Here is a 72,089-nt window from a genome sequence, read left to right on the forward strand (position 1 = left end):
GCTCGTCCTCTTGCTTCCACTCTGCAGACTGTTGTCCTGCATCATTTCATCCTCCCTCTCCTTCTTCTTGAAGGGTCTACCTGGCATCATGGTTGCTCAACACACACACACACACACACACACACACACACACACTCACAATATTTGCATTTAAAGATTTTTTTGTGATGTAGATTTGAAATTTTGGCTTTTGATTGTTTTTTTGTACATTTCTTAATATTAATTTAACCATTTCCATTTGCCAGTACTCCAGAAAATCTCCCTCTGTTTCTTAGCCTAACGTTGGCAGGTATGCAGATCATGGGGATGACCCGGCTCAGGACAGACTGGATCCCTGATCTGCCTGCAAGGTCCCACTGAAAGGTCCCCGACACCAAATACATGATCTTTATTAATACCTGTACAGTCGATGAATGTGGAGGGCATGATTTCTCCAAGAGTGGCGCTCCAACATGGGGCCCATTCAGCACAGTAATCCCAGAGAACAGCTCCTACTGTAAAAATCAAAAGCCACACATTAGCCAGTCACTCTTATCGCCCATGGATTACATTTTTTACATTCGGAAATGTGTGAAAAGTGGTGTTCACACGCACAGTTCATACATTTGGCCTCAGATCGTCTGGTGGTTTGCAAACGTTCACTGGTCCAACACTCCAAACTATATTTTACTTTGAAAGATGGCGTCATGGTTTACAAAAATTAAAAAAGCTGAAATCCACAGAACAAAATGCTGGCAATAAAAAATGCAGGTGACAAAAGGGCAACAAAAAGCAAGAATCCAAGAGCAAAACTAAAGTGAGTACAAACCGGACGACATGAGGTACAGATAATAAAACCTTCAAAATGGACCATGACAGGTGGCCGTGAACAGTTTGCTCTTTGGCAGTGCACAGAGGTTGTGCTATCACTTTTGTTAATTATGCTTTAATACTCGAACAGCAGCATATGGAGTTTGAAAGAAACCAGAACAAGCAAATACATTTCTTTGTTTTATTTTAAATACATTTCAGACGCAGCAGCTCTGCTTTGTATCACAACAAAAGAAGTCGTGTTTGACTCGTTTAAACAAAGAAACTGACCCGAGCCTGGCACACTGATACAGGTGCAGGCTCGGCAATAACATGTTTCTACTATGATATTTCAATATCATAATAACATTTGTCAATTTAAAGGAAAATTCTGTTTTTCTACAACTCTGTAAACAGTTTCCTGGTTTTAGGTTCAGTATAGTTGACAATTAGTAGACAATTTTGATTGGCTCAAAGGTGAGCTGAATCAACAAGGTTGAAACTGTTAGACTGTTAGTATTTTGCTAATGAGTGTTCGTACCCTTTGAATATATTTAATTAATTGACATGACAACATACAGTAAGTTAGGAAAAGTAGAGTAACACACATTGCCAGTTCAAGCAATGGGCTGGTTTTGGCCACCACCCCCCAAAATATGACTCTGGCTACAGGACTTTAACTGTATACGTTGTACCACATAACTTTAGTTTTAGCAATCATTACCTTGAACTATGACATTATTTAGAATAAACATTTAGTCACCAGAAATCCCAGGATACAATATGTCCAGGCAATGCAATATGAGCAATCATAAAAGTCTGACACACAACCAGTAAAAGGTTGTTAATGTACGACAGCCAAAGATCTGAAAAGGATGCATTCAGGTTGTAAAAAAAACAGAATTTTCCTCTTAATGTTTTACCCTGTTTGGAAACGTACAATGTGGCATAGTTGGTAAAATCAAGACCCTGCTAACAAAAGGTAACCTAGCACCACACGCTTAGCCTAAAACACAAAAATGCTCTCTGTAGCTAAACTAAATCTAAGGGAGAGCAGTGCATATCAAACCAGATATTATACATTATGATGCATATCAATCAACAGATAAAAAGTTTGATGCTCATCAGGCATCTATAGCAGTTTTTCCTGTGGCCTGTACAGACTTATCAATAAAGTTACTTACAGAACGAGGGCCGAACCAAAAAAGGTGGCATGGAGGGAGAAAAGAGTGTCATCAGCGTATGTGATCACGTGACGGGTCGAGACAAAATAGGAAAGTGATGACACAGCTCAAAATGAAAATCTGCACTGACATGCCACATTTCCAAAGTATACACAATAAACAGAGATAAAAAATACACTTATACATTATTGCTTGACATTCAGTTATGGCTGAAGTTTTCTTCATTATTTGCCAGAAATACAACTTTTTATTGAGCTTTTGACCTCAAGACTGTAGCAGGTGATAAAACATGATGGTGATGATGTAACTAATTATATTAATACAAATTGATTGACTATTAAAATATTAAGCTGATGTTTAAAGGTGAGACAGATGCTCATTCTGAGTAGAGGAACAGTAAACGACAGGATGTAATGAGTCACTGAGACGATGGAAAATTCTCCCAGCAGTCTGAAGTCCGAACTTTGAAAACGATTCGTATTTTATCACAGATCACACACACACGCACGCACACACACACACACACTGAAAGGTAGGCAGTAAATACGCTCACTGTAGTGCAACACATTAATATTCTCACCACTTCACCAAACTTGAGTCTGCATAGTTTCTCTTTCATGACGTAGTCTATATTGCTCTTAATACTGTTATTATTGAAGTATTGCTTTCATTAAGCTGGTTGAATCCTAAATGTAAATATACAAACATTTGTGTGGATGTGAGGTTTGAGCTGTTCTTTCTTTGTTTTGTTTCATTTCAAGAACTTTTAATCCGACGTTGAAAATAGTCCTGTTAATAAAATCACTGAGCAACTGTTTGAGGACATTTCTTTTTGAGCATTAAAGTATATATTTGTGAGGGTTTTTAAAGATATCTGTCGTCACAATGCTTGGAGCTGAGAGCTACAGACTGGAAGTCGGACATGAAGGTTTTATGGCGATAATAAAAATACAGACCAAAACAAGAATCATGTCACCGACTCTCAAAACTGATTCTGTTTTCTCTGCCGACAAATGTCACTTAAAAAATATGCCCAGAATTCAAAGGTAGCTCCAAAAACACAGGGGGCAGCAGATCACCAGAGTATCAGATAATTAGCTCATGGCTCAAAGTTAGCCTTGGAGCTAGTGGCCCTGGAGCTTGTCTGGGCCGACTTCTTATCAAATCAATGTGGATTTAAAAGGATTCAGACTGGATGAGTGGAGTAGATACTCTGACAGGAGAAAACAGCCTGCACTGTCCTGTCAAAGCCACCAGATGGTGCTACAGGTTCACTGCTTAACTAGAATGAGTTAGTCTATCTGTCTGATGCTGCTGTCTGCAGATGTTACCAGACGTAGCACAGAAGCATCAGACAGGCTGCTGGGAGGAGGAACGGCAGGAGGAGGAGGAATGAAATCATGGAGGATGAAATTATTTCTGTTAAACACAATAAAACCAACCAGAACTCATGAACGAAGACTCATATCTGCTACACTGTTATTACTGTTTGAGAAGCGACCAACCTGTTCAGTTTTAAAGAGTAGTAACATCAGCAGGAGGTCATTTTCACTGTTAATTGACATTTAAACTTTTAAGGAGAACTCTAAATACTACAGTTCCCATGAGCCTCAGCAGTCGGTGCTCTGGAGACGACCCCAACAGAGCCAATAAATCAAATCATATTGAAAAGGTTCTGAATGTTTTCATGAACAGTAAATATCACTATTTTGGATCAGCTGTGTGTTGAGTCACTTCTGCATTTTTACTTTATTCCTTCTTGTTTTGGGATCAGTTGTTCGTCTCAAACCACAGAGAGAAAAACTCATTTTCATATTCGAAATATCAACAAAATAACTAGAAAAGAGAAATAATGTGATCAACAAATCATCAGCAGCCACAAAGAGGGAAATCCATTTTCAAATCAGATGAGATCACGACTGCAGCCGTTACATTTCTGCTAATTAACTCAATCTGCCTGAGAAGAGACGTGAATATGATGTTTGGTGTCCAGTTTAATTATTGTAGACATTAAAGATCTGTGTTGACCTGAGTGATACACGAACAGACACCAAGAGAAGAACAACATTCTGCTCAGACGGACCAGCTGAACTCATTTAAACCTGAACCAGAAAAAACTTTACTGGTCGACTCAGCAGACGACAGAAACATCCTGATCAGCCAATGTTCCCATCTCCCCTGTTCCTGTAAATGTTCAGTGGTAAATTTAGGGTGCAATGAAACATGAAGTGATGATATTGGACTTCTTATCTTTACAAATCATTTAGAGATACAAATGTCAGCAGAACAAAACACCACCCAGATGTGCAGGTTTGTGCTCATTTCTGATTTCCCCCCTTTTCAGAATATTCTCATTACACCAGCTGCTGATAAACAAGAGCCAATCAAAGGCTGGACTGTGGATGTCCTGCGATGACTCAATAATCTCAACCTGTCTTAAACTTTAATGTACCTTCCAGTGGCTCAATCAAACCTCACAGACATTAATATTTGTTTACAAAGATACCAACATTTTCAGATTGAATTTTGGGAAATGTGTCTGTAAAATGATCTGGAGACATGGTGCAGCCATGAAAACATAAAGAAGATGATACAGAATCAAAAGGTGGAACATTTATATGGAAACCTACAGGTGAGGCGTTCACTGTCAGGGCTGCCTTATCAGAGCTGACGTTTGAGGGTGAAGAGGAGCAGCTACAGCTTGTTGCCCCGTCCAGTTTTATAAAACCCTGCTATGCTCGAAGTATAAACTGCTCCACAAAAGTCGTGTGAACTCTCAGCTTGGTGAGCTGTTCTGGGTGTTGAGAAACCTGCCACAGAAGCTCACCTGCTGACTGCTGGTGGTCACTACGTCACCAAGCCTCCAGATGAACCAGTTTGTCAAGGACATAAAAATGAATTGTGCTGCACCACACTCAGATATGAAACTTTCAGTGTGTGAATGCTGAAGGTTTCTTTTAAAGTCAGAGGTGAATCTGATCCTCGATCCTGAATACTAGACCGGAGACCATCGGACTCCTCACTGCATCCAGACCCAGAGAGGAGGTGAAGAAGGAGTTCAAATCTCTCCGTTTGTGTGGACTGTCCAGGAGAAGTGCAGAGACAGCATGAGTCATCGTCCGGTCCTCCGTGGCCACAGAAACCGGGCTCAGTACATCCGGATCCGGCAGCGTGGTCGACCTTTTAGTCGTCGTCGGTCTGCAGAGTCAGTTCGAGGTCGGCACCAAACAGCTCCTTATAAAGAGGAGGGAAGTGAGTCCCCACGATGTCGGGGTAAACGGCTCTGAACGCTGACAGCTTCTCTGTGTGCCGACCGCACAGTGAACGCAACGCTGACACCTTACATCTGAGCTGAGGAGACAAGGAGACGAGAGGAGAGGAGAGGAGGAGACAAGGAGACGAGGGGAGAGGAGAGGAGGAGACAAGGAGACGAGGGGAGAGGAGAGGAGGAGACAAGGAGACGAGGGGAGAGGAGAGGAGGAGACAAGGAGACGAGAGGAGAGGAGAGGAGAGGAGGAGACAAGGAGACGAGAGGAGAGGAGAGGAGAGGAGGAGACAAGGAGACGAGAGGAGAGGAGAGGAGGAGACAAGGAGACGAGGGGAGAGGAGAGGAGGAGACAAGGAGACGAGAGGAGAGGAGAGGAGGAGACAAGGAGACGAGAGGAGAGGAGAGGAGAGGAGGAGACAAGGAGACGAGAGGAGAGGAGAGGAGAGGAGGAGACAAGGAGACGAGAGGAGAGGAGAGGAGGAGACAAGGAGACGAGAGGAGAGGAGAGGAGAAGAGAGGAGAGGAGAGGAGAGGAGAGGAGAGGAGAGGAGAGGAGAGGAGAGGAGAGGAGAGGAGAGGAGAGGAGAGGAGGAGACAAGGAGACGAGAGGAGAGGAGGAGGGAGAATCAGTGGGAGGTGGGAGACGTGGACAGGACAGGGAGGAGTCAGGACAGAGAAGGAAGAGGAATAAGAGTTATTACACCAGTAAGAGGAAGTGATTTTACTGTCAGATGATACGTTAGAGTCGACTCTCCGGTCTCTTTAGGGTCAGGACACCAATGTAGGATCATAGTAACGTTTAAATTAGACTTAGTCTTAAAGGTTAATCCTGAACATTTCAGTATTTTGTTATCAAGCTGTTGGTTTCTATATGCTCATTGTGAACATTGTAGTGCAACAGTTTGCCACCAGAGGGCAGTGTGAGGCCATTTTCTAACTGCTTGTCTTCACCTTTGAGTTTAATATGTGAGCTCCACTGAACAGTGCAACAACAGAACAATGTGATCAGGTGTTAATGTTTCATTTTCATGTTTATGCACAGTTTATATTTGATTTATATCATTAGATTGACAAACATATAGTGGCTCTCTGTCCACACATGCCTGCAGCCAGACACTTCCTCCACAACTTACTGTTACTGTAGTGTGTGTGTGTGTGTGTGTGTGTGTGTGTGTGTGTGTGTGTGTGTGTGTGTGTGTACCTTGTGTAGCAGTCCGTCCTCTCTCTGGTTCTTCTGCAGGACGTGTTGCAGAGCCAGCTGAGTCTTCTGCTGCAGCTTCTCCACCTGCAGCTTCTCCTGAAGCCACGACCGGTCTGTACCACACACACACACACACACACACACACACACACACACACACACACACAATGAGCAAAGATGTCACTGGGGGATGAATAAATAAAGTTGGACACACCTGAGTGAAGAGACGTACCTGCAGAAAGCAGAACGAACGCTGAGAAGAGTGCCAGCTCGTCCTCGGACAGATGCAGAGAACACATGCTTTTAGCGAAGTCGAACACTGATGTGATCAAGTCATCACAACCTGGTCACACACACACACACACACAGACACACACACACACACACACACACAGAGAGGGGGAAATAATTTACTTTGGAGGATCTACAGACCAAATTGGAATATAATATTGATAATTATGTTTCCATTTGTGTTTAATCACCTAAAACTAACAGTCGTTGTGTTTTTGTAACCTTAGAGTCTTTTTATATCTACAGAGGGAGAGAGCAGAGTCCAGCATGTTTCTACAGTAGCCCAGAATGGACAAACCAAACACTGACTTGAGAGAGAGGGACTCGTGTTTTTAGCGGCCAGACTATAAACTATAATCTCCCACTACAAGAAGGAACAGCAGCTTCCTCCCTGTGAGACAGGCTGTGACAGTCATGAGGAACAAGCATCATGTGTTGTGAAGTTCCTCCTCTCACCTAACGCTCTGAAGACGTCCGGACCTGCAAACTTCCCGTCGAAGAAGACGGTGTTGTTCTGAGAGTCAAACATCCGACACATTCGGACGAAGACGACCTCCAGAGAGCCTGGCAGAGAAAAACAGAGACGCTGATGATTAATGTCTAATCCGATGATGTCACATCTAATGATCATTTAATGACTCACTGCTTAATATCTGATTCATTGATTAATCAGTCATTACTAACTGAGGAACTTTTTCAGACTAGATGATTTTCATATAGGAGCATAGGAGTGTCTGACTGAATACTTAAGACACATTTGGTATTATAGAGATTTAAAACATGTAAAACTGATTTTATTGTAATGAAGAACACAGAGAACATGATGTAAAATGTCGGAGGAGGACAGAAAACAACATACGAGACATGGAAGAGGAGTGTTTTAATGACTTTTTTAAACCGGTAACCAAATTTCCAGTTTGAATATTTAGAGAACGTCTCTGTGCTCCTGATTCATCTGACAGGGACTTTATAAGAACAGATAAGACGGTGGTTCTCAAAGTGGGGCCCAGGGACCCTCATGGGTCCTTGAGGGGGTTACAAAAGTTTGAGAACAGCTGGTTTAAGTTGTTGGCCACAACTTTTTATTGTCAATAAATCCTGTAAAGACACAGCTATTTTAATCCAAACCTTGATGTTTTCTAACTCTGACCAGGTGTTTTTTGTACCTGAACATAAGCAGAGCATCAGCACAGCGTTGTGACGAGAGAGAAATAGAAAATTCAGACTAAACAAAGGTGAAGTTGCAACATTAAGAAACGTTCAGTTTGAACTCCTCTGTGGTTTCGCAGCAGCGTACGGAGCTAACATGCTGTGATACACACAGGATGGTTTTTGATTTGATTTGTTGACAATCAGAAAAACACTGAATATCACCAGACTTTGACTGAAGCCCGTCAGACCCGTGTTGGTTCCTCTCACCAGCTTTCAGCAGCACGATCTGATCGTTTTGACACAGATCCATGAAGCCGTCGATGCGTTTGGCGAACTCCACCACGTACTGGATGGCCTCGGTGATCTTCACGGCACAGAGCTGCCACATCACCTCGCGAGGCTGCACAGAACAGAGCGGGAAGAAAACAAAATACGTGTAAGATAAAGGAAATGAAAACAGTGTGATAAATGTGAGGGCTCAAAGAGTCTAATAATGCCACAAAATCCTGGAAACGGTAGAGGCGGTGAACACACCTTGCTCTGGTAGCTCTCCACCTCGTCCTGCAGGAAGTTCTGCCAGCTCATCTGCTGCAGCTCCTCCCTCAGGTACTGACACGTCTCCAGGTGAGACTTTGAGATGATCTGGACCTGGTGATCTGCAACACAACACAAGACAGTGAGCTGGTGATCACTTCTGGATTCATCCACAGGTCAGGGGCATCACAATGTTTCTGTATTTCAGTCACAGATGTCTGCAGGATCAGTGATAATTATCTTCTCGCTCATTGCTTCTCTAAATCCGCTGAGTGCAGAAATATAGGAGGCCATCTTTCCATTCGAACCTTAAACACAGTCACAGATTCACTCAGTTCAGTGTGACAAAGGTTAGCTGGCTCCCAGCGCTGCCTCGACACTTCCTGTACACGCCGGCCTGCAGCCTGCTCACTGAAGAAGACCACAGGGAGCGCTCGAAGGCTCAACACACTTCATGTTCATGTTGCAGAGTCACACAGCAGGCTCAGAGCGTGTTAGCCTGTTAGCCTGTTAGCCTCTGGCAGAGTTTACAGACTCACTGCTGCAGTTTGGTTCATAGTCAGACGACTTCTTCTGCCTGTTAACGTTCACAACTGTTGAGTTTTGATTTAATTGACTCGAGGTAATTTCATTTCTACTACTGTCACAGTACGAGATGCACATGTTCATAGATTGTTACTTTAAAAATAATCAGCATCAACACTTTGACATTAACACTTCATGAGTTCAGAAGTTATTCGCCTGCAACACAAGATGTTGGAATATGAAGACTGAGCTGCGTTCAGACTGATTATCACAGCGAGGCTGCAGAAGCAACAGGATCTGTCAGGATGCTGGTGGACGACCTAAGCAGCACACATTTCTGCTAGATCATTTAATGTTAAATGTTTACCTCACGATCACTGTAATGGAGGATAAAATGTGTGATAACTTGTGTAAAATCCTTATGAGCCGCTTACACATCCTGACATAAGGATGTCTCAAAGTCAAAAACTCAAAACTGTGTGAAACAACAAAGTGTTTGTGAACGCAGCTCAGTGAGGAACGTACAGTAACTGTTGTAATGTTCAGCATCTGTTCCAGCATGAATGAATGTGAAATAACATCAGAGAGCTCCTGGATCAGAGGGAGGAGGTGCAGGTGGAGGTGGAGGTGGAGGAGTATTATGATATATGCTTTTGTGAAAGATAAAAAAATAAGTGAATAAAAAATCTCCAGGGAGAACACAGAGATGATTTCCCCCATCGAGTGCCCTGCCACGTCCCGCCCGGCCCTAATTAACAGCCGGCTAATTACCACACAGAGATTTTAATGAGCTCTGAAGATGAGTTTCACCCTCCTGCTATTTTAAAACACCTTTCTGCCTGTTTGCTCCACACTTCCCTCTCGTCTCTCCTTTCTTTTGTCTCTCCGACTCCTCTTTGTGGATTCTTATTCCTCCTCCTCCTCCTCCTCCTCTTCCTCCTCCTCCTCCTCCTCCTCCTCCTCCTCCTCCTCCTCCTCCTCCTCCTCCTCCTCCTCCTCCTCCTCCTCGTCTCTGCTTCACTTCTTTCAAGATGTTTCCTCATCTTCTCTGTTTGTTTTCCCTCCAGCTCTCTGCAGCCCGCTAACATATGGTATAAGTTTTATTCTTTTCTATTTCAGCAGACATGGATACAGACTTTGTATCCATTATGGAGGAACCACACCTGTGACCAGGCCTCCACCTGCCTCCACCTGCCTCCACCTGCAGATAGAAATGCTCCTCTGCAGAGGCAGCAGTGAGACGTCCTGCTGGAAAGAGACCGCGTCACCCTCACTTCCTGTTAACTCTTTGCTGTCTGCTTATCAATACAAGTATAAATCCACTTTTCCTCCATCTCACCGAGTTCAGCCATGGACACGGTGGGCGATGTGTCTCCGTTGCTGAAGGAGCAATATGGGAAGAAGTCGTTACTGGATCCGTAGTCGCACAGCGGCTCAGGTTTGATGCCGTTAATATCGAGGCCTGACTGGTCCGGTGATGGCTGGAAGTCCAGGTAGAACCCACCTCCTCCTCCTTCTCCTCCTCCTCCTCCTCCTCCTCCAGAGTCGGCCTGTTTGTGGAAGAGAACATTTGGTGATTTAATCAGTTTTAGGGTCTAGTTTCTGCTCCAACACCTTCGAAAAGTAAAAGACCACAGACCTTGGATGAAACCGATCCTCCCTCAGGTGAGTTCTGCTCCATGTAGCCTCCCAGCTCGTCCGGCAGCTCCGTCAGGCCTGTGGAGGAGAGGCAGTAGTGAGGGGACACCGGCTCAGACTCGGCCGGGCTCGGGCTGCTGAGGCTGGGGTGGGACGGGAGGACGGGACCCTGCTGCTGCTGCTGCTGCTGCTGGAGACGATGTTTCTGCACCTCCGCGTACAAACTGTCACGCTGCTTCTTGGACATGCGACCAAACTTTACAGCTATGTTCGAGTGAGAGGAGGAGAGAGGATTGTTAATTCAGCCAGACGGTGTGAATCATCATGTGAATGAGGGGAGATCATGACTGAACTGTCATTTATAGGTGAACTGTTCCTTTAACTTCTTTTTTGTCCACAATTATAACCAACACATAATCAAACATCATGTGTCTGCTGTGTCTCGCTCAAATTATTGATTTATAGCTTTCCTCAGTTGCTGTAATTTAATTTGGAATAAAATGAACTAAATAGATTTCACAGTCAGAAACAACCTGAAACATCGAACATAAAGACGTGAAGCTGAAGCTGATTGAGACGACAGAACAGTTGGTAAATCATTTTTCTTTCGATCTACTAATCAGTTAATCAATGAAATGTATCAATTAATTGATGATTTGTACCCGCATGAGTATGTTAAGTGTGTGTGTGTGTGTGTGTGTGTGTGTGTGTGTGTGTCTCACCGTCTCGGGACATGCCCACAGTCAGACATTTCTGCAGGCGGCAGTGTTGGCAGCGGTTGCGGCTCGTTCGGTCGATCAGACAGTTTTTCTGGCGAGGACACGAGTAGGCGGCGTTACTCTGCTGACTGCGCCTGAAGAAACCCTGAGAGACGAAGACACAGTCACACCTGAACACACCTGAGCTCATCACCAGGTCGGTCAGTCAGTCAGTCGGTCAGTCAGTCAGTCGGTCAGGATGTTTCCCTGATTCACTTTCCTGACTCAACATCTCCTGTGTCCATGATCCATCCTGCCACAGCTCCCATCAGCCCCTCTGTCTGTCCCTCTGTCTGTCCCTCTGTCTGTCTGTCCCTCTGTCTGTCTGTCCCTCTGTCTGTCTGTCTGTCCGTCCCTCTGTCTGTCTGTCTGTCTGTCTGTCTCTCTCTCTCTCTCTCTGTCTGTCTGTCTGTCTGTCTCTCCGTCTGTCTGTCTTTCTGTCTGTCTGTCTGTCCCTCTGTCTGTCTGTCTCTCTGTCTGTCTGTCTGTCTGTCTCTCTGTCTGTCCCTCTGTCTGTCTCTCTGTCTCTCTGTCTGTCCGTCTGTCTCTCTGTCTGTCCCTCTGTCTGTCTGTCTGTCTGTCTGTCTGTCTCTCTGTCTGTCTGTCTGTCTGTCTGTCTGTCTCTCTCTCTGTCTGTCTGTCTCTCTGTCTGTCTGTCCCTCTGTCTGTCCGTCTCTCATGTTTGTACATGTTAAATCTCCCTCTGCTGCTCGTTGAGCCTGCAGCAGCTGCAGCAGCTGTTCACACCAGTCTGTTTGGGGACCGGTTCTAACCAGGAGAAGGTTCTGTGCCAAACGCTTTTCACTGATGGTCCAAACTAAACATCAGATGTTCCCTTTTGTTCTGTTAATGAGACTCAGACAGTGGACGGATCACACGGATCAGCTTCAGAGGATAACGGGAAAAATCATGTTGTGATTTTTGTGTAAACGTGTGAGTTACTTCTCGCTTTTGTAAAGACACCTGAGCTCGGCCGTGGTTCAGGATCAATACTCATGGATAATGAACTATGTTGATGTCAATTCAGGTGATTTTATGGAGCACAGTTAAAATCAACAGGTGTTAACCAACGTTAAATAAGTGTAAAAGGTAGATTTAAAACTTTTTATTAACAATTTAGGAGATTTAAACACGCTTGTGAAAAGGTGTGTCATTAACTGGAGATTAAAGGTGGAGATAGATGCAGAAGATTGGACAGTGACACATTAACTGACATTAAAGAACTAGCAGCGATGAAGGCTGAGTGCTGCGTCGCCTCATGACGCCTGTGTCTCGGCCAAAAAGCTGCACTTGAACGCACCGCAAAGACCAAAGACCACAGCCAACTGTGTGAGAAGAAACACCTCGAGGAACCATCGGAGAATAGATCTGATAAAAAGTTGGAAAAGTAACTGGTGAAGAAAAGTAAGGAGAAACTGCACTGAATGGGGGAAATTTCGTGCACGGATTGGCTGAGCTGAACAGCCAATCAGAGTGATTTCTCTTACAGACGGGCTCAGCTGCTCAATCGCCCGAAAAGCTGCCGACAAGTCCTGACGGTGCGAGACACACCGCGAAGACCAGAGCCACAGAGACGACTGAAGACTAATAAGCTTTCTACAAGAAAAGATGCTAACTGTCTGTAGATCGCTGTGTGGATTTACTTCACATTAAAAGTATTTAACTGGTCTCACATTTCAGTTTTATTTTGAAGTAGGCTAGTCACAGGAAACACAATGTGGGCGGTCATGACAGAAAGTGAAGCTGCACAATGTCAAACAACAGCAGCGTGGCTCCTGGTGCGTTCATGGACCTGATTCAGAGGACAGTTCAGCTGTCCCGGTGGTGCCGTTGGTCCGTTCACCACCAGAAACAAAAGCAGACTAACGTGGACCTGACAGCACACTGAGAGGCTCTGAAGTGACGGAGCAACAGAGGAAACAGGAATAACTGAGAGCAGGAAGTGAGAGGATGACGAGGAGGGGGGCGGGGCTTACCTTACAGCCCTCACAGGTGATCACCCCGTAGTGGATCCCTGATGATTTATCTCCACAGATCTTACAGGGGATGATTTCAATCTGAGCTGCAGACAGACGGAGAGAACAAAGTGTCAGAATCACAAACATCTGTCAGCAGCAGGAGCAGGAGCAGGACCAGGAGCAGGACCAGGACCAGGACCAGGACCAGGACCAGGACCAAGACCAGGACCAGGACCAAGACCAGGACCAAGACCAGGACCAGGACCAAGACCAGGACCAGGACCAGGACCAGGCGATGAGGTTTAACACGACAGGAGCTTTATTCTCTATCAGCTGGTTCTGTTTAGTTAAAGACACATTTATTTCAACAAACTGAACTCCAGTCAAAAAACACCTTCCTCATTACATACACAGTCATCGATCTGTGATAAACTAAGCTCAGCTGATCGTATTGATCGATTTGTACTTTATCGATACAGCACCGCTCAAAACACAGTGACAAAGTGCTTTAGAGAAGTGAATAATGTATAAAAACTGAACACAGAGAACACAACGAGTACAACAGAATATAAAAACATGGGTTTTCAGAAGTGATTTAAAGGACTGAAGGGATCAGAGCTGCACCGGTTCTGTCAGCCTTTGTGTGTTAGACTGGACCTCTGAACGACAAGGCCCGAGGCCTCCTAGGATCTGAGGGAGCAGCACGGGACATGAGACAATAACAGAACCTGGAGAGTTGTTGTGTCTCCTAGTCCGAGTCAAAGTCCTGTCAGCAGGTGGGAGACGGATTAATCTTTATATTCATGAAGACCAGAAGAGTTTGGTGACTGGAACTGAACTGACTGACTGACTGACTGACTGACTGACTGACTGACTGACTGACTGTATTTATACACTCAGCAGTTTATAACAGTGTGACAGCACAGCTCTGAGCTGCTATATTTAGCAGCGGGAAGTTATGTAAGTGTGCAGCCACACATACACACACACATACACACACACACACACACACACACACACACACAACAAACAAGGTATAAAGGAGTGTTCAGCCGCTGAGTGAAGGAGGATCGTCTCCAGCTGTTTGTCTTTTGTGTTGGTGACAAACTGAACACTTGATGATGTTAAATTTAAACCAGCGTCACTTCAAGGCCACGTCCATTTTTAAATAATAGTCTCCAGCAGCTGTGTGTTCGTGTGCTGTGAACACTCTGCGTGTTCGACTTCTTCACAGCAGCTCGGTGTAAAAACATGTTTATTCAAGTTCACGGTTTGATTTCTCAAGTTTATTTTATTAGATCAGTAAATCAACTGAGCCCAGAGGCGAGGATCCGATTACACGACAACCAATCAGCTGTCAGATTCTCACTGCTAACACACAAATCAAGAAAATAGAATTAGTGCACATAAACCTGTTCACCTCTCTGTCCCTGTGTGCCTCCACGTCTCCCTCCCTCCCCAGAGGAGGATTGACCACCTGACCCAGTGAATCAAGATCTGCATGATCCTCTGTTGAACTCAGTCAACCACAGCAGGAGATTAACTCCAGCACTGTGTGTGTGTGTGTGTGTGTGTGTCCTCTCTCAACAAAGTACAAATACTTCATTACTGTCCTTCAGCAGATGTTTCAGGTATCTGTCCTGTACCTGAGTCTCTCTGAGACTTTCCCTCTCTACATCTGAACACAAACATCTGAACTTTCTCCTCCTCACAGCTTCAAACAGCCTCGTTACTTTAGTTTGATGCATTTGAGGTGAATTATGGATTATTGTATTTGGCGTCATCGCACGCCGCCTTCCCAACATCACCAGACTGATGTCGACCTATCAGAGCACATCACGCACGGCAGACGCAGCGAGACGAAACAAAGACGTAAAAGACGTGAACAGACAGAGAGGGAGGCTGAATGGGGAGAAGAAGTGTTAGTGTCTCGTATCTGCAGAGAGTTTCTTATTTTCTCTCTTTGTTGCTGCTCGGGACGCTTTACCAACCCAACATGTGGCTGTTTGACGTCCTGGGAATGAGACTCAACTATCAACTATCTTTGTGGTGTGTTCAGGAACAGCTGGGACAAATCCTACTGATTGATTGACTGATGTCCTTCAGAGGGAGACTTTTTACTCTGAGACTCTGAGTACATGTCAGAGCCTGTACTCTATTACTTTTACTGGAGTAAACAAGCTGAATCAGTACTTCTACTTTTACCAGAGTCTGGTTGTACACAAGTATCTGGACTTCTCCTGGAGGACAGACTGTGTGGACCGTTGACTCCTCTGATGGACAGAAGGTTGAATCAGCATTGTGATTTATCATCATGGAGAATTCAGAATGGTTATGTGACTTTACTTTTATAAATGTGTTTGGATCATGTGATGTCAGGTGACCTTCATCACGTCACCTTTGTCTTCATGGTAAAAAAGCAGGTCACAGGTAACGTGGTTAGATTCAGGCACCAGAACTCCTGGGTTAGGTTTATAAAATAGTTGTTCTGGTTTAAATAAGTGTGAAGGTTCAGATGTAAGTTAAAAATAAGTCCGAGTTGACTTCTGGTTTCACACGGGACACAAACAGTGGTCTCCCTGAGGACATCACCTGACGTTGTTGTCTCTGTGACATCCACCCATGAAGTGACGCACCATCTCTGCACAACAGAAGCCAGCAGGGACACATGGAAAGTGGAAGACGCATGGTGATAACACGTGAATGGACTTAAGACATTAGTGTCACGCTCTGCCACAACAGAGCAGTCAAATGGTTTAAAACAGCCTGAAGTCACAGAGAGGTTTCTCCTCTCACTCAGATACTGAAGTCATTCAGGGCAAATATAAAACTAGTAATTCACAAGTTATATGCAAACACCACACACGCAGGAACAACAGTGCAGATAAAAACAAACGAGAGGTTATCTCCTCGTGTTGCACGCTGCTGTCAGCTCCTCGCTGTGGTCTGCAGGGACCAGCTGACTGTTTCTGGCCGTTAGCATGTCGACGCTCAGCACACAGGATGCCCGCGGACCAGAACAGTGTTGACTGTGGTATTCTCACTTTCAAGAAGCGGCGGTTAGCGTGAGTACAACAGCAGTGTAGTGGGAACAAGAAGTTCTTCTGTGACCACAAAACACTTCCAGTTGTTTAGAAACTCACAACTGTTGTGAACTGAGAAGGAAATGATTCAGTGAGTCGGCTTTCAAAGGGACAGCGTAAAGTTAACTGTGTCCTGTCCTGTCCTGTCCTGTCCTGTCCTGCTCTGTCCTGTCCTGTCCTGCTCTGTTCTGTCCTGTTCTGTTGTGTTCTGTTCTGTTGTGTCCTGTCCTGTCCTGCCCTGCCCTGTCCTGTTCTGTTCTGTCCTGTTCTGTTGTGTCGTGTTCTGTCCTGTCCTGTCCTGTTCTGTTCTGTTCTGTCCTGTTCTGTCCTGTCCTGTCCTGTCCTGTTCTGTTGTGTTCTGTCCTGTTGTGTTCTGTCCTGTTGTGTTCTGTCCTGTCCTGTCCTGCTCTGTTCTGTTCTGTCCTGTTCTGTCCTGTCCTGTCCTGTCCTGTTCTGTTGTGTTCTGTCCTGTTGTGTTCTGTCCTGTTGTGTTCTGTCCTGTTGTGTTCTGTCCTGTCCTGTCCTGTCCTGTCCTGTTCTGCTCTGCCCTGCCCTGTTCTGTTCTGTCCTGTCCTGTCCTGTCCTGTCCTGTCCTGTCCTGCTCTGTTCTGTCCTGTCCTGCCCTGCCCTGCCCTGTCCTGTCCTGTCCTGCTCTGTACTGTTCTGTCCTGTCCTGTCCTGTCCTGTCCTGCCCTGCCCTGCCCTGTCCTGTCCTGTCCTGTCCTGTCCTGCTCTGTACTGTTCTGTTCTGTCCTGTCCTGTCCTGTCCTGTCCTGTCCTGTCCTGTCCTGTCCTGCTCTGTACTGTTCTGTTCTGTTCTGCTCTGCCCTGTTCTGTCCTGCTCTGTTCTGTCCTGTCCTGTCCTGTCCTGTCCTGTCCTGTCCTGTCCTGCTCTGTTCTGTCCTGTCCTGTCCTGTTCTGTCCTGTCCTGTCCTGCTCTGTACTGTTCTGTTCTGTCCTGTCCTGTCCTGTCCTGTCCTGTTCTGTCCTGTCCTGTCCTGTCCTGTTCTGTTCTGTTCTGTCCTGTCCTGCTCTGTACTGTTCTGTTCTGTTCTGTCCTGTCCTGTTCTGTCCTGCTCTGTCCTGTTCTGTCCTGTCCTGTTCTGTTGTGTCCTGTCCTGCTCTGTCCTGTCCTGTCCTGTTCTGTTCTGTTCTGTCCTGTCCTGTCCTGTTCTGTTCTGTCCTGTCCTGTCCTGTCCTGCTCTGTCCTGCTCTGTCCTGTCCTGTCCTGTCCTGTCCTGTCCTGGCTTCATCAGTCATATCTCTGTAGTAAAACGACGTGTCTGAACGTGAGTTATTATTCAGCTTTTGATTGTTGCACAAAAACAAACACCAGAAATGTAAATTAACGTTTTTGGAATTGGTCCCTTCGTCACTTTTGCATCATTATCTTTGAGTAACTGTCAAAAGACTCGGAGCTGATTGTCCTGGAGGCGAAACTAACACTTTCATGTTGTCGGCACCAAACATACAGAAAACAAATGAACCAACAACAGCGAGCAGGAAGAAGAGACCACATGTCTCCTGTCCAGAGGAGCTGTGTTTTTGTTTGACGGACAGTGAGAGACGAACTTCACAGGACAATATTCACAACTCGGATTTATTTGAAGAAAAACCCTTTTTGATTTTTTCAGTCAGTGGACACTTACAGACTGAAGGAACAGAAATGACTGAGGAAAGGACACAAATTAGGACTTTATGAGCGCTTCAAACATCATGAAGTCCATTCTGTATGCTGCTGAATCTCAGTGATTTATTCTTTGGTTCTTCTGGTTTCTGTTAAATGAACTGAACGACTGAACTGTGGAGAATCTGACAGAACATCAAGTTTCCATCAAGTGTAAAAGTAAATCCACAAATCAAATCAGAAACACATTATATTACTCTGTTGCTGCTTAAAGAAATATATTTTTGTACACTGCCGGTTAGCCTAGCTTAGCATAAAGACTGGAGTCAGTTATGTTATAACTTATTTTATACAAAAACTGAAATGTTAATCACTGTTTTGAGGGGACCCTGAAGTCAGCTGCTAACTTTATTGTTTACATGGATTTATTGTGTTTTTTGTGCTTTTATTCCAAATAAAACGAAATAAAATGTCAATAATTCGACTGAACTGATGATAAACATTAAAAAATAAGAAACACATGAACAATATCGAAGACTAGCTCAGCTTTGGCATTAGTAAAATAAAATAATAAACAAACTAAAATACCTCTCACATGCACCAAATGATGCAAACACACTACTGCAACCACACACACACACACACACACACACACACACACACACACACACACAGCTTCCTCTCTGCAGTAATTAGCTCTCGGAGTGTTAATCCCCTCTGAATTCTGCATTTCAACATCAAAGACGTCGTTCAGCGAAGCCACCGCCTGAAATTAGAGGCGATGTGAGAGCAGCAGATATTTATACTCACATCCAGCTGCAAACACAAACATCTGCTTTGTCTCCTTCAGCCGGCCTCGGGCTCTCTGCAGGAGCTCTGAGGCTTCTGAGGCTTCTTCTGTTCTTCAGAAACGGGTGAAATGACGGAGAAGAGGACGGAAAGTCTGTCTGATAACAGAACGACGAGGGAGGTCGACCTGGTGCTGAGTTGGTTTCAGGTCACATCCGGTAAAACAGTCAATGCATTTCTTTCTCATTATGAAGCCCTCGAGGTTTAAAGTGGAGTGAATGAACAGTGGAAATCAGGATCCGTATGATATTAATGTTCAATGAACAAACGAGCTCGCTCCTCCAGATCTAAATTTAATTATTTTATATCAACCACTAGTTTTATCTTTGTGAGCTGATCGTGAAGGAAACGCCCACAGTTTCAGATCCTAGTTTGACAACTTGACATTTCAAAACTTCTTCTCTTTCTCGCTGAGAGTCAAAGATATGATATAATGATACAATGATATAAGACATCACGTTTAACATTTCTGCATTTAAATGTCTAAGAACGACCTTCGATAAATATTTTGTTCAGTTGTTGTTCAAACACACAGAAATGTGTTTCCTAATCATGTTTTCATGACTGAATAATCACCTGAAACTGAGATGAAACTATATCTGTCCGCCGTGAATCTACAGGAGCCCAGAACAGACAAACCAAACGGGACGGGCTCTAGAGAGGGACGGCCACAGTGGTGGAGGGCGGGGTGAGGTGCTAACTCACTGCTTGATGCCACTTAATCCAACACACTGGACCTTTAATGAGGAAGACGATGCCCCAGGCCTTCCTCGTCCTTCCTCCTGCTTGAAATCGTCTTCTAAACGGGTGAACCTGAGAGGAAACAGTTGTAGTGACTCATCAGCTATCAGCCCATCAAACACACACAAAGCTTTCATGTTCGTCAGCTCAGCCGTCCCTCGTCTGCACAAACACTCGTCAGACAGCAGAGTGCGTCGAAGCCTTCGTGTTGGTGAATCAGAGGAGTGTTGGACCTGAGCATGACGCTCCCTCTGAGACTCTCTTCCTCTTCCTCATCTCCTCTCAGACAAACTCTTCAGTCTTCATTCTCTTTCTCTCCTTTTCGTCTTCGTCACTGAGTTTCAGTCAAACTGAGACGCATCCTACATGAACTGCTGCGGCTCGTTTGTCTTGAACGACTTGAAGCTTGTTTACAGACTATAAATGCTCAGCACACTGATGATGAGATGCCTTGCTCATGGGCCTGTGTGGTAGAAGACAAACATCTGCCTCGGCAGCGGCCTCCGTTCTTTAATCTGCTCGTCCAGCTTCCAGATAATCTCAGAGAGGATGTAATAACGGCAGACATATGGCGGCACGTTGAGAAACAGCAGCACGCTCACTGAGCCTGTCGGCAGACGAAGCAGCTGCTGGTTCAACAGACACAGTTGGTGGTTTGCTTAGTCACCTCACAGCAGCTCTGAGCAGTAATCTACAGATATATACGAGCATAACGAGACGAGGGCCAAAAACATTCAGCTGCAAACTCAACTTCTTCTGAACAAGAATAGTTTTTCAGATGAATGAACATATTCGTGCACTTTTCAGCTAAAGAACGACACGTCTGTTTATTTTTAAAACATATCATCTCAAATATAAAATCAGTGCATGAGAAGAGGAAAAGAAAGGCGGCTGTCACTGTAGCCTCCATGATTTCTCCCATTTAGATCAGTTCCTCCTTGTTTTTCTCCTCCGTCTCTTCACCAGAGACATTAACGACTTTTTATCAGAGAGATTCTCGATTAGAAGTGAGAATATAATATAAAAAACGCTGCTTTATCACAGCAACAGTCTTTTGGTTTCCCTTTTTGAATGTAGACTACTGCCACCTGGTGGTATTGAGAGGTATTTCCTCTCACGCAGGAGCAGAACGTGCGAGCTAGTCGGGCAGCGGCTGCAGTCTTTGCGGTGTGTTCAGGGGCAGGCTGAGACACAGGAGACGTGAGGCGACGCAGCAGTCTTGCGGTGTGTTCAGGGACTCATCAACACTAGCTGTTTGATGTCAGTTTTGTGTTCTGGTCCGACTGATTCTGAATCAGCTGATGAACTAAACAGAAGTTTCTGATGAGCCGGTTGCTGTTTCTCTGTCAGATTATAAAAACAGGTGATTCAGCTCACAGATCTCCACATCTTGTACCAGCTGCTCCGTCCTCTGCAGCACGTCTCACACTTTGTTCTCATCTCCACCATCTTTGTTCTGAAGTCTGAAGCAGGTTTAAAATCCTCTGGTCTGGCGATTTAAAACCATATTCTGCATCTAATGTAATTAAACTCAGAGCTGCATATGAACCTTACAGAGTTTCCCCCGTGGACGCCGGAGATGCTCGCTGTATAGATGCCGCTGTATAATGTGTAATTAGCAGTATAACGGCGCTACGTGAAGGCTAATGAGCTGGAAGAATTTCATGAGAGCCACCGCCGGTTACTGTGTTTACTCCAGAATGCTAAAGCTCGGGCAAAACAAGTCCCTGATGGATAAATTATGTGAAAAATAATAAAGTTTCTCTGGATCAAAGAGGGAGGAGAGACGAGGGCCGTTTAGCCACCGAGTCTCTGAAATATGTCAAGGTTTGGTTTGGAGATGAAAACCAGTCTCCATCCCTCCATCCTCCTCTCTTCTCCATCCTCCTCTCTTCTCTTCTCTTCTCTTCTCTTCTCTTCTCTTCTCTCCTCTCCTCTTCTCTTCTCTTCTCTTCTCTTCTCTTCTCTTCTCTTCAGTTGCAGATTAAGTTCTTGTAGGATTTTAGTTTCTCTCCTGACTTCTGTTCCTGTCTCACATTTCTGTTCATCTCAGATGAATCATTTCTTTGTCCTTTGGCTCACCAGCTTTATTTTTTTTAAGAGGAGATTTGATCCGAAGCTAAAATCTGAATATGAAGAGCAGAAGTTTAACGATGGTTCAGATCACATCTGGATGTAGTTTCTCTTTCAGTTTACAGACGACGCCTGCTGAGAAATCACTAACGTCACTGCTCGTCCACAGGGAAAATAAATCATCAGAGGTTCCTGTTGGTCCCGAGTCCTCACCGTGTGTAATATCAATATTTCACTGATATTTTAAAGGTGCAACACGTAAGAATTGCCCAGCTGTCAAATTCATACTAAAAACAGACAGAGGGAAGCATATCAACAGAGGAATCACTAACTGCTGCTCACTGTCACTGCCGTTAGCTAGTTAGCTTGATTAGCCGTGCATCTAGCGATCTGAACTAGAAGCGCAGAGCACCAGGGGAGTGTTGGTGTTCGGGTTAGTCCCAGTCTAAAGCACATGAGCTTCAGACTGGGACAAGCACGCTCCTGAAGTTAGCATGCTAACTTAACATCAGCATAAGACATCTGTTCAACACAATACATACACTTCTAAACTGTTATCTCTTTACATTATTATTGTTGATTGTATTATTGTTATTTTTTTATGTTTTCAACTAAAACTCTTACATATTGCACCTTTAATCGTCTGATATAATGAGCTTTAGTAGCTGCTGAGGTGATGCAGCTGGTGAGTGACGGGTGATGGACAGCACGCCGCCTGCAGTCCGACCTTTAGCTCCTCCTCCCTGGCTGACCACTCGCCTGTCTCCTCCTGCTCAGGTCGGGAGGTCTGCGTCACCTCTGAAACCCCCAATTTGTCCCTCATCTTCACCTCCGTCTGTCTCCACTGTCTCCCTACTTTATGATCAGTAATGGGAACCAATCAGAACTCAGCTCGTGCGGTCACGTGATGAGCAGAGAGGAGACGGATGCAGCAGCTCCTCGAGAGAATAAAATAAAAAGTTGGACTGATGCTCGTCATTTTCAACCGTTTCTTCATGTGTCTCAGGCTGAGGTAAAAGTGATGTCACCAGTGATGTCACCAGTGATGTCACCGGCCCGACGGCCCCCCCCTCACAGAGAACAGTTAAATAATCTCCTGGCTGTTGTAATCCTGTGACATAACAGGCTGGCTGAACGCCTCCTGTAGCGTTTTCTCACAGACTGGATCTGGACCAGACAGATTTAACACACACACACACACACACACACACACACACACTGGTCTAAGCCTGGAAAACACAGGTTTGATGAGAACAGTCTGAATGAACGAGAAGTTTCTTCCTGAAGGAGAAACACTGACTCTTCGTCTAAAAGAATGAGTAGCGTTAAAGTGAAGTGCATTATGGGTAACTATTAAACTCACACAGACTGAGGTTGGTGTGAACTAACACTCACAGCGAGCCTCCTTAGTGACAGATCATCTGGGGTATTAATTATCGGTGATGTTGTTATTTTTACAAACCAACAACATCTCAGACAATAATTTTCTACATCCCATCCTCTAAATGTGTCCGTGTTGGTGAGTGTGTTTACCTGGATTAACAGCTAATCCAGGTAAACACCTGAATATGCTATCTGGAGAACAGAAACTGGGATTTTGTGGAGTGTAAACATCTGATCCAGTCGTCTGATTACCTTCTGGCGTGTGGGCAACTTTTATTTACTCAAATTGCTTAATTACATTTACCACGAGCAAATCTGAAAACCACATCCTCATCATACCTGTTTCACATCCTCCTCCTACACACACACACACACACACACACACACCTCATCTCCTGCTCCATATTCTCTCATATCACATTCCTGTACAGTGAAATAATTTGACCGACAATTCCCAAAAGTATTGACCCGATCAGTGGAGGTGACGTGTCTCCAGGCTCCACAGTGAGCAGACGAACAACCAAACACTCACAAGTTCTCACGTAGTAACAGCACAGGGTGGAAACACTCTGGTACAAGCAAAAGTCCTGCTTTCAAAATGTAACTGAGTAAAAGTACAAAAGTATTAGCTTCAAAATGTACTCAAAGTACTCATCATGCAGAATGATCCCTTTCAGAATAAAATACATATGATGTTACTGGGTTATAATTAATGATGCATTAATGTGTCAATCACTTTAATTATGCAGCTGGTACATTGAACTTTTTTATAAATATATTGCTGTGTCACTGTATCTATATTAACACATTTTAACTCATGCTGTCAAATAAATGTGGAATAAAAAGTCAAATATTGTTTTTCTAAACGAAGAAGACTTTAAGTGTAAAGCAGCATGTTACAAATACACAAGTGAAGTGCAGTACTTGAGTAAATGTACTTAGTTACTTTCCAACGCTGCTAAAACGAGTTCTTCAACAAACCAGTCAGCTGCAGTCAGCAGTGGACAGTTTAATGAGAACACACCGACTGTGTGTTACTTCAGTGCACATCAGCTGTTCAGAGACGACAGACCACAAACCAACGACAGAGTGGAGCATCTTCTCAGACAGAACCATCTTTGACAGAACTCAGCACAGAAACAAAACTTCAGTCACAAAGTGAGACGGGTCAGATGACAGCTGCACACACACACACACACACAACAACGAGTGTCTGTGCTCTTACCTTTCATGGCAGAAATCACAAAATACATATTTATAATCCAAACTCATGGAGGAAACAGAACCAGCAACAGAACCAGCAACAGAACCAGCAGGACCCTCTGAGTGTGTGTGTGTGTGTGTGTGTGTGTGTGATCAGCAGCAGCTCTCTCTCAGCTCTGTCATCCTCTGCTGCTCTCTGCACCACATGAGGGTCCATGTGACTGTGATGTCATCAGGCTGCCCCGCCCTCCACAGGCCTGCCTCTCTGACTGACACGGAGGTCAGCCAATGAGAGGAGAGGAGAGGGAAGCCTGAGCTCTGATGGGCTGTGTGTGTGTGTGTGTGTGTGTGTGTGTGTGTGTGTGTGTGTGTGTGTGTGTGTGTGTAGTTTAAAATATATTCATATTTTGAGATGATAAAACTGACACCACTATTTTTATCCCATTTTTGTGTTTGTGCCATTTTTAATCGTCTGAGCTCAACATCACTCTGTAACTTTGTTTGTTAAAATCATTGTTGTGTTTAATATGTTATTAATTACTCTCACGTCTCCACAACATGTGAAGCTGTCGCCACCAGCTGACTCACATCAACAATCAGGAGAGAATCCCGACAGGAAGTCGCTGGTCGCAATCAAGAAACAGTCCGGCACACGAGCCGTGAAACAGTGATGCTGCTGGTTTTACTCTTCAGTCTTAGTCCAGACGAAACCTTCAGGATGAAACATGTTAATCAGTGAGCTTCAGAGCCAGGCTAGCTGTTCCAGCTGTTTCTGGTCTTTATGCTAAGCTAACATACCGACAGGTGATGCTGATGTGCAGCCAGCATCAGTTACTGATGCAGATAGAGATTTACATTTTTAGGTGAATCTTTTTTTCCTCATTTGCATCTTTTATATCTTCCTAGAAATGAATCAACCAGTGAGCAGGTCACCCACAGTGACGTCCTCCTTCAGCTGTACGTAGGCACAGCGCTGCTTTGAGCTAAATGTCAGGATACTTATACGAGTTTACAATATTTTGTAAATGTCTGTAAATGTTTTTTTTCTACTTAAGAATATTTCTCAATCTCATGTTGCTGGAAAACATGTAAAACCTAACGAACAGAGGCGTGCTGCTGTCGGTGTCACTGCTTTGTTGTTGTTGTTTGTATGGTCACATCATAATACAAACTCACAGCGTGTTTGTGCGACATCCTTTCGTCACTGCGGTTAACACAACAAACAGTTCGGAGAAAGAAGAGGAAGACATGAAAAGGAAGGAAGAAGGTGTGATGCAGAGAACAGAGCGATGGTTATTCACTCTCAGAGGAAAAGAGGAAACCAGAGAGGAAGATAACAGAAAAACGCAGCTTCAGAAGAAACCTGCCCACCATCACATCCATCTATTCATCCTCCCACAGCACAAATGTCAAGATATCCATCAATGACTAACTCAAGGACTGATCATCAGCTTCACCAGAGCAAACTACACAATGATTAAAGATCCTCTACATATTAGACCCTGAAGTACAACCTGTGGATGCTCACGTCCTCAGCCGACAGGAGGAAGTCGACCCAACACAGGAAAAAAGAAAAGTTGTGTACTTTCTGACCAAACATTGTTGGTTTTAGTGCCAAACCCGACACAAGTGTCTGTCAGGACATGTGCAGATTTGTCTGTTGTCTGCTGTTTCACTCGAGCTGCCCGACACAGCATCCACACCTCGACGTGGCTTTTAGTTCATTTTGGTTAAGATCCAGTAAAATCAGAATTAACAAGGGAGTCTTCTTGCGTCGGCCTCTGGCTCGTACGAGACTTCCTGAAGCCAATCAAACGTCAGACGCAGCCCGAAGATGTGATTTGGTGAAATGAAGCCCGACCGTCTGCATTACAGCAGATCTGGTCACATTTTAATGGATTCATATCAAATAAAAAACAGCCAATCACATTCAGACTCCTTCTTTACTGACAGCCAGCCTCCAAATGTGAAAACACTGGGCACAGCTGTGATTGTGACAGCTCCGACAGTAACGATCAACACAATACACAAATACACAAAACTGTTAATCATCATGAGCAACAAGCAGCCGTCAACAGAGCGACACGTCTTCTCTCTAACTGATCCATAGTTAAAGTTTATAAAGGAAGCTGTTTTCTACCAGAACATTTGTATCATGAAGATTGTGGAGAATAATTTAATTTAATTGAATTGAATCAGCTATAAGCTAACATCCTTTGGAGAGGCTGATCCCAGCTGACACTGTAAGACAGGAGGACAGACGACCTATTTTAATGTGTTAAATAAACATTGAATCAATATTTTGAGGTCCACGGTTGAATTTTGAATCTCATTCCCAACTCATCAAATACTGACGACTTGTGATTGTAGGTCGGGTCGGTCATCATCCCAGACAACAGATCTGATGAGATGGGAATGAGATTCAAAAATATTGAGGGTCAAACAGAGCCGACCAGCTCTGGAGGAGAGAGTCGGTGCAGATCCAGACCTCCCGGAGGAATAAACACCTGGAGTCACATCAGATTCTGTTCTGATCCGACGGGAGGAGAGCTCAGAGATGACTTTGTAACTTCTGGGATTAAAAAGTGGATTTATCTTCACTCCTGTTCATCAACCTGACGGGTTGACTGTCGTTCACAGACGAGGTGTTTTAAAGTTTTCTTCACGTTACGTTTCGTCCCGTTCTCAGACGTCCTTCCTCTCTGACTCTCTCCTGAAGTACAGCGACAGACGACCAGATGAAACGCAGCGTTGGCTTGATCGTTGGAAACATCTGTGATGATGTCAGAACACAACTCAACAACGTGTCGAACAATGGATGAGCTGATTTAGACATTTTTATGCAGAAATCTTAAATGTCTTTCAGGATTAAAACTTCAGACTTCTGAATAACTTCAGTTGACCTGCTGTATCACCCCTCCTTTTTAACAACGTGGTATTTAAGTGCCCTTGAGCAATGCTTCTGCTCCCTTGTTGTTTCAGTGTAGAAAAACAGAAAACTTCCTCAAAAACAAATATAGTTACGTAACAGAAATACTGAAGTGCAGCTCGAGCTCACAGGGCACTTCTACCAACATCCCACTCTGCTTCATAAAACAAATCCCGCCTGAGCCGCGGAGCATCATTGAAAATGATTAAGCTGCCTGAAAACAGCCGGCAGAGTAAATCTCAGTGTGTTGAAGACGTGAGGGCTGCAGGCGAGAGCGACTCCTGCCAGCAGAGAGAGGAAACTAAGGAGCAGCAGGAGCTTCATTCTTCCTCTAAATTGGCAGAACAGGGGGACGATTTACGCTTCGAAAGGCTCGTCGGCTGGCGGCGGAGCTCTCCGCCTCCCCTCATCACACCCAGTCAATAGACTCACAGCAGCACGTTACGAGTTGTTTGGAAAATGCCTCCACAGCGCCTGAAGCGTCAGTGTTTCTCCCTCCGATCATCCCACGCACAGTCGACTGCAGGAGGATCTCACATCCATTATCCATCCTTATCAGCTCTAATGAGAGAGACCGAGCTCTGGCAGCAGTTCCCCCGCCACACATTCATCCTCATCAATCCACAAAACTCAGAAGTTCTCCTTGTTTTACAGTCAAACCGCTTCTAATGTGGAAAAAATACACTTACAGTGCAGCACAGAGAGCAAACACTGTGTATAAGACTCATATACTGAACGTGTTACAGTTCAGCTGAGACCACCTTCACCTATAAAGGGTTAGTCCACCCAAATTATAATCATCTAGTCCCCAATACAACTGCATCTTTACAGAGTTCATTACTCTCATAATCCAACTGCGTCCTGCCAGATTAGTGATTCAGATCAAAACTGGTGACAGAAGCTGAAGTTCAGATCATCATGTCTGATGTTTATCATGTTTATTATGAAGTTTATTCAGCAGAGTGAAGAAGAAGAACACAAGAGGAAGGAGAGGAAGACGTTTTGTTGAATAAAGCACTTTCCTGAAACACATTTGAAAGCTGCACTGAATAGTTGATAAATGTATTAGTTAGTCATAAGATAATTATTGTGAAATATTTTAATACAATTTTAATCATTTCAATCATTTTTTGAAGGAAAAAAGTCAAATAATTGCTGGTCTCTGCTTTTCTTTGACAGTAAAGGAAGAGTCTTTGGGTTTTGCACTGTGTGTCGGACAGAAGACGACATTTAAAGACATCAGTTTGGGCATTTTTCACATTTTTAAAAAACATTTTATAAACGGTTAATTGTGACAGTGTGACAGTACACACAGTAAAAACACACAAAACAGAGTTTGGTCCGTGCTGTCGCAGCGCAGCATGCAGCATGCACCATCCCAGCAGCTCAGAAACACGTCGTGAACATAATGGTGAGTTGCCGCCCTGATTTACTGTATATAATTCTTGGAGCACAGTTGGGATTATGAGTCAGATGTCCCAAAAGGACAAAATCCATCTATGACGACCATCTGCACCTGTTCGTCAACATGTTCATATTCTAAACAATCTACAGCTAGATGACTGTGAAGCGAGCGGGCCTGAGTCCAGCAGCTTCAATACAGAATGAACACAAGACAACAAAGCTGGTGGTTATTCACAGCTCTCATCCAAACAGATGAACAAACAGTGAACTTACATGTGTGCGTCTTCTTCACAGCCGCTGACGAACCTGCAACACAGACAGAAAGAGAAACAGTCAACGTCTCAGCTGCTGATCGAGTGGAAAGTGTTTCTGTCGTCACTCGCAGCTTGTTCAGGTCACTGTAGGAACGTGGCGCGGTGACGATCCGGTGTCAACAGCAGCACCACTTGGAAACAAACCATCTCTCACTGAACCATCCAGAGTTGTGATGATGTGATGTTTGCTGACATGAACACATGAAGAATATCTCATCTGTAACATACGGCCGATGACGTTATTGCAGCATTTGCTCGGCTCCATCTAGAGTCAACTCTTGTTTCTCACGACTCCCTTTGTTCATTTCAGCTCCGTCTCGGTGAGTCGGTCACGTTTCGAGCAGACATGAACACATACAGAACAATAACTGTGATGTACACACCTCAGTGTGTTACCGCTCCTCACGTGAGGCCGATATTTGGGGGTAAATGTTGACACACAGCATCAGAGAGTCTCGCGGCTCTCATTTCTGGCTTCTCTCCAGAGACCGCGGGGGGTCGGAGACGGTCCCGGGGCCAAAATCTGTTGGGGCCGCGGTGACTCGCTCCTCTGGTGACGTTCTGCTCGCTCAGCCCATCTGGACGAGTGTGTGTGTGTGTGTGTGTGTGTGTGTGTGTGTGTGTGTGTGTGTGTGTGTGTGTGTGTGTGTGTGATTACAATCATTTCAAGTCTGTTTGTCCACCTGTATGTGAGTCTTTCTGCACATCAATACTGACAGCAAGAAAGATGCTGCTACGGTAACAGGTCCAAAGTAATTATTCAGGTGCAGATCATACAGGACAGGTGTGTGTGTGTGTGTGTGTGTGTGTGTGTGTGTGTGTGTGTGTGTGTGTGTGTGTGCGTGTGTGTGTGTGTGTGGCCAACCGGTGACCCACCTCCCCCTCAAACAAGAGTGTGTTGCAAATCGATACTCAACTCATGTCTGTGCAGGAAATCTGAGAGAAAGACGTTTCTAAACGTCTAAAAGTGGTGAAATACAGCAGTAACTAAACATGTAACGTGACGCTGCTTCATAATAAAAGCTTTTAAAGGACTGAATAATGAGAAGCTTTTATTGTGAAGGAGTTACAGGATATGAAACCTGTTTGTAACTGACTTAGCGGAGCCACTTTGTTAGCGGTGATTCTTCGTTAGCACTGTGGGGATCGAGATGCAGACGCACCTTCAAGCAGGTAGACAGGCTGTGGTGGAAATTCAAATCCTTGCCGCGACGAGTGAAACCGAGCAGCACCAGGCCGGCTGACGTGGTGTATAAAAATGTCATTACTGTTGCCATGAACAAGATGGTTTCAGGCGGCGTCATAATCGGATGTGCTGTCGCATAATGTTTCACATTAGAAGCATCACATAACACCGTGCAGAGACAATGAAGACATCCAGCAAAACATGTCTCCTCTTGTTTTCAGAATCACTGCAGACTGGAGGGAAAAGCAGAAGACAATTTTGGTTTTTCAGGAGTAGCTTGAGTAGTTTTATATGAACGCTACATAACAGCTCGTTATGTAAATGTGACGACAATGAATGAGCAGCCAGTTCTCACTCCCAACGCGTCGAACACAGCAGCTCTGCACCTCCAAGTATGACAATGTCATTCCCCCTCTTGTCATTTCTGGAGGCGCCCCTCGAGTGCAGGAGTATAAAGAGCGAGAACAGCGCAGGTTGAGAGGTGGTCGGGGTGGTCGGTGAGGTTATACACTCGACGCTCGACCCAGTAGGCCGGGCTCAACCCCATCACATCAGATACTGGAGTTAACTGTGTGCACTGTCTGCTCTTTCACTCAGCTCTCCCCCTCTGGTACAGTTCACCTCTTCTGTCAAGTCTCCTCCCATCAGCCATCTGGTCGTCTGCCATCACACACACACACACACACACACACACACACACACACACACACACACACGTTTCATCACAGCCTGTGGAGACAGACATGCAGCGTTGTGTCTCCTTGTTCAGTCACCTGAGGCAGACCAAACTCTCAAGTCTCTCATGATTTTCTTCATTTCTTACAATATAAACTTTCCTTTTTGAAACCTTAAACTACACATCTTTATTTCTGTAGGTACCCGATGCTCTGACCGTACTCACGTCCTACGTTTGTACTTTTTACACAGAAAACACATTTTATATTCTGATATTTAGACGTTTCTTTGCTCAACGTATGACAAACTTACTTCGACCAGATGAATCGACCCTTCCTCGTCCACCACACAATCCTCTGCACAGCCGAAGATACGTCACATACGTCACCATGTGTCACACAAGTGTAAACAAAGCTGAGAGCACAAACATTTGACAGCACAATGACAGACGTCAGCACATTCAGGTGTAAGTACACTAAAGCTGCGGCAGATTTAGGACCAAGAGGGTCAAAGTTCAAGATGTACTGTCAACAGTGTGTACTTTGTAAGTTCAGCTGCAGTACGTACTAAAAATAGAAAGTATGGCGTGCCGCGTAGCGCTGCGTCACCCGCCGCCAGTTATAACACCCCATAAGAAACATTTACATCGAGCTGATCACATAACCAACACTTGTGTCGCAGTTCAGATGCTTTTTGCTCCCACTTCTTATTTGTTCTTGGGTATTTGTGTTTAGTTGTCTGAGTTATATTATATATATATATAGCTGTATCAAGTATTTTATGACACTTAATGAACATTATAGTTTATAGATGGTTTCTTGTGGACACGTTGAAACCAACAAACTTCTCTACAAGAAACAAGAAAGGAAAGAAAAACTGATCTGCAGACACAGTACGTGTCCATCACATCTTCACTCTGTCTGATTAAAGCACAGATGTGTTTTGTTAATGAGCTTCTCTCTTTACTGAAGTGAAGGAAACTGAAGCGTGAGGTTCAGAAGTAAAGAGAAACTGAAAGACGTGTTGAATCTGCGGTGAACTAAACTGTCTCGCTGTGTTTTAAGAGCAGAGAATGATTTCTTTATTTCCTCTGCCGGCTCATTTCTGGTTCCATGTAATGTTTTATTTTCTGGGACAGCAGGAAGGAAAGCTGCTGCTGCTCCTCCAGCTCTGATGAATCGCTTTTAAATTATCACTTCACCGGCGGCTGACTCCTGAAGGACAAAAAGGACAGCGTGGTGTTAAAGTGTCTTTGTGATTTAGACTGGCAGAAGTTTGTCCCCAAACTGTCCGTGAATCGGTGGAACAATATAATAAAAAACTAAAAGAGAAGAAATGACCTTGATAGATCAGAGTAACCTTTCTGTATGTCACCTATTTTACATCTTACTGCCTATAATCACGCGGGACCATGACGACTGTCCCCTGAGGGCCACGGAAGGTGATTCATGCCTGTTGGCATGTTGTGTTTCCAGGTCAGACTGGGAGGATAAAATGGGACAGAAACCAAACCAGTCCCTCGTTACAGAGAAACACGAGAGGGTTTACTGCAGGGATAACGCAGCATCTCATGAACTGACTCCATTTGTTAATGAAATTATAGGCTGGAAGAAAACGAGCGTCTGTAGTCGTGTTAGCAGCTCTGTGAGGATGTAACAATGAAGCAGAAATCTAATCTTTCTTTCTTGACTATCTTTTTTATAGTAAGCAGCCAAAACAGCCAATCTTTTTTATTTTTTATTTTTTTTCACCTCCTGATGTGAAGTCAGCTAATGTGAACGTGGGATGTAGAAACATTCACTGCTGACATTATATCCTGGAGACTGAGCTGAGTACAAGGACAACAGTGTTTCTTTATTTCTGTATCTTCTACACAGACGACATGATGCTTTTTTGATGTAATCTAATAAACTATAATCAGTATCATGTTTTTAACCATGAAGTGCAAATTTAAGATGATTTTAAAAGTTCTTCTTTCAAAATTATTGAATTGGAAACATTACGAAGTTAATTCAAACTGGTGGCGACACAAATGAACAGAGATCAGGAAGTGTTTTGTTTTTCTTTTTTACTTCTGTTTAAAATCAAGAATCAATTCTTTCAAAAAATGACTTTAATTTAACAGTTCATCTGCTGCCGTTATTTAAAACTGCATGTGTTGACAGAAAGGAGCACAATGCTAACACTGACAGGAATAACAGGAAATATCTAAATCCAAGTTGTAATGAACCATTGGTATATTTTGAGAAGTGAAAACCCGGTTCTGTTGTTCGGAGCTGAACTTCACGTCACTTACAGACAAAAAGTGGAGCTCGACTGCTCCGCAAACATCTCGGAGGAGCTGAAGTATCTCTGTTTACATCATTAACGTCTGCGCTGCACGTCTGCCGTCACTGAACCTGAATCAGTCACCGATCGGTGTCAGATAACACTCACACCTTTTCACCCGATCTGGCTCCTGTCAGATGAGTCAGAGCAAACGCCGACTGCACTGTGGGATTACAGAGGAAACCTGAGCGAGGTGCACGCAGCCCCTCGAGCTCCAGAGGAAGGTAAAAATTAACGATCCAGTTGATTTCATTGATCATCAACGTGACCTGGAAAACAGCTTGATTACACGCGAATGCGAAAAAACCCTCATCAGCAGAAAAACCCTCGCTCTCTTTCCAGGTTCAGCGAGCGATGTCGTTTATCTGCAGCGACCTTTGACTGCCTCCAAAAATTAATCCTGCCTGCACACACACACACACACACACACGCACACTCTCCACACACTTCATATTTCAAAGACATGATAATAGGCGTCGTCAGGCACCTACGAGGCGTTATCATGGAATCTAGGCCAGATTAGAATATTCATTAGCTCTGCCCTTTTCAACTCCAGGCTGCAGGAGGAGGAGAAGCTGCTTCAGACTGTCAGGATGTGGCAGGAAGGAGATGTGAGTCAACACAACAATCTGAGAGTCATCTCTGCTGTCTGACACTGAGCTCAGTATCTGTAATCCTCTGTCGAACGAAAGTAATGAAACTGAGATCTTTAGATACATATTTGAATATCAGACGTTTTGTGTTTCTTCTTGGATGTTTTTAAATCTCTTCTGATCATTTTGTGTCTCTTTGTTTCTCTCTTGGTGTCTCTTTGTGGTCCTGTTGCCTCACACGGTGGTGTAGTAGTGGTGGTTTGGCACTTTTGGCCATGCCGGGTCGAACCACGGCGCTCTGATGTGCTTCAACATTACCAGTTTTACCGTGCTGAGTTCTGCCGAGCCTGGATCATCTCTAGTGGGGCCACAGCCTGACCCTTCTCCAAGCGGGCTGCGTTAACGTCTCATGAGCCAACCCGCTGTGAAAGATTTTAAATAAATAAATAACAGGAGACTTTTATTACGAAGAATTTAGAGGATATGAAACATATAGTGCAGCTTTGTTAGCGACTATTCTTCAACAGCACTGCGGGGAGGAAGCCACTCTGGTGACCTCTATTAAAGACAAGTGCATCATCAGTTACAGACTCATCTTCAACCACACAGCCCTGTTGTAGTGGATATGTAAACCCCTGCCGCGCTGGGCTGATGTGAGTCAGACCGAGTCAAACCAAACAGCACATGTGGGGAAAAGCCCAGTTGATTGGGACTTCAGTGGTTCCTAAGCATCTCTTCAGTCTTTTATCGTCTCTTTGTAGGCACTTTGTGCAGCTTTGTAGCAGTTCTGTGTCTCCTTGTGGTCTCTTGGTAGTTGTAGTGGCCCCATGCAGGTCTCTGAAGCTGAGCCCACTAGGCCCGTTCACATGTGTGCACTTGAAGGTGACTGATGAAATTCAAGTCAAAGAGTACGAGACAGGAATGCGTTATTACGGATCCCTCTTTATTTTTGCTAAGACCCTTTTTTGCCTTACTCTGCCTCTGATTGGCTTACCCTGATAATCTCACACAAACACATCTCACAACCCAACAAACGAAGGCAACCGAACAGAGGCGCTGTGGGGCGGGATCCATAATAACGCAACAAGTTTGTGTTTGTGTTTCCTCATCAGCGTCACTGTGATTCTCCAGATGTAACAATATCTGTCTAATGTCATCATTCAAGCTGCTCTGTGATCAGCAGTTGGTGGTCCTCCTCCTCTTCCTCCTCCTCCTCCTCCTCCTCCCTGCTCCTCTCAGTGTCTCTGCAGTCTGTCACACAGATCACACACTGACACACTGACCCAGAACCTGCAGCTCACTGCTGAAATATTCAAAGCTTCACTGAGGAGAGAGACGACTCCGACTGCCGCTCTGTCAGAGGATTCATCGTTCGGGACATTAACAGTCTGGAAACAAAGAACTGAAATGGGACGGGCCGGGCTCGAAACACGAGCTCACAGAGGGGAGAGTGCATGAGGTTCAGGAAAATAATCTATTTTGTTTTATTCAATATATTATTATTACTTATATTATTAGAAGTCATATTACGTTAAAAGGAGAACAAAACTTGAAACAGAAAAAAGTAAAGTACAGAAACCTTCCAGACGCAAACACCGAGGAGACGGCAGGACGTCATTCACTGTGAACTGAAGCTGGAGACACGTGAGCTGCCGCTGCCCAACAAAACTCAAACACTCAAAGGTTTTAACTTTATATCATCTGACACACACGAGCGAAAAAACCAGAGACAACCAATCACAGACTTGTTTTGAGTGCTACTCAGCCATGTGAAAAGGACTTTGATCAACACGCTCGATGACTTCCTGTTCTCTTTGATTGATTAACAAGCTCTCAGGACTTGAATAAGAAAATGATGCAGGAATGAACTACGCTGTGAGGAAGAACTGTCCAATCACAGATGAGTATGTGTCTGTAAATTCATAGTTACCGACCTTTTACTGCATGTTGGTACAATATGAAACAAATCTGCAGCAGTTCAGCACTTTATACTGACCCATGTGGCGCTTTGAGCCGTGCTCTGCCGCGTGGCTCTGGTTGGTTTGGTCGGTGTACATTTGTTCAGTCTGTAATGTCTCAATAATTGTTGGACGGATTGTTGTGAAGTTTCAGACATTCATGGTTTCCAGAGGACGAATCTGATCGACTTTAATGATCGTCTGACTTTTCCTGCGGTGCCACCAGCTGGCAGGAAGTTTATGACCAAAACTACTCACATCCCCATCAGCCTCAGCTGTGTTTTGTGTGCTAGTTATTACATGCGAGTTTAGCCTTTAGCTCAAAGGACTGCTGTGTCTAAATACAGCTCCTCAGGGCTGTCAGCGTGGCTGCAGAGTCTGTGGCCCCTTTTACCTGTCCAGGAGGAGACGAACACAGAGCGAGGGGAGCATTGTTGTTCCACCTTTGAGCCGGCAGCAGAGCCAAATCAACGTCTGTTTGAAAGAGTTGTTCGACGCCAACGTTGTTGTGTTACACATCACAACTCTTGTGCTGGCATGCAATCTATAATCACACACTGCAGCAGCAGCTAGTGATGTTTGGTTCTGTGTTAAAAAAATCAAAGCCGACGTAAAGACGGGTCTTTAGCTACGCTGGGCTTCAGTCATCTGTTGTATCTCCTCAAAGGATTTCCGTGCTCTGTGCCTCAGTCTCATTTTACTGTTACACTCTAAATCTAATCAAACATTGAGTATGCACTCAATACTGGGGTGTTTCTGTCATCCGGCTCTCCTCCATAATTCATCAGTGGAGCTGAGCAGAAGGCAGCAACATAAGGAAACACATGAGGGACATAGAAGCTGCTTCCCTGTAGGGTTGGACCCGGGCTGGACGTCGTGGCGGAGAGAGGAGGCATTAACAAGGAGGAGCAGGCGACGTGGTGAGCAGACCCCTCCGGGCTCTGATGGATGGAGGGGAGAAACATTTGCTCACAGCGAGCCGAGCCTCGAGGACGCTGAAGGAGGAGCTCTTCTGGGACAGAGGAACAGCTCGGACAGACATCCAACTTAATCCTGCCATCAGCAGGAACGGCTTTACTACAAACACCATGTTTTATCTGCATTATGTCCTCTCCCACCGAGCTGCTCTCCACACACACAAACACTCTCTGCTCATGTATATTTTAGTCGGCTGTCTACTTTCGTTATGTATTTCAGTTACTTGCAAGAAGTGCAGCTGCTAGAAGTGTTTTCAGTCTGAACATGATGAAGTCCTGTTTGAAATAAACATTCTAGCTGCAGCTGTTTTCTGTAAAAACTCGACTGTACTGAGGTCAAGATGAAAACTGTTCATTTCATTTAAAGCTGCTCACTCAGCTGAACCACCAGAACTAGTATGTGCTGTGTTGTGTAGTGGACCATCACTTCCTGGGACTGTGTTTCAGCAGAAAACAGCATAACCTCCCTGAAGTCATGTTCTCGTCACCTTGACAAGAAGTTTATGAAGGAAATTATTCAATAATGAAAAGTTTTTTTTGTTTTATCCTAATGTCACATTGTCATTTCATTCAACTCCCTCTGCACATTTTTCTATTTTGATTTCAAAAACCTTTTGATTTATTTTTGTTCTGTTTGTTTGAATATCTTCAGAGATTTCTCTCCTGAACCAGAGTGATGAACGCTCACGGCTCTCAGCTGACACTCCTCAACGATCTGCACTCAAACCTCAGAGATCAACTGAACCAACGTTCACACGTTAGGTCGAGAGGACGACCTGAAGAGAGCAGAGTGACGAGGACACTGAGTCTCTGTCTGTCTGGATGTTGTTCACGTATCTCCAGAACATCAGATCTACTTCAGACTTGGCGAATTTGGTGCTATTTGGACATGCAACAGTAAACACCGCCCTGTGCAGCAGCAGGTTGTGGCTTCAGCGCTCTGACTTCCTGGCTTTGCAGACTGAAGCGGCGCTCTCACGTGATCCCTCTCAGGTGATCTCATGGGGAAGCAGACATAAACAAAATGGAGATTAGCGCAGTGCAACAAGTTTCTGCAGTAACATGTTGCAGTGAGAAACAAGCAAAAGCAGAAGGTTAAGCGAGTCTGGATGATCGGAGAGACGCCGTCAACACAAGTTTTTGTTTTTCAGAGAGAACTGAAGGTGACATTTTTCTTTGGACAGGAACGAATGTTTACTGTTGCACCGTCAGCTGCTCCAGGATGTCTCTCTCATTGGTTGTTGAGATCTGGATGGGAAAGTATCATCCAGATTTTAAATATCCAACATGTCTGATATTATCAGGGGGCCCTGATGAGTCTGTGAGCAGCTCAGGAAGCTTCAGACTGGATCTGTAAACCTCTCAAATCACCGGATCAGAGTGTGTTTTGCAGAACTCCAACATGACAAACGGCAAAACACTTTTCAGGTTAGTTTTTGTATTTACATACCGAACGTTTTCAGAGCTTCAAGTCTTAATGGACACTGATTGATTTGGATGGACGGTGTCTGTCTCCCAACTTAAACTGTTAGAAGTCTGGACTCTGGACTCTAACTGGGCCGCACGAGACCGAGGCCAGTTATGGAGTTTGGAAGACAGCATGCTCTAAAAACACTTAACCTGATCTGTGCTGATCTGCTGACGGTTCCTCAAACTTCACAGCTTAGTTTCTAGTCTGAAAACCACTTTGAACTGTTGAAGCTTACACACACACACACACACACACACAAACACACACACACACACACACACACACACACACACACACACAATTAATTAATCATGCCTCATCAGTTGCAGGTGGACTCCAATCAAGCTCTACAGATCTCTCAACAATAGTCACAGCAAACAGTCTGAACACTACAAATGCTAAAAAAAATCAAAATGTGTTTCCACTTCCTGATTACAGGTTGGTGGCTGTAGAAAACCCACAGCAGAAATGTTCATTTAATCCATTTAAATAAAATGTGTAACACAATAGACAGTGAAGAACTTTTCCTGAAGGACACGAAACAAAAACCTGCCGACTTTTCAGTGTAAAAGAGACGAGAGAAGAAACGCAGCAGTACAGCAGAAGTCAAGAGAAAGGACTGCTAGCTTACAGACATACACAATGAACCAGATTTAAAAATGCATCTTTGAAAATGTTTTCTGAAGAAGGAAATGCATTCAACATAATCGGATGAACACAGTTACAATGACTTTTTGTGATAAATGTCCTCAGTGTGAACATCCAGAGGGCTCATCTTAAGACTGATCTTTGTCAAATGAAACTGAAGTCCAGACTTTTAGAGGACTGAAGCCGAGGCTGTCAGCTGTCAGTCCGCCGGCTGACAACAGAAAGACGGAAGTTGAGTCATCCAGGCTGCAGCAGGTACGAGGTGCTGTCACAAACTACAGTCTGCTGCTTCAACTGTGTCTGAAAACAGTTTTAAAGCTCGGAAAGACATAAAAACACAGCAGGCTGACACCAAAGATGCAGAGAAACCGTCTCCCACAGTCTCAGCAGAGATTACAGCTCCTGCATCGTATAATTGTTCAGAGCGAGTGGCCCCTCGTACCAATTATAGCGCATTAGCAGTCACCGCCAAAGTCATTTCATCGCCGCTCATCAGGGAGCTCAAAACAAAAAGGAAAAAAAAGCCACCCTTCCTCTCGCTGCCTTCAGTCGCCCGCAGCATCAAATGAACTGAGGATTTAAGATGGTGGAGATAAAATGAGATTTAAGGATTAGACAGAGAGATGTGAGTGAACTTTGGGTGACTTGTTATAAAATGACAAGAGGAAGTGAGTAACGCTGCTGCTGCCGCTGCCGCTGCTGCTGCTGAGGACGAGGATGAAGATGAAGATGAGGGTGAGGGTGAGGATGAAGATGAGGATGAAGATGAGGGTGAGGGTGAAGATGAGGATGACAGAATCACCAGAAAGATGGTTTAAATAACCACAACAGAAAGAAAACAATATCGTACAGCACATTAAGCTGCAAATATTCATCTAATATATTTTTAACATACATGTTAGATGTTTTACCTCTTCTCTACCTGCTGACACTGAGCAGTGTGACAGCAGATAAAACACACAATTAACTTAAAAAATAAAGTTTATCTTTTTAAGATTCTGTTTTCACCGTTAAGTTTCTCCACTGTTGAACACAGCAGGCCTGTATGTTCACTTATCCAACATCCACATGTCTTTTCTTTTAAGGGCGCTACAGCAGATGTTGATGGTCCAGGTCCTGAGGGTCCAGATCTTGATGGTCCAGGTCCTGATGGCATCAGACAAGGTGAAAAAATCAGCCAATCTTTTCAACACAATTGTGTTGTAGAGGAAGCCACCAAGAGAAGTCTGAGAAGTTGTACCACATTATGACTGGCTTGATGTCGCTGAGCAACTCCTCAACAGATGCATAATGACCAGAGAGGATTCATTCAATCACCTGGTTACATGGAAAGACTTCTGGTTCCACTGGGGATCGAACCCAGGACCTTCTGCGTGTAAAGCAGACGTGATGACCACTACACTATGGAACCTGTGCAAGAGGTGCTTCTAATCTAACTGAGAAATAAATGTGGTTCTGAACATATTTACGTCAGTTAAAAGTTAAAGTTATGGTAAATAACAAAATTAGTCTGAGTGTTATGAAGCCAAAGTTTGAATAACCATCCTGAAGGATCGTGAACATTTTGGTTTGAGTAGGATCAGGTTACAGTTTCACTTTGATGTCTGTTAATCAATACTGAACTCACGTCTGTGCAGGAAACCTGAGAGAAAGAGGATTTAAAGTCAGTGTGTTCAGCTCTCAGCACGTCTGCAGCTTCTGACTGAATCTCTTTAGTTTCTCTCGTCCTGTTTGTTTCAAACATCTGCTGAGTTTCACTGTTTCATGTGTTCGCTGTCAGCTGGTTCATGTTTAGTTACTGCTGCTGAAAACACAGCGTTTCCTGTGATGCTGCTTCATAATAAAAGCTTTGAAATGACTAAATAAGAGGGGGGCTTTTATTGTGAAGAAGTTATAGGAGATGAAACGTGTTTGTAACTGAATTAGTGGTGATTCTTCGATGGTACTGCAGGGATTGGGACAAGGGTCATTAGGACTCACCTTTGAACAGGTAGACCAGCTGTAGTGGAAATGCACCGTGCCAGACCCATGAATCCTCTGACGGCAAGAGAACAGAGTTCTGGTTCCACTGGGGATTGAACCCAGGACCTTCTGCGTGTAAAGCAGATGTGATGACCACTACACTATGGAACCTGCCTCAAACAGCTCCCTCCCATCTGTCAATCAATCAAGAGGTTAAATATTAATGTGGGAATAAATGTGGTGCTGTGGGCTCACTGAATCGGGTCGTTAGTTCCTTCAGGGAAATCCAGTTCATTGTTTCGGAGCTGCTTCAGGTATTTGAGAGCTAAAGAGCTAAAACTTGATGTCACGGGTCGATGTTAGGTACCAGAATTAAATCTCAATAAAAGAAAGAATCTGTGAAATGTGTTTATTTACTCATATGAATGTTAGTTTGCACAAAGACTGGAAACAGGAGGAAACAGCAACATTTAAAGTGTTAATTAGTGATCTGTTTCCTGTGTTTCTGAGGTCACTGTGTCCTGGCTGTAGCTAGGCACACACACACACAGACACACACACACACACACACACACACAGAGAGAGACACACACACACACACACACAAACACAGAGGGGTAACTCTTGGCAAGAAAGCAAATAAGCATATTTCCCTTGATGTTGAACTATTCTTCTAAAATGTTTATGAGCTACAAGGAAGATACAAGGTTTTTATACGGCAACAGTATAGTACACACACACACACACACACACACACACACACACACACACACACACACACACAGGGCTCCTGGTAGTTGTTTCCTGTCTAACCGCAGTAACGTTCTCTGCAGACACATGAAAGAGCAGCAGCTTATCACCAGCAGCCAAACACAACTGACACACTGCGGCAACTGAAGCAGCTCCGACACTGTGTTCCTCAGGTGTACGAGCCGGGGAAGTACCGGCACCACCGGCACCACCGGCACCACCGGCACCAACACCACCCACCAACCACCCAACTAAACAGCCAAACAACCAGGCGCCACTCGGCTGTAGAGGTGTCTGTGGTCACTGAAAGTCCCCACGATGTTTTAATCCGGGGTTTACTGTCACAGCAGGACGGTGTGTGTGTGTGTGTGTGTGTGTGTGTGTGTGTGTGTGTGTGTGTGTTCATGGTGATGAAGGAACAACAGTGTGGCTCATTATTATTTTTTAACGGAGCTCTGTGGCACACACACTGCTTGTTATTCACTGCTGGGTTGATTTCTGCACATCATATTTGTTGACAAGAAGAAAAACACAAAATATCTCACACACACTAACACACACACACACACACACACACACACACACACAGATCTCACCATCTCCTCCCTTGCTTATTAAATGTATTAAATAGGTAGTTTGAGCCTCTTGGTGATCCAGTTGGACCCCATACTGAGAGAGAAACATGCTGCTCAGCCTTCTGTGCACCCTCCTCAACACACACACACACACACACACACAAACAACCACGCACACACATACTTGCACACTCACCATCCCCTTCCCGCCCTCAGGGCCCCCATATGGACCTGATGGATGCGCCTTTTCAAAGCTGCTTGCACAGACACGAGTAGAGAGCCGCACATGGCAACAGTACAGAGTGCATATGACACTAATGCACAGATCAGAGGCAGGTCTGGTGACAGGCATCTCACATTTACATCACCGACATCACCACATTTAGACCGAGATTATTCAAAAATCATCTCCTCCGCCACGAAGGTTGTGTTTTCACTGCGCCCGTCTGTTTTTGTCACATTTTCATTGATTTCTCAGGGAATACGATCAGATCTGGATGAAAGAAATCAGGCATGTTTAAGTAGCTGGTCCTGTGACTACACGTGCTCTACTGAGTGTCATTATATTCCTTTTAAGACTTTAATCATGTGGTTTTGTAATATAGTGGTCATCATGTCTGCTTTACACACTCCTGGTTCAATCCCCAGTGAAACCAAATTTAGCTTTATGTGATGTGGAGCCAGAAAGGGGATTTCTTAATAAGCTGAAGACAAACTGACCTTCATCTTATCAGCAACATCTCCTCAGTAATACTATCAGTGTGTCACAGAGCAGCTGCAGATTGGAGGTAATATCGTTCTTCAGTTCTTAATATGCCAGATAAACTGTGGACACTTGTTGGAGGTTCATCAGCCAGAAAGTGTATCACACAGGTTCCATAGTGTAGTGGTCATCACGTCTGCTTTACACGCAGAAGGTCCTGGGTTCAATCCCCAGTGGAACCAGAACTCATCTATGACCATGTGGCTGATACCAGCTGTGAGCTGACTGCTCAGAGCTGTCACATTCAGAGAGGCTGCTGTGCAGCTCGTCAGGAGCACCTCGGGTTCAGTATCTTGCTCAAGGATATTTGACATGCAACCACAGAATCAAACCAGCGACTGGTTTGACCCGGTCTACCTCCAGAGCCAATCCAAGATCAAAATGTGTTTTTGGTACGTGCAAGCCAACAAATCTTATAATATAATCCAATATCATAAATCACTCACAGGCGCATTCTGAGTTTAAATACGCGACTTTCCCTGAAGATGTTTCTTTTGTGCTGAAGTAAAGGTTCTGAATATTTCCTCCACCGCTGATCAACAAATACCCAGTACTCAGAACCAGTGACGCATTTTGTCGGCACAGTGAATACCAGATTTAAACTTGAAATTGAAATGTTTAAATGAACTGGCTCCTCCTTCTGCAGGTACATGAAGAGATGACAGAGCTGCAGCAGATCCAGCCGAGCAGCTTTCAGCGGCAGTTGTCAAGTTTTATGCTGCAAAACGTCTTTTGCTCAATCAGCTTTTTCTGAGAAAGGTGCAAAGTCCTGGAGCTCTCTCCCTGATCACGTGATTTCGTGCAAAATTCACCACTTTCACACGAGCTAAATCCTGATTTAATTCAGCCACAAACCAGCACACTGTGAGCTCGATCGTACCCTGCTGTCCACAATTTTAAACTGTTCATGGGCGTTCTGCTGTAAACACTGTGATACTTGCATCAGATGACTGCTTCAGTTTGTGTGTAAACCCTAAATAAATCTGAAAGCCTGTCACATGATGATGCTGCAGCAGTGAGAAGTGCTCTGCAGGATGTGCACCGACATGTATCTCTGGTCATTTTTAGGTATCTGTAGGGTAAAACCCCCGGACCAGCGTCACAGAGCTGCGTTCACCCACCGCTGTCTCAGGAAGTTCATATGAAAACAAAGCTGCTTTCTCACGTCCTGATAATGACATGTTGGAGGTTCAACAGTAGGAGTTCATACAATACTGACAAGATCTCTCTGTGTGTGTGTGTGTGTGTGTGTGTGTGTGTGTGTGTGTGTGTGTGTGTGTGTGTGTGTGTGTGTGCGTGCAAAGGCCTCGGGGGTAAACACAGCTCTGTGACAGCGCAGTGTGTGTGTGTGTGTGTGTTATCTCTGCACTAACTGCTGTTCTGTTCTGCAGACAGACGAGATGCTGAAGGACTGAAGATACTCCAACTGTGAACGTGTCTGTGTGATTCAATCTCGCTTTGTTTCCCTGCAACTTTCCTCCAAATGTGCAACAAACACGTCAACCTGTCACAGCCTGAGAAAGGGTTTGTCTTTCTCACACAGCGTGTGCAGAGCCGTGGTTTGTGTTTTTATTGTAGTTACGGCGGCAGTTTCACCTCCTGAGGAACAGTTTTCTGGCGGTTTGTTCCACCGTAGTCGCTAAAAGCACCCTCAGCGGGTCTGTGTCTTATTTTAGGTGCAGTAAGTCTTTAAATACTGTGTGCGGATGTCAAAATGTGATTGTGTTGTACTGGGAACAAAATTAATGGAGTCTTTGTGGTGAGCGTGCAGTCGCAGTAAAGAACAACAGACTGATTTACCAGCTGTGAGCAGAAGCTACAAACATCAGAACATCATTCAGTGGATAAAAACTGGACTCGTTGTCAGACTAACTGTGAGTGTCGCAGCTCTCATTAATCCTCACTGTCACAGGTCATATCAACAACGTATTCAGCTGAATCTTCACCTGCTTGCAAAAAGTCACGTCCTCATCAGAGGCCACGCTGTTCCTGAAGTCTTATCGTTCACATCAAGATGTTATCTGACATCACAACAACAAGGTGAAAGTGTCACATGCCGGCTGTTTGTTCGATTTGTCCCAGAGACCTGAAGATCAGAATCACACAGAACAAAAGACTCATCTTCAGTGACCTGACCTCAACCCGGGCCCTGAAGTCTGCACAGTTAGCAGAACAAAATGTGGGCAGTTAATGTTCCTACAAACTCCAGACTGTTCAGATCACGTACACGTCCGTACCACTGCTCGAGACCGCGTTTGTGTGAACACGCTAAAGTGTGACACCACTGACATTTTGTGAGGAACACACCAGGCTACCATCCGAACCAAGTGGGTTTCTATCTCTAAACCCAACCAGACCTGTGTTCAACATATTCGTAGTTTGCAGAAAACGTACACTGCCGACAAATATTCTGGTGATCGGGTTGTTAAAGCTCAGTTGATCGATATGTCCTGTCAGCTGTCTGCTGCTTCATGAAGCCGCGAGCCTCGTTCTAGAGTTGGTTCTCCAGCTGCACTGCTAGCTAGCCTCCGCTAACATATGCACACTCTGTGTCTCAGCTGTTTGCTGTCACTCAATGAGGAAGTCTGCTTGCATTACACACGAGCTCGCTAACGAGGTAACTGATGTGCTACTATTTTAATTTATCACAGTCTTTCTTATTCTGGTAGAAGTGGGCCTCGGGGTGTTTTTACAGTACAGGTGGAAGCTCACACAGCTTTACTGTCCTGTTTGACTTGCAGCATGGATTTACTGAGGCAGTTAACACTTCGGCCGTGCTAAAGCCTCTATGTCTGTTTTCCATGGACAGATATAAGAATATCAGCCAAGTTCAGGAGAGAGACTGAGGTCCAAATCTCTTATTTTATTATAAAGGCTCTGGTTGGTTGTTGTGTTTTGTCTGACACCATAAAGAGAGAGAGAGAGAGCGAGAGAGAGAGCGAGAGAGAGAGAGAGAGAGAGAGAGAGAGAGCGCGAGAGAGAGAGACAGAGAGAGAGAGAGAGAGAGAGAGAGCGAGCAGGAGGCAGATGAGAACGTGGACAGATAGTGAAGTCAGTATGTTCAGTTGTTATTGTGTCATGTCAGTGGACTTCATATCCTCTCCTGCAATATTGTGACGCTATTTCAAGTTGATTCTTTGTTTCTTTGTCTGTTTGTGCCAGTGAACAATTGCTCAGTGTGTGTGTGTGTGTGTGTGTGTGTGTGTCTGTGTGTGTGTGTGTGTGTGTCTGTGTGTGTGTGTGTGTGTATTACATCAGAGAGTCATTATGTAACACTGACATCTGCTGGGAGCAGAGTGGGTGTTGGTGATGGGCTTCAGCTTCTCTGGTGCTGCCGTGTGTGTATTTATCTGTTTGTTTGTTTGTTTGTTTGTTTACTTCAGTTAATAACTTGTACACTCAGTCTTTACAGTCCACCCACCACTTGTGTTTACAAGTTATGAGATGAATAAGTTGGAAACAGATGATTTCTATCGCTGGTCCTGCTGCTGTCACAAAGACGACCTCATCACCTGTTTCCTCAGAGTCGCAGCTCCACAGGACAGAACTTGAGATTATTCACTCATATAATGAAACCAGCAGAACCGGTGTCAGACTGCCAGTCGGACCGGATCACCACGCTTCATCTTCCTGAGAGATTCGGTGCCCGCAGGCAGAGAGAGTGAAGTTTAGGGAACCTGGTTTATTCTCCAGCAGCTCCAACATCATCTGCCACACAAACCGTTCACATGTAACATCCGGTCCATTATTGACTCTAATGAATTAATATTGATAAGAGGAGCTTCAGCAGGTTTGGTTACATCCTACCAGCTCAAACCGATGGAGCGTCTGCAGCTGCACTTTTTATCTTTCAGCGTTCAAACTCTTCAGGCTTCAAACATCAACATCCCTCTGTGTCATAAACACTGGAAATGAATTTAACACGTATTGAATGGAGCCTCTCTGGCATCCATCTTGTCAATTTTCAGGGGGGCCGTCAGGCTGAGTTTAAGAGCTCTAAACTGGTCGACGATAAGTTAATCCTTTTATCCGTATCCTTGCCGTGGGGCGACCAAAATAAACGCTGAAATGGGAGTTGGGAGGAATCTGGTGAGAGAAGAAAGTCTAAAAGCTGCGACTGTGAGAGGAAGCAGGAGGGGATACAGCGCAGAGAGGGAACAAATAAAGATGTGAACCGTGCTTTTATTTGACTGGGAGGTGGGAAATGAGTAAATGTGACTAATAGATTTAATACTGGCAGCTTCTCCCCGACGTCCTCGTGTCTCGCACCTGTACAGTGTTGTGTGGATTAAAGGGCATTGCAGCAGCAGCAGTGAGGCTGAGGGTTACACTGACACCAGAAAGACCTCCGTCTAAAAATGAACACTGAATAAAGGCTCACTACAGGGAATGAGTTGTGTCACAGCCATGTGTTTCTGTCACTTCTCCTCAGACAAGCCACACCCCTAAAAAATTAAATACTCTGGATTTAAATGCTGAAAAACAACTAAACCTTCGTCATATGTATATTTTGTCTTCCCAAGTTTAATCACGGTAACGGTGAGTTTCATCTGGTCGCCTGTCGCTTTGGCTTCAGGAGAGAGTCAGAGAGGAAGGAAGTCAGAAAACGAGACGAAACATAACGTGAAGAAAACTTTAAAACACCTCGACTGAGTCACAGAGAGACTTTCATCAGCGGTGGTGGATGTTTCGTGGTGTGTTCAACACCAGCGAGTTCAACCACACGATCATTGTGTTGCACAGTGTGTCTTTATTTACCCTGACTGCATGTACAGAAACACACAGTCCTGACATGAAGCTGTGTGTGTGTGTGTGTGTGTGTGTGTGTGTGTGTGTGTGTGTGTGTGTGTGTGTGTGTGTGTGTGTGTGTGTGTGTGTGTGTGTGTGTGTGAGTGAGTGAGCAGGTGTGACAGCCGTTCAGTCATCCTGTCGGTACAGTCGACTCTCACCTGAGCTGCAGCAGAGAGGCTGAATAAATCACCGCAGCGTCTCCAGACATCCAGGAGCTAAAAACAGGACGACACAGGCAGAGAGCGGCCGGCTCGCTCGTCCCCGAGGAGCATCGAGAAACATCTGAAATATCTCTGCTGCCCTGCAAAGGCCGCAGGCTGCAAACCAACGCTCCTACTGCAGCCGACAAATGACTCAGAACAAGATCTCTACACAGCAAAATGAGTTATCTGTTCCTGTTTCTTAAGATTTAGCTTCCATCATGATCACAATCTTTTTTATAACATTTTAATCTACATTTGATACGAGTGACAGAGGAAATACAACACATCCTCTCACCTGAACGACTGAATCAACAAATATCACCGCTCCCAAAGCAACGCGTACCAACGAGAAGCGATGAGACAAAAATGGTGTAACTCCAGTTACAAACGTACCTGTTACATAGACAGGTGCTGCGTTACATACAGAACTTAAGCTACGTTATAAACGTGACATGAAAACATCGTTGGGGTCGACGGTGTGTGCAGCGATCACATGCATGCACCGATGCAAAAGCTTACCAGCAGAATATTTTATTGTAACGAGACGATCGATGTTATTCACCTCACCTGTCAGCAATCTATAATGTAATATAATATAATATAACTCGTTAATGTTGATGCTAATAACTCACAAAGTGTGTCCCAGTTTAATTAACGCTGCATGCTGGGAGCCACACAGATTGGTGCCGTTGCCCTGACAACAGTATTGTTAGCTGATGACCAATTGGTGTGATGGTGTGTGTCATTAATATCTCCCCCGGCTCGGGACCCTCGGACCCCGAGCAGAGCAGCAGCCGGAGCTCCAACACATCTTTATCTTCCTCGACCGTGTCGCAGCTCGCAGCTCGCAGCTCGCCAGGCCAGGTGAGAATCCATCATGGCTATTATTACCTGAGGCTCCACACTGCATCCATCACACACACACACACACACACACACACACACACACACACACACACACCAACAGTGGACTAATTTTACACTAGTATGGATTTCTGTTTCTGGTCATTTTGGAAAACAAAGTGAATCAGAAACGAAGCACTGAAACCAACACTCACACAATCATGACAACATAGACTCCAGTCATCTGGTTCAGAAACAGAAACTAATTATCCTTAAAGAAATAACATGTATGGAGAAACATTGAGAAGGTTTTGGACCTGTGATCTCTGCTGTTTCCTCCACCTCCTCCTCCTCCTCCTCCGCCCTCACATCACACTTTTCCCTCTCATTTTAAAATCAGTGGACTTTCCGCGGCTCGCTGCCCGACTGTCACAAACACTCTTTGTTAAAGCAGCGGCAAATTGCTTTAATAAGACTTTTCCAAAGATAACATGCTCTGTGTGTTTCAGCTCCGCCTGTGAGATCATCGTTTCCTGCTGTGAGACTGGAAACAGTTTGAACTGCTCAGTCTGTCGGTGACACTGACCTCAGAGCAGCGTGTCGACCTGCAGGAGTTACACGTGTATGTGGCACAGTGAGGTAACACTGCTGTAAACATGAGCGAGTGAGGCTGTAGTTTAAACACCGGGACACATTGTACTGACTGGTCCAGACGGCTCGGCTGACAGCAGGAATTCATGTCGTCTTGTTTCCTTTTCAGGTTGTTCTGCAGCAGTCCTGCTATCTGACCTCTATTTTATCTGAATGACAGAATCTCTCCAGACCGATCGGAGGAGGTTCAGATCACCTGTGTGCAGACCGACTCCTGATTAATGATGCAGAGCAGCTCGGGTCGTTCCCCTCACAGCCAATCAGAGTGTGACGACGACCTCTCATGAAGGCTGAGGACAGGTGGAGACTGACACACCTGGGTCGCTCTGATTGCTTCTTGACAGAAACTCTTCTCAGTTCAGACCGTGTTCATGTTTCTCTGCTGTCTTGTTCTTTCTGACGGAGGAAAGTGTTGAGCTTTCTGCAGCTGAGTCGAGTGATGTTGAAGGAAGTCACAGTTTAACTTGGTCACCTGCGTCAGGAAGAGACGCTTCAGAGTTTATTCTGTTGTTCATCTTCACTAAACCCTTTTACCCAAAAGAGGAGAGTCAGTGCTCAAAACTCTTCTGTTTGCCTCAGTGTTTAATTAAGATTTATCTTTTAAATCCTAATTAAATGTCTTTTTTATATTGAAGCCTTTGTATCTTATATAAAACACTCTGACCTGCCTTGTTAAAAGGTAAAATAAACTCAAGCCAGATGAAAGCGTGCTGTGAATGTTATCAGGCCTTCAGCTTGTTTTGTTCTGTGAAACAATGAAGGATTAAATCATTTGTTCTGGTCTCTACTGAGCCACAGATGTGAAGCTGCCCACATCTGTACAGTACGTCCTGACGGTGTTTGCTGAGCACTTAACAAACCGCTCGAAGGGTTCATGTTACATCAACGTTTCATCAGCTTCATATCACAGACCAGCACTACAAAGCTCCGTCAGGAGCCTGAACGCAGCGCCTGCTTCGTCTGCCTCTGCAGCAGCGAACTGTCAGAGACAAATCAAAGGCCAACACATTTCTGTTCAACACCAGCCAGAATAAAATGAAAAATAAGAGAAGAGCCCAGCAACAACAAAAAATATATAAAATGTATAAACCCCAGTCAGATGAATCAAACGGAGCTAAATCCCATCAGAGGAATCAGAATCTGTCCGCGTTGGAGCCGAGAAAGAAACAGTGGGAGTAGCGAGGAAACACGTTTTGTGCCTCATTCAGCCGTTAATATGTTTCAATTAAACTGCTGCTCAAACTTTAAAACACATCTGTAATTTCTGATAAATAAAACATGAACCAGTGGCATCACTGCGTCTTCCTACCTGAGATGAGGAACCAAAACACTAACATGTAACAGCCTGAAGCAACCGGAGAGTCCGATGATGGAAGTGCAGCTTCTTCTTTTCTATTCACATCTTATTCTGCCAGTTCATCTCTTAATTATTACTTCTTGCACCTTGAACATAAGAACAGCTATATTAGGATGCTGTTTGTTAACTTCAGCTCAGTGTACTGACAAATATCTAGTGGTGTGACTTTATCAGGAGGAAATCAACAATCTTGCAGAGTGGTGCACAGAGAACGATCTGCTGCTCAACGTCAGCAAAACCAAGGAACTGATTGTTGATTTTAGAAAGAGGAGGCAGAGACACGGACCACGGTCTACATGAGAGCAGCTGAGGTGGAGCAGGTGAACAGTTTTATGTTCCTGACAAAGAAAAGAAAAGGATACAGAAGTATCTGCTGCTGGACCACCAGACTACACAGCAGCTTCACTCCCCAGACGGAGACTCCTGAACTCATCCTCCACACTTCACCATGACAAGTTTATTCTTCTGACTTATTATTGATTTGTCTGTGCTGTCTTTGTTTTTTTCTTCGTGCAGCTCAGAGAATTACAACCAAGAATTGTGTCCTGCATGATGACAAATCTTGAATTTCAATATCAGTAATAAAAGTGTCACCTAGGTGTGGTGGAGGAGGCAGAGGTGAAGAAACGTCTCCTCCTCCATCTGCTCGCAGCAGACTGAGGAGGTGAAAGGTGACGCCCCGCCCACCTCCCCGTCAGGAGGTGAGAGCAAGGATGATGAATCAAATGCACACTATCACACCACGTGTACACTTACACACGATGATTGTCACTGTCTTTATCAAGCCTTTATATTTCAGACTATTTTTGAACTCCTGCAGGTACAGCAGCTTCGCGTCTAAACTTCTGAAGGCGTTGCAGACGTGGATCCAGAACAGAAATCACACAGTCATGAAAATGTTGATGTGAGAACGAGTTCCTCCAGTTAATAATCGGATAAATGGTGATATAACTGCAGGTTGTTACGCAACGCGCTCTTCAAATTCAGGGTGAAATACGAGACCAATGTGTTCAAACACCACCTGTGTGTGTGTGTGTGTGTGTGTGTGTGTGTGTGTGTGTGTGTGTGTGTGTGTGTGTGTGTGTGTGTGTGTGTGTGTTTCAATAACGGAGAGGAAAATATGGTTGTTCCTGTCGAAAGTTTTCCAGTTAGGAACAAGAAAGTATGCAGAGAGTTTTCTGAAGAAAGAGGAAGCCTCCGTCAGTCTGCACCCGACACGAGAAAGATGAAGTGATCAGGCTGAAACGATCGATGCATTCACAGGCCGTCGGAAACAAGAGCGACTGAAACTGAGGCGAGCGCGCTGCACGACACAGAAAACACAAAGTCGAAAAAAACAAGCTGTCAGCGGTCAAATCCTGCGTGTAATATTTCTCCTGAGGCAGAACACACACACACACACACACAGTCCAGTGTTATCTCTCAGCCACATGTGTGTGTGGGAGGCTGGCGTTTCCAAACCCATTTAAATTCCAATATCAGGCGCTGGAGCTTATCGTTCTCACCGCAGCCTGACGAGTTTTTCTATACGTTTGTTTATTAATGGAAACTGTAATTAGACAAAGTTGTTTGGTCACATGTCAGAAAAACTTAAAGCGTGTCATCTCGCTGTACATACAGTAGGAGGAGGAGGAGGAGGAGGTATATATGGATATTTACATTTTTTAAATATTCTATAAATAAAAGTTGTGTCCTTCCTCGTTAATATTCCCTCCGTCACCTCTCCGTCACCTCCTCTCCGTCACCTCTCCCTCGTGCACAAATTAAAGTCAGATTGGCTGCTCGCCTCCTGCTCGGAGGAGTAAATTAACTTTGGGAAATTGAATTTTTTTCAGTCTGAAATATTTCTGTTCCATCAGCTGATGATTCATGGACAGTGTGCAGGTGGAGGTGGGAGGGAGCTGGAGGTGTGTTAGCTTTAGCTTCATCCTTCCTCAGGAAACTTCCTCACTTCTTGTTCCCTAAATAAGAAGCATCCTCCTTCCCTCCGTTCATATAGGAAGCATCCTACTGCAGACTTCTTCTTCTTCTTCTTCTTGTGTCCAAACTAAGACACTTCACTGTTCCTTGCTCTCTAATTAAAAAGCTTCCTGCTCCCTCAGCAGGATGAGCTGCCTCTTTCCTTGCTTCCTGACGTCGATCCTTCCTTGTACTTGGAAAACTTTCCTTCCCTTCTCCTAATAATCTTTTTTTCCATATTAGTACACTTTCTTAATCCTCGCTCATAAATTAGGAATCTTCTTCACTTCTTTTAATTTCTCAGTAACAGGGATATTTATTCCTTCATTTATCTTGACTCAACTTCTTTCTTTCCTAATTTACATGGAGATTTCAATCTTTCCTGGTTTTTAATCACAGAACTTCCTACTTCCTTCCTCTCTAAACAGAAAGCTTCCTTCTACACTTCTCTTTCATCCTTGTATCTGAATGCGATATCTTCCTCTTCTCTGGCTCCATAAAGGGAAGTTTCCCTTCATGTCTGGTAACTTTAGGATTCTTGACGATGCTTTTTTTTTGCTTATTGTTTCCCTTCCTCCAAGTTTTCCTTCGTTCTCTAAGTTCTCTCTTCCTTTGCTTCCTAATTAGACATTTTTTCCGCTCTTCTCTTTCCCCCTCTAAATAAGCCAGATGTTATAGATATTATAGATGTGTTGGTAACAGTGTTTATGTTGGCTGATATGTAACAAGCCTCGTCGACTGTGAGCTTGAAGAAAAATCAGAAATCATCCAAATTTGTCTCTTTTTTCTTCCAAAAAAACTAAATGATGCCTTTAAGACCTCTTTTAGGGGACAAAAACTCATTAAGTTTATTAGACACTTAACACAGAAGATCGTGTCTGTAAAGTTTTGTCACCTGAGGACAAAAGTTCCCTTCTGACCTTTAAAAGAGGCTCGTAGGTTGTTTTCTCTTTGTGCTATCAATCATCCTGTAAGTCTGCATGTCGGGTTTTTCTCCCTAAATATGTCGACTGGGAAACAGATATGAATCAATATTGTGAGAAGCTGCTGAGCTCCTGAGGGCGAAACAGAGAGATGAAGAAAAAAAAAGTGAAGCATCGCTTTCTCTTCAACTTTGGTTAACTTTGCTCAAAGTTACAGAAGACAAATACGCCATCAGAGGCGGATCCATCCCGACACGTTTCACAGAGAAAAGACACGACGACCTCCTTCACAAAAATATTATACAAAGAGTGTGTGTGTGTGTGTGTGTGTGTGTGTGTGTGTGTGTGTGTGTGTGTGTGTGTGTGTGTGTGTGTGTGTCAGGTCAGTCTAAGAATACCAGCTCACACCGACCTGCTGGTATAAAAGATGAGAGAAAGCTCCTCATCGATCACCAGCTGCCCAGATATCGTCCCACTTTCAGAGAGGAAGATGGCCGCCGACACCGCTGCGCCCTCCTTCGTGGCGATCCTGAAAGGCGAGCGTGTGATCAAGGTGAGCGCCGCTGCACCTGAGCAAAGTCACCACCGAGGACTCGACGGACACTCGAGGACTCTGAAACTTTAAGATTTAAACAGGACCAATAAATTCCTGTTGAAACTGGATGTCGTGGACTTCAGACACAAAGCGAATGATTTAAAAGTCTAGACCAACGGGATTCTTGTCTTTTTCTCATGGACAAAAGTATGTGGACACCTGAACATTACACCTATATGAGATCACGGCCGGCTTACAGGCCTACAAGGTGCAGGTCTGGAAAGCCATCAGACACTTTTCTTCTTCCTGATTCTGGGACACAATATGTGTCCATGCATGAGGACAGCACTGTGTCTCATCTCTCTCACCCTGCTTCCATCTCCTCTCTCTCTCAGTAGGAGATGGTGATTGGTCAAATCCCATGCCTGTCAGGATCCTGATTGGCTGCGACACGCCACAGTCAGATCAAAGGCCTTTGTGCTGTTTTGGCCTGGAGCTCAGCGAGCAGGCAGGAGGCCTCACTGTGTGTCAGCATGTGTGATGTTCACCACATCGTCCTCTCAGCAGGACTAGTGGGAACAAGTCAAACTGCTCCACAGCGGCTACACACATTTATATGTGTCCGTTTCCATATTTCAGCTTGATCCGGACGACTTCCTGCTGCTCTGTGAGGAACGTGGACGTCTCAACCCTCGAAAACCAAACTCCCCCTGAAAGAGCAGCTGTGGTTACAGGATTCATGGTTGAACTAATAGTATCCACAGAAGCTTCGTCCTGTCTTCTGCTGTTCATCAGTCTGACCCGTTTGTTCCTGTATAAAGTTAATAAGGCTCAACAATAAGCCTGTGACACCCACCACCCACTGACTGCAGCGGTGAACTTCACAACTCGTCAAAAACCTTTCGAATATTTCAACCTACTTTAACCAACATCTTTAAAAATCCATCAAAACACTTTTAGATCCCTTCAAAACTCTCAAACCTTCAAATGTTTTAAAGAGTCTTTTACATCCATCAAAAACATTTTAAACTTCCCCAAAACTCTTGAAACCTTCTTTAAAAAACCTCATAATACCTTCAAGACATTTGAGAAGCCTTGAAGAGTTTCTCCTCTCCCACCAGAACTCCCCCGAACCACATCACATCCTTTCAGAACCTGCCGAAACCTTCCCTACCTTTACAAACTATATAACTCATAAATCATTTTTAAATCTTTTGAAACCGACCAAACTGAGAACCATCAGATGCCAATAAAACATATGAACTCCTCGGTCCTCTTCCGTCCTTTGTATCAGTTTATTTAGTCACACAACTCGATGACAATACAAAACACACGAGTCTGAAACAAATCTGCAACATGTGGAAATTGTAAAAGTGGAATTTTAGACCGGAAACATTCTTCAGAGATCAACGGCACATCGCAGTCCACAAACCTTTTCCACAGAAGGTGGGCGTGTTTGAACTTTACATTTCTTTCTCTTTTATTTTCTTTATTTCAGCTCAACTTTCTATTTAATATCGTGTCGACACTGTGCTTTGTTTTTTTGATTTAGGCACATAATCCACTTGGCTAGTGTTCGGAAAACATCATGGTTGGGTCACTTGCTTGACGTTGCGAACCGAGGAGACGTCATCGTGAGCAGAGGAGACGTCAGAGGAGACGTCGTGAGCAGAGGAGACGTCAGAGGAGACGTCAGAGGAGACGTCGTGAGCAGAGGAGACGTCGTCAGCAGTTGAGACGTCGTGAGCAGATGAAACGTCACGAGCAGAGGAGACGTCATCAGCGGAGGAGACGTCGTCAGCAGAGGAGACGTCGTGAGCACGCTGACGCCTTCTAACTGCAGCTGCAGACTGACACCAGATCCGATCGGCTGACAGGAAACTCCCACTTTGATCTCAGCTGAGCGCTTCAGTTTTGCATTTCAAAGCGCTGCTGGCTGTCAGCGTCTCACTCTCTGCAGTCCACTGTGAGAGGAGACGATGCTGAGGAGGTTTACAGTTTGTCTGTTAGCTTCAGCAGATTTACAACACGTCACCGTCCTGTGGAAACCACGAATCTGCAGAACTTAAACTCTTCATGAGCTCAGAAACAGAAACAGCCTGATGATCTGACTTAGTTCAAGATTCTCAACCGAGATGATTCACTTCAGGCCAGATTTGTGTGCTCAGTTTTCACTGAGTTTGTGGATCCAGTCTGTTTCTTCAACACTTGTCTTGAGGCTCATCATGTAGTCAGCTGTTCACTGGACCTCCAGACACACAGTTAAAAGCACAATATGTAATTTCTGCCTCAGATTCTGCTCTGATCCGACGGGAGGAGAGCTCAGAGTTACGTTTTAACATGTGTAACTCCTGTTTATCAGCCTGACTGCAGCAGTGATCCGTAGGTGACCTCCAGGTTCTGTACTGTTGACTGCTGACTGGAGCTGGAGGGGAAATGTGCTTTACTTCATGACCGTAACGTTACAGAGAGGAGACAGAGAACCAGAACCAGAACCAGAGTCTCTGCTGAGTGCTGACTTCACTCAGAGGCTGACTTACATGTACAGTAAAGTAATCTGGCTACGTGAATAAACACACATGGTCCCAGAGTTAAACTCGCACATGTAACAGTTGTGTAGTTACAGTGTCCTTAAATGTCTCCAACAATGTTCAAACCAAAGGTCGTGTTCAGTCATTTTAATGCAGAATGTTTACATCTTAAACCAAAGTGACTTCTCACCACTAAAGAACAGGAAAGTCAAAACTAAACGTGCAAAAACAGATGATACACAATCAGTTTGTGAAGCACCTAAAGTGTGTGTGTGTGTGTGTGTGTGTGTGTGTGTGTGTGTGTGTGTGTGTGTGTGTGTGTGTGTGTGTGTGTGTGTGAGACTGTTAACAGGCAGAAACACAGACATTACAACAGTGTGTCACCTTGAACACGCTGCTGCTTTACTTTTTTCCTGCAGATGATCAACTGAAGGACATGCTGGTCTGCTTCTGTACCACACACACGCACACACACACACACGCACACATGCACACACACACACACGCACACACATTTTTTCATCTCAGATAGAAAAACAAACATCTTTGCATCATGTGTGGTTCCCTGGTGGATTCACACAGAGAAAAATAATCAGAGGCAGAACAGCGTCTTTCATTTTTCTTTTGGCTTCAGAGTCTTCAGGGACACACACACACACACACACACACACACACTCTCTCTCTCTCTCTGCTGTAGCTGCTGGTCGGTGTCATAACTTCATCTCAGCGCTGCAAACGCTCCATTAAAAGCCCGCTGACCTCCATTATCAAAGACTCATCTGTGTCAGGACACCTCAAACATCTCATGGTGCCTTCAGTGACAGTCTTGTTTTCTGTGTTCACAACAGTCCGTTTGGACCGATGATGTTTTTCAAACAGAATTTCCTGCAGGCTCAGAGTTTACGAGTTGTGATGTATGTTCATGTCCATGCAAGATTTCCTTTTGTTCTATTTTGTGCAAAAGAAAAGCTCATCGGCTCATAAAAGTTGTTTTTTATTAAACCAAATATCTTCTGTGTTTGAATCTTTAGGTACTTCACAGTTTGATTGGAGTCCAGTTTCCAGAATAAAATGTTGGCAGTTAATGTTTCTGGCTGCTCAGCCAGTGACTGTTCGAGACTGTGTTTAGACATTTGTCAGCGTGAAGCCACTGGAGGTTTTTAACGAGACATCGCAACATTTTCTAGCCGTGTTTTTGCCGACAAAACATGTATTTAAAGTGAAAACATGATCTTTTCCGAAACCTAACCAAGTGATTTAGTGCCTAAATCTAACCCGACCATAAACACAGCTGTCATTATATTATATTAGAAACTGAAATTGAAGAAATGTTAAGTTTAAACTTCCAGTACAGACGCCCGTGATGCGATGCATTACAATTCTTGATTTAATGACATGATCTATTTTTTTGCAAGTCTCCAGCTGCTTCAGCTGTTCAGCAGAACGCTGCAACTCTGTTTTACTGTGAAGCTCCAGAAATGTTCTGTGAACTACGAGACTTCACCTGACTTTATATCATCAGGAGGAGATGATGGCTGAGCCTGACTTTATATCATCAGGAGGAGATGATGGCTGAGCCTGACTTTATATCATCAGGAGGAGATGATGACTGAGCCTGACTTTATATCATCAGGAGGAGATGATGACTGAGCCTGACTTTATATCATCAGGAGGAGATGATGACTGAGCCTGACTTTATATCATCAGGAGGAGATGATGACTGAGCCTGACTTTATATCATCAGGAGGAGATGATGGCTGAGCCTGACTTTATATCATCAGGAGGAGATGATGACTGAGCCTGACTTTATATCATCAGGAGGAGATGATGGCAGAGTTTAGATTTTCGGAGTAACATTTCTTTACAGTTGTTGCATATTTTGGTTTCTTGTCCCACGTCTGTCTGGTTGGGGCGATTATGGGCCTGATGTCTGATTCATGCAGTATGAGTGGAAGTTGTTGGAGAGACTGAGAATGTAACTGAAGAGGCTGGATGGTTAAAGGGTCGTGAACGTGACGGTTCCTAATGACGAGTAAATGCAATTTGAACTTGAGATTGTCCTGACCTGTGGTGTGCGTGGAGCTGCTGATGCTGCGAACGCTAAAAAGAGAAAACTGAGAAACTCCTGACATCAAGGAGAAACAGCAGGAGGTCACACCAGAAGCGAGAACAGGTTCTTCTTTAGTTTATTACACATCTCCATTCAGAGCAGCCTCAGTGCTTCTGTCAGCACTGTTAACTCACCGTTTCACTGCAGTGATCTGACAGAACAATGCCGCCGTCTTCAGCACTAATTCCACACAAGAATTTTCCTATTCTGCATTTTCTGCCGTCGCTCGACGTCACGCCGAATCTGCACCGAACCAACGAGATAAACACTTCTGACTGATGAAGACAATTACTCTCTCCACACTCTGTGCAAGAACAAAGAGGAGGCAAGAATAGCTTTGTATGCAAATCAACCCCCGCACCCACTCCACCTCCACCGACGCCGGAATAAACGCGCTGACATCAAAGGCAGCGGCTGGCATGACTCCAGCGAACAGAGAGAGGCCGATCAGGATTCACAGCAGTTTAATGATAGCTCACTTTAATCCTGCAGGGGAACTTCACCTGAACACACACACACACACACACACACGTCACATCACATCAACACACACACACACACACGTCACATCAACACACACATACACAAACATAACAATCAGAATATTTAATACAACCACAGCATTTATAAAATGCGTGAAACAATGTGTGAAACAACCAGCAGCTCTGTGAGGAGCAGCAGCTTTGAGCTAAATGCTAACAACATGCTAACACGCTGTTAGCATAAACACAAGCTACAGCTGGGACTGATGGGAATCTGATGTTTTGCAGAACGTAGCGATGCACGCTTCAGCCGAGCGTGTGTGTTTTTCAATAGTTTGCGTATTGACCTCATCTCGCTGAAGGTGATTTTCCACCTCGTAAGACTGTTTGCGCGGTTTTAAGAGACGTTTTCTGCTGGAAAACCTTTTGGAAACGCAGATCTTTTGATGTTAGTGATGTAATAGTAATGTAATGTTGATAATAGACTTTTGTGTTGCCACCAGAGTTTGTATCCCACATGTAATTAAGAGTTGTTTTTTTATGGCTTTTTACTTTCAGAAATTAAGAGAATATTTCCCGGGCGAAATACTGAATTTTCAGAAAGTCCCAAAATTGGTCACACTTGACTTGATGGTGTCACCAAAAGTCAGAGCATCAAATAAAGATCTATTCATCCAGCAGGCAGTGACACACCAAACCAACGTCCACTAGCAGCATCGCTCGACTGTTGCTTCACTAAAAAGCTGCACTTGAACGCACCACAAAGACTGCAGCCGACTGCCAGCTAGCTCATACGTTCTGCGCCTGCGTGAGAGGAGATAACTCTCCAACATTACAACTAAACTAAATGTTTTCTGTGTTATAAAGGTAGAAGAGCAGGTCGACAAACCTGCTCGAGGTCCCAAATGAATCAGAAACTTTCATGGATTTGGGAGGAATGAAGTGATTCAGATTTAACATTTGAATTAACCGAATCGCTCTGATGGATCTGATGGTGACTGATGAATGTGCAGCAGGAAGCTCGCTGATAAAGAAAAGTTTCACCGCTTCAGTCCGACGTGTTTCTGAGAGTCTCTCAGCTGTCAGTCGGTCGTCGCTCAGACAGATCGACCTCATCATTTTATCATTAAAGCTGAACTGTGATGATATCTACAGCGGTGAGTGATGTTCATGCAGCTTCTCCTCCTTCATTTTCTCTCTGCAGTCACACAGAAGGAAAACTAATAACCTCACTGTGTTTCACCACATCAATAAACTTTACAGTCCTCAAATCCTTAAAACTCTTTTTACCCCGACTCAGCCTCCATGAGAAATACAGTGCAGAGTCCTGTGAACACACCACATATATTTATATTGTTATAACTACTATGCATCCACATTAACGTGTGTGGGTGATGTGACGTACGTGATATTTACCAGTTTTAAGATTAAGTGCAGAATCAGGTGAAGGTTCTGAGACTGTGTTCAAATCAACCAGGATCCTCTCCAAGTGTGTGTGTGTGTGTGTGTGTGTGTGTGTATGTGTGTGTGTGTATGTGTGTGTGTGTGTGAGTGTGTGTGTGTGTGTGTGTGTGAGTCAGAGTGTATAAGCGGGAGCTGTCTGATCTGTGCAGGAGGAAACAGTGACTGTGACAGATTCGCAGGTTTTCAGTGAAGTGGAGTCAGCCAGAGGTTTTTAAAGAGACAGCTACAGTTTGTCAGCTTCTGTCTGAACACACGACACGCACACGTCTGCTGTCCATCGACCAATCGACCAATCAACCAATCAATCAATCAATCAATCAATCAATCAGTCGCTCTGGTCACAGTTCTGGATCTGAATGTAGGCTCACTATCAGATCAGTTACATAATCTGCTGATCAACAAGGATCATTAGGTTAAGAAACTAAATGATGAGTCGAATGAGATGATTGTATGTGACACGAGGTCACATTTCTTAATCCAGTCGTTAACGAACGTCAGCACGTGTGAAAAAGCGAGGAAACCCTTCTTCTCCTCGACACACCGCTCCTCACCATCTGGACTCTCTGATCAGAGTCCAGCCAGGAGCGACTCTCTTTAACGCTAAATGATATTTGCAGTCAGGTCAGCCACCTGTCAGAGAGGAGGAGGAGGAGGAGGAGGAGGAGGAGGAGGAGGAGGAGGAGGAGGAGGAGGAAGGACAGCAGAAACCAGCCAGAGGTTCTGGATCCCGGCATGATCTCCGGTCCAGATGTTCCAGATTCTACAGTGATGCTGATGTTTTATAAAATGAAGTGATGCTGAATTTTAAAACGTCTCTGGAGTTTCTATCTTTTTATTGTGTTTGTGTTTTGGATCATGTTTCAAATTTTAAAGTTCCTACACGGAATTTTCACATTAAAAGTCTGACAACCGCTCAAAGGACACGAACCCTCGTGTGGCAGGTTTTTATTGTGTGAAAGTTACACTGAGTGAAGCTAAACTACGATTTAAAAAAGACCAAATTCAGAAAGTAAATAATGTTTTCAGACTAAAAGAAAAACCTCATGGCCATTTAATAAACTTTATTTTGGTGGTTTTGTAAAAAGCCGACCTGTTGATGAATCCAGACTTTTCATCCACTCAGTTATTAATCTGATCGCAGCTCCGCTCCGTCTGATCCTGCAGCCGGATCCAGTTCTGACAGAGATAATGAAATTTCCGTGACAGCACTCTTCTGTCTCTATCGGGGAGCATCGAGGCGTGTTGGGCCAAACGGGCCCGCCGCCGCACAAAGGAGCCGTCAACATGCTAATTAACAGCTGGCTTCAGACCAGAGCAAGAGGCACTCTGGGTAATTATCATCAGAGCGGAGTGATTCCCTTCATGTCTGAGTCCTGAGGAAGGAGGAGGAGTTTGGAAGATAACCTGAAGAACCAGCACTTCTTCGATGGTGGTTTGAACATTGTTGGAAACACTTGGGACGATCGTAGAACACAACTCGACAACATACAGAACAAAGGTCGAGTTGTTTTCATGTGGAAATCCTACATATTATATCTTTAAGGCTCAGTCGATATGAACTCATTTTCAGAAACACCATCAGGAGAAGTTTGAACATCAGAGGTGACCAATCAGCCGTCAGCAGCACAGCCTGTCGGACGAGTCAGCGACCTGCAGCAGACTGTACGGAGCTCGTTCAGAGTCGTGTGAGGCTGAGTCAGCGCTGCTCATGTAACGAGATGGCAGAGACGATCCAGTCGCTGCACGTTACAGCTTTGTTCCTGCTCTCCAGCCGCCAGCTTCTCATTCATCACCACGTGTCAGCGAGCAAACACAACAACAGAACAACAGGACGGAGATGAACCAACTTAAAACATTAAGCAGAAACGTTTTTTCACCGGACACTGAGGTTAAAGAGAAACTCTGCTGCTTCTGAGCCAATCAACACCCTGCAAACCACCAAGAACCCCAAAATCCTCAGATTGTGGTTCGTCTTTGTACAAAATGAGGATAAAAGTAAATCATGTGGAGTTTAATTCAGCTCCATCCAGCCTGAAACACCCCAAACCTCCTCCAGCATCCAAACCACACAGTCACCAGGGACCAGCCGGCCGAAATAACTTCAGACAAGTCACAAACTGAGCACAGCGTCACCCAGTTAGTGAAACTCTGTAAACTGGGTCACACGTTCACATTCAGCTGCTCTCAAAGTGACTAAATCTGATCTGAGGTCTGAGCAGAGCTGCAGCGGGGTTAAACAGTGTGCGACCTTTGACCTGACGGGGTCGGTGGAGTTCAGAGAGTCAGAGCTCAGGGACTGAGAGACGAACACCAGTCCTACTTTCAGAAACCAGACCAATTATCTTTGAACTCTCTTCACAGCTTCAAATACAAGAGCGCTCCGGCTGCACCGGGTCTCCTTCTGCACCGGGTCTCCTTCTGCTGTGAGGTGAAAACTCCTCAGTCGTCTTGAGCGGCACAAAGTCCAGGAAGCAACAACTGTGTCAAAATAGCGTTGAGGGAACTTGTTTTGCACTTGGAGTCAAATCCTGACATTAAAACTGCTACAGAAAATTCAACAGCTGCTCGGTTGTAGGTTTGTAGCGTCAGCGACCAGGTTCAGATCACTTGTGGGTTGATTAGCTGGAGGTTGTTGCAAAAGCAGCAGGAAGGAGCTGCTGCAGTCTCCATCCAGTGAGTCTGGCAACAACTACCAGTCGCTTCAGCTCTCATTGTAACAGGGAAGATCTACAGTTCATATCTAACCTGCACGTGTTGCTGCAGTAACGCAGGATTCAGTAACACCAAGAGCAACTAACAAGAACCAGAATCACAGGAGAGTTGTTCATGATAAACACCTTCATGATCCACAAACACCAGACGAGACGAGAACGTCTCCAGGAGACTCTCTGAGAGGAGAAGAGGTTCACATTTATTGTTTGTAATGATGCTGAAACCCGCTGGAGGAGGAAGAAAGAGGAAGATGAGCTGTGTGAGCGAGACAGAGAATCCTCGAGGGGCTGAGACTCGTCTCATCCCGGAGGACAGGAAGAAGAAACACTAAACAAGTGAAGATGCAACATCATCAGGACGGTGTGAGGACGGAGACGCTGCCAACACCGAGACAACACAGAGTGAGTGAACTGTGTGTCTGTGCTTTCATCGCTGTGAGGACCAGAGAGAGTTTTTTGGAGAATGATTTTCACAATGTTTGTGAGTGTGAACAGTGTTTGGAGCTCAGAGCGCTGCCTGGTGTCCAGAGATCGTCTCTGATATTTCAGTTTCATGAATAAAGTTTTGGGTTGTGGTCCTGCAGGGTGGTGTCGCTCACGCTCTGCTCCTCTGTTCAAACCCGTCACCTCTTACATAACACACGTGCTGCCTTCAAGTGCCGTCAGAAAACACAAGAGTGTAAGCTGAGGCTGAATGAGAGAACAGCTGACAGGAAACTATTCGCGTTAATTTCATATCAAACACTTTCTGACCCACAGAATATTTGGATTTGCTGGATTATGTGAATGATTCATGCAGTCACTGGACCCTGTGGTGTTTTCTATCACTGCTGTGTCTCCTGGAAACATCTGAGACAGTGAAGTCAAAACCAGACGCAGAACGACATCAGGTGCCACTGGAACTTCTATTTATTTACATTAAATAAAAACTCTGGATTATTCTATATTTTTCACATCAACAAATCTCATATTTTGACTCAAACCAACATGTTTCTGCGTCCGTCAACACTTCCTGTCTGTCGCTCTCAGCTCCAGGCTCATTGGTTCCTACTGAATACGTAAATCCACAAATATACAGATTCATGTTGAAACAAGTCTGAGTGAACGGCTGCTCGCTGAGGAAACATTTGACAAAAGTTTGTGGACAGCACGGCGCTCAGCGGCACAGAAGAACCGGATTCCAATCCTTTTATGTGTCTTCCTTAAGATGATTGATTTACTGTTTTAAAGAGATGTACGTGAGACAAACTTTCCTCACACGAGTCTGAACGAGCTCGTTTAGCTGTCGCGTCTGTTCACTGTTCAGCAGTTTTTCTGTGTCTCCCTGCAGCCTCGGACATAAATCCTCATTGTGCTCTGTGAAGTAACCTGTAGGGTCGTACAGCGCGGCCTAGAGTGACAAACACTTCTCAGGACGTCTCTGAGCTGCCAAAACTCTCAAAGTGTTGGTGAGTGATGAACAACGAAAAGCTTCGTGCTCATGAATGCAGCTTTCAAGAAGACAAACAAGCAGGAGGATTAGGGGCCGTCGTACATAATCTAAGTAACTGATTTCTAACAACAGAGTATTTCACGCTGCAGTATTACTGCGTTCACTTGAGTAGAAGACCTGAGCACTTCTTCCACCAGTTTCTCTACGAGGCTCTGAGGCTCATCTGGCAGCAGACAAGACGATTAGGAGCTGATTTCACACACTGAACGGCTTCTTGAGATTACGAGGTGTCCCTGAAAGCAGCGTGTGACCTGCTGATCCCTGGTGGTGTAGATTTATTTCCCTCTCAGTATTTACTCGTCTCAGAAACAGTCACGCTGTCTGCTCGTCTGCTTCCTCACAGCTCAAACACTCACTGTGGTTATTTTCACCGTCAACAGCTGTTACATAACAAACGACTCAATGAGTCTGTGTGTGTGTGTGTGTGTGTGTGTGTGTGTGTGTGTGTGTGTGTGTGTGTGTGTGTGAGTGTGTGTGTGTGTGTGTGTGTGTGTGTGTGTGTGTGTGTGTGTGTGTGTGTGTTATGTTCATTTTGTTTCGTCTATAAAATGTCAATAAATAGAAATAAAAATGCAGCCCAGTCACCAGAATAATGTTCCTGCGACCACAGATACGTTGACACTTGACTTTTCTTCAGGTTCAGTTTTCAGTCTCGTCCCGACTCTGTGCTCAGTGTCGGGTTTGGGTTCAGACAAGCTCGTGTTTTTGTGTTATAACATCTGCTTTTGTTGGTACAAACATGGCTGGAAAACATCCTGACAGCTGTCACCTCCACCTCGATCAGCTCATATTCATGTAATGTGATACAGAAATATAAATATGACGGTTTGCAGAAACGTAAAATGACATTTTGTTCTGGGATTTTAAATTCGGGCTGATTAATGACCATCACACCTTCCCAGAGCCAAATGTGGCGTCTAAAGCCTCAAAATCTTTGTGTGAGGAAGGTCACAGCCTCCTCATCATCGCTGCACACGTCTGATGTTTTCAGCTCTGCACTGGACCGGACCGGACCGGACCAGTCCCATGTTCATCAACAAAATCATTTACCCACAAATGATCACACAACTTTTCTTTCCATTAACCTGCCGCTCGAACAGCCTCGTCTGGTTTCAGTCTTTGCACCAGATGTTGAAGCTGCTGCAGGATTTGATCCCATTCAGACTCCAGAGCCTGATGATGGTGATCATGTCCGGATCACAGTCGGGTTCAAATCAGGGCTGCAACTGATCATTTTCATTATCGATCGATCTTTCTGTCATTTTTATTTATTTATCTGTTCAGTGAGAGTTCAGCGAGAGTGATGCTCTGATCACAGTCACAACCACAGTCGGACCTGCAGCCGCTGAGCAGCTCCACTGGAGCGGCTGCCCTGTTTCTCATCCATCAGTCAGGAGATGTCAGAACGTTCAAAGACCCAAAGACATGAACAAGACGAGCATCAGATCCTGCTGACTGAGCAGCTGCAACAACAACAATGTTACATAAATGATTAGTTGTTAATGAACTAATCAACTGATGTTTCAGTTCATCCCACAGCTGCAGGACGGTGGTGACGTCACGTTCCTCCACACCAAACAAACTTCTGACACAAACATGGAGGAACAATAAAATATGTAAAACATGTGTGTGTGTGTGTGTGTGTGTGTGTGTGTGTGTGTGTGTGTGTGTGTGTGTGTGTGTGTGTGTGTGTGCTGCAGTTTGACCCTCACTGAAGCTGACCAGCAGAAACACGTGTGTTCAGATACATTAATGATAAAGTCAATTATTCCATCTCTTCATTCATTAAATGAAAGTTCAGAGCTTCAAGTTCCTCCAGCGGAAGTCAGCGGCTGTCAGCGCTCTCACTGTCCGACTACAGGAGGCGAGCCGCCGCGTAAAAGTGTCACACAGTGCCGTGTGTGTGTGTGTGTGTGTGTGTGTGTGTGTGTGTGTGTGTGTGTGTGTGTGTGTGTGTGTGTGTTCACGGTAGCTGAGGTCTGACCTTTGCTGCAGCCGGAGCCGGAGCAGCTGGACCCGGAGCTGCTGAGCCTCCTCGCCGGAGTCAGGTGCTCTCCGCCCCGCTGAGTCTCCAGACTCGCCGGCGTCTCCGTGACCGGCGCAGCGGGCTCAGAGCCGCTCCTGCCCGGATCGCTCACCGAATCCTGCGGGGAAGTCTCCATCCATGCACCGAAAGAACTAACTCCAAAAAAAACCCGAACAAAATCCAGTCGGGAGAACGGAACCGACCCGGGGACCGGCCGGCGGGGCGCGGGTGTGTGAGCAGCGGGAGGAGCGCTGCTGTGCGCGGCTGTCAGCTCGCTGCTGTGGAAGAGCAGCAGCCGGGCTGAGAGGGAGGGAGGGCGGCGCTGTGGAGAGCAGGGCTGCGCTCCCTGGAGGCCGAGGACCGGACAGGATCCACACACAAATCCGATCAGCGATTAAAAGGTCCAGTCACAAATACTGAAGGATGGAAAGAGCTGCAGGTGTTTGTGACACCAGGAGACAGAACCTCCTGCAGCAGAACCTGTGAGGATTCTTCTGGGTTGTGCGCAGAACACGAGGAGAACATTAATTTAACTTAATGACAGTTAATGAAGTGACTCTGACCACAGAGAGCTGTGATCCGGTACTGTTCACCATCTGACCCGGACCCCCTCCCAGCTCATCATATTTAGTTATTAAGTTTTATTTCAATATTCCTAAACTGCAGTGGTGTAACAAGAGGTCAGACCTTTAAGATAAAGTAATATAATAATAATAACAATAATAATAATAATAATAATAATAATAATAATGATAATGAGAGCATGTTCATTATTATTATTATTATTATTTAAAACATGGTTACAAACATGCAGCTGTTTAATTTGAATATTTGGTGTGTTTGATAAAATGAGACGTTTGAGGAAGTAAAATTGACCCTTTTTCATTATTTTGTGACATTTTATAAACAACAGATGTAATTTATTGAGACACAAAGATGAAATGAGGCAGCTGCTCCTACAGCAGGTTCTGTCCTGGTCTTCCTTTAGCCCTGGGCTCAGTCCTGGGCTCAGTCCTGGGCTCAGTCCTGGACTCAGTCCTGGGCTCAGTCCTGGACTCAGTCCTGGACTCAGTCCTGGGCTCAGTCCTGGACTCAGTCCTGGACTCAGTCCTGGGCTCAGTCCTGGACTCAGTCCTGGGCTCGGTCCTGGACTCGGTCCTGGACTCAGTCCTGGACTCAGTCCTGGGCTCAGTCCTGGACTCAGTCCTGGGCTCGGTCCTGCAGTCCTCCGCTCAGCGAGCCCTGCCAGCTGTGTTGCCGCCTCCCTCTCACCTTTTCATCATCAGCCTTTTTCTATCACTAATTTCCTTTCTGCCCAAAGCTTCACAGTGCCTGGAACATTTTAAAACGAGGATATTGCTCCAGATTTCATCACTTTAATTAGTTCAGATGAAATAAAAAGAGCTGAATACGATGATTCTTTGGAGCTGCGATGAGGACTGGAGCGGCTGGCAGTCTTTGTTAGCCTGCAGTGAAGAGCCAGGAGCGCTCACGTTAACTCAGGGTACAGTTGATTTCCAGGTGATGCAGTGTGACTGGACTCATTACAGGCTGGAGTTAAACCCAACAAGCTCCTCTGATCAAGTTCAGCCGGTACAAGTTCTCATCACCACGCTGGAGGTCAACAGGTTCATCCTGTGACAGAAGAAGTGGGCGTGGTGTGACGCAGGTGTGATTAAAGCTGCCTGCTCACCTCCGTCACACCCTGCTGAGATCAGACACGTCAGGGTGGAGCTCAGCGCCGCCTCACCCTCCAAAACTCAGCTCATACAAACACTCATACAGCCTGAAGGCCTGAGCACACACACACACACACACACACACACACACACACACACAGATGTTTGTTCCTGAGCTTTCTACTCTTTCCTTATAAAACGTGTTTGTTCTCTGTTTGCAGGCTGCAGTTTTTAATTTGCATCATTAAAATAAAGGAGGTCTCGCAGGAAGAGGAGTTTATTTCACAGCTGATGTTCCTGTATATGAAACAGTCGGAGTACCGTTCTGATTAAAAGTTCAAATTTAGCCAAGTTGGTCCAAACGCTGTCCTCGCTTTGCCCGTTTTACCCAGCATGCTTTGGGAGGCGACTTGGACTCAAAGATGGCGTCAAGTCACTTGAGTTCAATTTCTTCACCAGCTGGTTGACGACTGCTCATTCAGCCGAAGAATAAATTTGAGCTCGGTACGTTTCTGCGAAACCAAGTTCAAACTTTACGTTTTGATTTTTCTGTTTCTCTCTCAACGCTGTGCTGATGCTCTGCTTTGTTTAGAAAACATCACGGTTTGATCACAGACAGAGATGATCTGACTTCTCCTGAAAAATAGTTGGTTTTAACAACACAAAAACAGTTTGAAATGTCTCCAGGTTCCTTAAAAACATCCAGTTGCGTGACTCAAACTGCAGCTGGCTGTTATATCAGCATCACCTTCCCTCCACCTCCTGCTGTGAAAGTCAGCTAATAATCATATAATGTGAACATGATGTGACACGTTTGTCAACCTTGGACGTATCTGTGGTTTGCAGAAAACGTTACCTGCTAACATTATATCCTGGAGATTTAATAAAACAGTCTACACTCTGATTATCGTTTCACACTGAAAGTGACGGGACGCTGACCACCAGATGTCGCAGTGAGCCAACAGGTGCTACAGTCGACCTGCCGCCCGAATGTGAAGCAGCTCGTGTGAGAGTCAGAGGAGGAGAGGTGGGACATCTGTCACCGTCCCACAGCTTCATCAATCACACTGTGGAGTGAGGGCATCTACCTCTCTGCCTCCTCCTCCTCCACCTCCTCGTCCTCGTCCTCCTCCTCCACCTCCTCCTCCACCTCCTCCTCCTCTTCGTCCTCCTCCACCTCCTCCTCCTCCTCATCCTCCTCCTCCTCCTCCTCCTCCTCCTCCTCCTCCTCTTCGTCCTCCTCCACCTCCTCCTCCTCCTCCTCCTCCTCCTCCTCCTCCTCCTCCTCATAAGAGACAAAACAGCTGTTTTATTCAAATATTAACAACTTTAGTTTCTTCACATCATCACGTGTTCATGTGGTTGGAGACTGATTCTTCTTCCTGATCAGCTGAAGTTTGGATATTCACATTTTTATTCCTTGATGAAAAATGCTTTTAAAATGTATCACAGCCAACAAACCTGCTGCACAGTTTGAGTCACACCTCTGGATATTTTTAAGGACACCTGGAGACATCTGAAGATGTTTTTTTGGCATCAAAACCGGCTATTTTTCACAGGAAGTCAGAACCATCTCTGCCTGTGATTGTGGCGACCAAAACAGATGTTTTTATCCAAACCTTGATGTTTTCTGACTGTAACAAGTGTTTTTTGTGCCTGAACCTGACTGGAGCAAAAACACAGAGTAAGAAATAGAAAATTCAAACTAAAGAAACGTTCAGTTTGAACTCATCTGTGCAGAAACATACGAACATTATTCTGGTGATTGGGTGTTTTTTTGTCTTGTTCTCATCTTAAATAAAGGCCGACAATTAATGAAATAACACCGGTCATAAACCAGCTGGTAGCCAATGAAAACAAGCAGGAAATTAAACTGGAATTAAAACAAATTACGAGACATTTATTCTGTAATTATAAAAACATTACATCATACCATCATTATTTGACACGCCACGCACAGGTGATTAGATCGAAGCCTCAAATGCCGTCTGTGTGCCTTTACAAAAACTCTGCAGTAAATTACACTTTTATTTCCATCCTGCAGTAGATTTTATCAGACACCATCAGCGTTCAGCGTCCTCCCCTCAGAGCTCAGGTCTCCATCATCTACAAAGTTCAGAGCTTTCAACTTTTCACAGAACATCTTTTAATATCAAGAAAGAATCAAAGATAAATGAAGTCCGTTAATAAATATTTAGGATCTTGCTGACAGACTGACTGAACTGTGTCTTGGCTCTCACTGTAACACCTGGTGGTAACGCTGTGTCTCAAAGGGTTAATCTGAGCCTCGGAAACAGCATCGTCTGTCTCTGCAGACTCACATACCAGCGCCGAGTTCAGCCGGGTCGAGCCGAGGGATCTTAGTACGGCAGGTCAGAGGGGTCAGATGGGCCGAGGAGATACCAGCAGCTGCAGGAATCCAGACAGGAACCAACACATGAAGGACGAGGAAACTCTCATTAGTGTTCAAACAAAATCAAATAACCTGACTCCACACTGGACCTAAGTGTGACCCTGGTCCTGGTCTTACAAAGACTTCAGACCAATAATTGATTTGTCACAAATATACAGTTTCATGTTTAAAAAGGATCAATCATTTCCTCAAACAGCTGCTCACTGTAGTTTTTATTAAACAAACAGGAGGGAAGAGTTCATTTGTTGGGGACTATTTCCAGCAGCGGATTTATCTACATCTGGAGCTCAAGTGAGTATTTGGCAGAGTTGGAAGAAGTAATCTGAGTAAAAAGTAGCAACGCCGCAGTGTAGAAATACTCTGTTACAAGGAAGCTCATGCATTTAAATACAAACTAAATAATCAAATATATACACTGTATAAAAGTACAAAAGTATTCACATCAACATGTACCTGAAGTATCAAAAGTAAAAGTACTCATCTCGCAAAATGACACTTCAGATTAAGTATCAGTGGATTATAATTACTGATGCATTCATGTGTTCATCACTTTAATACTGAAGTTGGTAAAGTGGTTTATAAAGTAAATATAGTTTATCTGCTGAGTAGCTGATTCATTTTGTAAATAAATGTAGTGAAGTAAAAAGTACCTAAAAGTTGTACTTGGTTCATGAAGTAACAACAACACTTGTGTAATACTCTGATAAATATCAGTGGTATTTATTTTATTATTTTCATGGGAATAAGTTAAGGATAAAATGCAAAAAGAGGTTCATGGTGAAGTTAAAATTCACATAAATAATTATTTGATATAAATAAGATATTAAAATGTTTAAATAATTTATGTTTAAAATGAGTAACTTTAAAAATATAATTTCATGGTGTGTGAATGCCTTTAAAAAGTTAAAGTAATTCTATTACGTTATGTTACGTGCGTGAGTTCATGACCTTAGAAATGTTTTACACTTCCGGGTGGAGACATGAGGAAGAGAAGAAGAAGAAGGAGCAGCGACGTGTTAATGGCGCAGAAAAGAGACTCCAGGACTGTGTGTATCGTCTCTGTATCATGTTTTAACTCTGAAGAACTTAAGTTTTTTGTCGGAAATCACGCTGAGTGTGTGAGTAAAAC

At 44.6% G+C, this 72,089-nt stretch overlaps 1 protein-coding gene and 3 non-coding genes across 5 annotated transcripts; 1 reads left to right on the forward strand and 3 right to left on the reverse strand.

Annotated features, from left to right (window-relative positions):
• Window positions 1-3,949: 3,949 nt before the first annotated feature.
• On the reverse strand, window positions 3,950-24,437 carry LOC140995207 (nuclear receptor ROR-alpha A-like). 2 transcript variants are annotated; one of them, XM_073465173.1, is made up of 11 exons: window positions 24,280-24,437; window positions 13,317-13,402; window positions 11,305-11,446; window positions 10,584-10,846; window positions 10,284-10,494; window positions 8,420-8,541; window positions 8,153-8,285; window positions 7,190-7,297; window positions 6,675-6,785; window positions 6,443-6,555; window positions 3,950-5,324 (listed from the first exon to the last, which is right to left on the reverse strand). In XM_073465173.1, exons 1-11 carry the CDS (start codon window positions 24,305-24,307, stop codon window positions 5,157-5,159), a joined length of 1,485 nt encoding a protein of 494 aa, XP_073321274.1. In that variant the 5' UTR covers window positions 24,308-24,437; the 3' UTR covers window positions 3,950-5,156. The 2 variants fall into 2 exon arrangements, with proteins under 2 accessions (XP_073321274.1, XP_073321273.1); XM_073465172.1 differs by lacking the exon at window positions 24,280-24,437 and adding an exon at window positions 18,819-18,881 and having other exon boundaries at window positions 5,081-5,324.
• Window positions 24,438-40,078: 15,641 nt separating this feature from the next.
• On the reverse strand, window positions 40,079-40,151 carry trnav-uac (transfer RNA valine (anticodon UAC)). The gene has a single exon. It is a non-coding gene; the product is annotated as a tRNA-Val (tRNA).
• Window positions 40,152-40,800: 649 nt separating this feature from the next.
• trnav-uac (transfer RNA valine (anticodon UAC)) lies at window positions 40,801-40,873 on the reverse strand. The gene has a single exon. It is a non-coding gene; the product is annotated as a tRNA-Val (tRNA).
• Window positions 40,874-42,899: 2,026 nt separating this feature from the next.
• On the forward strand, window positions 42,900-42,972 carry trnav-uac (transfer RNA valine (anticodon UAC)). The gene has a single exon. It is a non-coding gene; the product is annotated as a tRNA-Val (tRNA).
• The last annotated feature ends 29,117 nt before the right edge of the window (window positions 42,973-72,089 follow it).

Source organism: Pagrus major, chromosome 4, assembly GCF_040436345.1.
Source record: "Pagrus major chromosome 4, Pma_NU_1.0".
Classification (NCBI taxonomy): domain Eukaryota; kingdom Metazoa; phylum Chordata; class Actinopteri; order Spariformes; family Sparidae; genus Pagrus; species Pagrus major.

Coding starts and splice junctions, on each gene's coding strand:
- LOC140995207 (XM_073465173.1), bottom strand. CDS start 24,307: ATGTATTTTGTGATTTCTGCCATGAAAG. Junction 10,495..10,583: donor GAGGATCGGTTTCATCCAAG/GTCTGTGGTCTT, acceptor TTCCACAAACAG/GCCGACTCTGGAGGAGGAGG. Junction 6,556..6,674: donor GTTCGTTCTGCTTTCTGCAG/GTACGTCTCTTC, acceptor TGTGTGGTACAG/ACCGGTCGTGGCTTCAGGAG.